Genomic DNA, 72,089 nt, shown 5'->3' with positions numbered 1-72,089 from the left:
GCCATCAATCACTGTATTATTTATATATTCAAACATTTTTATATAAGAAGATGACAAGCTTACTTTTTCTACCTTCTTCCCATACTCTTTCAATATTCCTGAAATAACCTGGATCCTTGTCCTTATGTTTTTCTGTCATGCTACAAGCAATCATGTCCCAAACATTTGAAGGCCACTATCTGGAAGCCAGTGACTTGAGCATCTTGTACTTTGTACACGCTGCCACTCACACTCAAACCTGAATATGGGTTCAGGCAAGCAGCTCCCACACCTTACCTGTATACATTATTTGAGTTCAAGCTAGGCAAATGCAACTACAGTAGGGAGGGAATAAGAGAGAGTAAAAGTATAGAGTAAGGCAGCAACTGGGAAGGAGGTTCAGATTTGGAAGCATGAGAGAGATTTTAGGATTATGGAGCAGGAGGGGAATTTAGGGTTAGCAAGTGGGAGGGGGAATTTACGGTTGGGGAGTGAGAAGGGAGCTTTAAGGACTGGAAGCTGGAGGAGTATTTTAGGGTTAGGGAGGGGGATGGAAGTTTAGGGTTAGGGAGCATCAGAAGAGTTTTAGGTTTAAGGAGAGAAGAGAGTTTAGGATTAGGGAGCAAGAAGAGAGTTTAAGATTAGGGAGTGACTGAATTTAAGATTAGGGAGTGACTGGGGTTCTGAGGTTTAGGGAAGTGGGTTGGAGTTTTAAATTTAGGGAGTCGCTTGTTTTTTTCAAGCAGATGGCAGCAAACAAGTATGTCAAGAGCTACTGACATGCAAGTACTTGTAGTATGTCCATTTTGTTTTGACTAAAACATTCTGACTGCCTTCTGATTGGTCAGTCTTCATGCTTAGATTTTATAACAATTAAGCTGCCTTATAACTTACCTAGCTGCTTTCCCCAGCAGTGTGTCTAAGACAATGTGTTGCATGAACAGATACATATTTTATTCCTACAAGCACTGCACTAAAGCAAATGAGAGGTTGCCAAGGTGTTAGTTTTATATTCTGGCAGAAATTTATATTTACATTTACATTAATCATAAAAATTATCTATTCCTTATAAGCGTAGGTTTATCTTTCACTTGTTAAAAAAATAAACTTTTTGAAAGGAAGCAAATACATGTTCTTTGCAGATACTCTTTATAAAATATTTAAAGATGTCCTAGATTAGACTCAAGATTCTTCATACCTTTTCTTCCAAAGTCTGACCTCTTTTCGTGCTGTACTGCACAAATTGACTTCTGAAGTTAGGTAGACAGTTGTTGTACATGCTACATGGCACTACCAGGTGACAAATTTTTATTTTATTTTTTTAATTTGTGAAACTTTTTTTTCAAGCTTTCCAAAGTAATTATATAAGTATATTGGGCGGCGCAGTGGTGCAGCGGTTAATGCTGTCACCTCACAGCAAGAGGTTCTCTGGTTCGATTCTCGGCTAGGGTGCCTTCTGTGTGGAGTTTGCATGTTCTCCCTGTGTTCGCGTGGGTTTCCTCCGGGTACTCTGGTTTCCTCCCACATTCTAAAAACATGCTTCTGGAGCATTTCTCCCCGGGCCTCCACTAAAAACAGGATCTGTGGAACCTAGTCGGACTTTCCCGGTCAACAAATGTTAAATAAATGTTAAATGTTAAATAAATAAAATAAATAATTATAAGGTCAGCAGACACAGAGAAACATTGTCCTAATGAAGATTTAGTTTTGGCTTGCTTCACACCGTGTTTGCTATTTGGAGGAGTCCTAGTTTTACTATTGTTAGGAAATATTGTGCATTAAAGCAATCTGCTCACTGTCCTCTTTCTGTGTAGTCTGATTAAATCTTCTTTTTGTTATGTTTTTATATGTTTATTAAATTTCTATGTTGTAGATAGTGACATAGGTATACATACAATAGAAAAGAAAACAAACCGTAGTAAACCTTTTCATTTTCATGCATTATATATGTTTTCTTTTAACAATTCTCATCCAGTTCTTTATTATATAAATCACACAATTCTAAGCTTCCTTTAAACCTCACTCCTCCTCCTGAACATTATTCTGCATATATTTTTCCCACAAATTCCATTTATTTTTATGTAGTTTGCTCCTTCTCATTTCTAAAGATTCCATCTTCAGTTCTTTTTATTGCCTTTACAATATTCATTACTTCAACTACAGTTCACTTACAGTTTTATTTACATTTTGTAGCAATTTTGTTTTTGTAACCATTAGCATTAAACCTAGTAAGACCTTACCATGTATAGGCAATTCAGATCCTATAACCCATCTCAAACAAATAATTTCTTTAATTACTTTTGAAAGCAGTTTTATTGGTTTTAACATACAAACAAATTGACCAAACCAGAGGGATTTTAATTTTTAACACTGTGATGTATAGGTATGTAAAGAGGACCATAGACTTAGTTATAGTAAAATGATCTGTAAATATAGCCTGTAAAAAGTTATTTACATTTTCCCAATAACATTTTAATTCAATACAATCATAAAACATATGAGTCCAATAAGCATTTTTCTCTAGTTTACATCTTTTACATAAATTATCTTTTTGTTAATCTTACTCATAATAAGTGGTGTATAAAATTACCTATATATGAATTTCCATGTGTATAACTTCCATTTAAGTGAAGAAGTTGTTTTGCTAGCTGATTTTAGTATTTTTTTATTTTGATCAATAGGTTGTTCATTATTAATAGAAGTGAAGTAATTCCATAAACTTTCTGGGCAACTATATGTTTCTTCTCTAATAATCCTATATATCTTTGATAGTTTACCTTTAGGTGAAGTTTTATGTTGAATATTTAATGTTAGATAACTCAGCAACAATGGAACAGATTCTTTGTTTGTAGGCGATATTAGGTCAAACTTATTTAAAAGGAATTGTCTGTATGCTTGTATTTCTAGCCAGAGATTGCTATCTAGTTCATATTCTTGAATTATGTTGTATATTGTTTTTATTTTATTATTCACCATCATCTGATACCAGTATATTATTTTTTTCTTTGAATAATATTGTTTTATTGGGATCAGATGAGATACAATTCCTTGTGTATAGGCCATAGGATATAAAAGGAAAGACTATTCTTTATATAGTGGATATTTATACATAAAATTTCTATAATTATTTATAAGAGTTGAAATATAACTAGTTGTATGTTTTGGTGTAACAATTATTGTGAAGAGATCTTTTAGTATCCAAAAAAGGGGATTATTTAATTTGTAATGCTGAGGTCTAATGAATATATCCATAGATATTGCTTCCCAGTATTTTTTTCATTTAGCTGAATACATAGAGTCCACTAATAGGGATATTGTTTTAATAATAGAAGAAACTGAATATAGATCCAAGTCGGGGAAGGCTATCCCATTTTTAGACCAGCTTCTTATATGATATTTTAAAGATACTCTAGGTTTGTTTGGAAACCATAAAAATCTTAACATCATTGAGTTTAGTTTTTTAACTATTGGTCTTAGTGGGAGTAGTGAAATTGATTGAATGATATATAGTATTTTTGGAAGAATAGTCATTTTAATTATTGATAGTCTTTCTTCCATTGTAAAGAAGATTTTATTCCACTTTGCTATAAGGGATTGAACATTTTTAAGGGTATTATTATAATTGAGGTGTACTATATTTTTAATATCTTTGGCTAATATTATCCCTTAATATGTTATCTGTTCAAAATTAGGTATAGATGTATGGTATTTTTTTCTACTTTGTTATTAATAGGGTAAATAGGAAGTATGTTTGTTTTGTCATTATTGAAAGTGAAGCCTGATATTTTTTGAAAACCGTCCATAGAATCAAATAGGGCAGAAATATGTGATATATTCCCATTTAGTTTAATGAGAGCATCATCAGTAAAGAGTTGTATTTTAGATGAGTGATCAGAATTTATGTTAAAGCCTTCAATGTCTTTATTTACTCTTTTGACATTAGCCTATGGTTCCATTATTAAGGTAAATAACAAGGGAGAAAGAAGACAACCTTGTTTAGTTCCTTTTAAAACTGGAATATTTTGTGATATATATGTACCTGTTTTTATATACGCTTGAGTACCTTTATAGAGATATGTAATTAGATTTACAAAATTATCTGAGAAATTCAAGCTTTTAAGTAATATAAACAAGTAATCTCAATTCACAAAGTCAAAAGCAAAATTTATATCTAAACTTATTAAAGTTGTCTTTTTTTCTTATTTGAGTAATCTATTAGGGTTAATGTTCTTTTTATATTATTAAATGCATTTCTATTAATTATTAACCTATCAGCATAAGGGCGGCCACGGTGGTGCAGTGGTTAGCATTGCCGCCTCACAGCAAGAGGTTCTCTGGTTCGATCCTCGGCTGGGGTGCCTTCTGTGCGGAGTCTGCATGTCCTCCCTGTGGTCGCGTGGGTTTCCTCCCTCCCACATCCCAAAGACATGCTGCAGGTGGTTTGGACACTCTAAATTGGCCCTAGGTGTGCATGTGTGTGTGCCTTCTGTGGAAGGTTGGGCGCCGGGCTGGCAACTCGACACTGTAAAACTTCACTGCCAATTAATGTGCGGACATGGTGATCCGCTGTGGCGACCCCTAACCGGGAAAAGCCGAAAGAAGAAGAAGATTAACCTATCAGCATAAATGTTCATAAACATTTTATAGTCAGCATTCAATAAAATAATGGGTCTTTATGAGGAGCATTTATTTGGGTCTTTATTGGGTTTTATTATAGGTGCAATAAATGTATATTCCCACGAAGGGGGACTTATAGATTCGATCTGGGTTGTCAAAAAGACCTCTTGTAATAAAAATAGAGCATTTCTAGGCATAATTTTATATATTTCCGGAATGATTCCATCATTCTCTGGTGCTTTATTTAATTTAAGTTTATTAATTTGAATTTGGATATATGTATATGTAATATGTCTGTCTATTAAATCTACTTGTTTATTAAGATATTTGTGTTTTTGTTTATAAATTCTTTTATGTTTTCATTGTGATTAATTTTATGAAAGTACTCCCTGGATTCTTCTAATATGTCTTGTATGTTATAAACATTCCTATTTTCTTAGTTGAAAAGAGCTCTTTAATATGATTGTATTTACTAAGTCTTTTATTTTTATTTTTGAGCTTATTTGAGTATTTAGGACAATCTGAAAAAGCAAGACATTTCTATTTTTCCAGACTTATCATAGTTTTGTGATTAAGAATTTCTAAGTATTTATTGTTTAATCCACTGATTTTCTCCTTTATGTCCTTATTTGTGTTATTGTCTTTATGGATAAGTTTAAGATTATCTAATTCGTTCTGTAGCTCCTGCAGATCTTTGTCCGGGATTTCCTTTTATTACTGTACCATTTAGTTATTTTCCCATATAAATATGCTTTTAAGGCATCCCAGATATCTATAAGTGATGTATCTGATGTGGTGTTGAATTCAATAAAATTTTGTATTTCATTAGTTATAAATTCTTTAAATTCTTGTAATTTGGTAATATAAGCTGGTATTCTTCTAAACTGCATGTTGAATGTTGAGCTAATAGTTATAGAATTATGATCAGATAACGGACAACATATAATCATAGATTTAGTTAGGTCATTAGTTAATTGGTTAGAAATAAGGACTCTGTCTATTTTAGAATAAGAACCATGTCTGTTGGAGAAAAAAGAATAGGGTAATGTTTTGGGTCTGCTTGATTATTGATATCTTTTAGATGAAACGAATTCATAAAGTATTTTAAATGTTTGGCCTGAGATGTTATCTTCCTTTTACTCAAAACACTAGTTTCATTTTTATTAAGGATACAGTTAAAATCACCTGCTATTATAATGTGTCCTTTAGAGAGGAGAACTATTTGATTTAAGTGATTTGATTTAAGTGATTTTTAACTGTATTAGTTCCTATGCCTGATATCCAGTAAAGACTAACCAAGGTGAAGATTTTTCTATTTATTTCCACTATAACTGAACAAAACATTCCTTTATCATCTTGATATGTGTTTATAATTTTGGGAATAGGTAATGATTTGTTCCATAGAATGGCTACACCTCTTTTTTTCTGTGAATGTTCAGAACTAGAGAAGATAATAAACTTATCTGTGTCCAATTTAGATATATCTTTTTCAGAAGATGTTTCCTGTAAGAAAATGAAATCAGATTTGGGTAAATTCAAGTATCTAAATAAACTTCCTCTTTTACATGGATAATTTAAACCATTCATTTTAACAGAGATACCTTTCAAAAGAACCATTTTATCCATGTAACAATACTGACATAGTTCTCTAATTCAAAATCAATTAGTTTTCTCTTACCTTTTTTTAAATTTCCCTCTATTATAGATTGATTTAAGTCTTTTCTTCATGTATGGGGTTGTTTTGTGTATATAATATACTTTAAGTATGTTCAAAGTTGGAAACTTGTGTATATTTAACATAGTGGATGTCTTGAAAAGGCCTTTATTATAACAATAAATTAATTGCATAACCTTAAAAACAAAACCCGCACCCTGCCTGAAGTTTTAAACTCCCAAATTGAGTAGCATCAACCACTCAAATTAGCCACCCTATGTATAACAGCAGTATTTCAGCTTCCACTATATATATATATATATATATATATATATATATATATATATATATATATCGGTTCATAGGTAGGTACTAGGCTATCGGCCCTAGGGCCCATACAAGCCTAGCCAAAAAATGTACCCTGGCTTTTGCCACCCAAGAAAATTATTTTCCTGTGCCCCTGCCGAGCAGAGCCACAGAAGTGATCCCTAGGGTGAATTTCCCATTTCCCATCCAATCATCAAGATTTTTCTTGAAGAGTGCTAATGAGGAGCTCTGTTTGACATAGATAGGTAGTCTGTTCCAGAGTATGGGAAGTCTCTGGGACAGGAATCTATCCCTCCAGCATGTTCTGTTTATTGTGGTGACAAGGTTTAGGTCCCTAGAGCGTGTAGCTCGGAGGGATTGGGATTTCTTTAAGTGGAGCATGTCCAACAGCTCTGGGTTTGACATAGCTTTGTATGTTAGGCAGAGATCTCCCCTGAGTAGGCGATATGCAATGGAGTAAAGCTGTAGTTTTTTGAGATGGTCTGCGTAGGGCATCTGTTTGAGCCCAGTAATCCTCTTTGTGAGGTATTTCTGTGGTCTTTTCAGTTGTTGTAGATGTCTTGTGAGGTACATACCAAAAGGGGCGTTGTACTCTATAATGGGTCTAATGAGTGATGAGTAGAGGGGAACAATGACCTTTTTTTTCCTGGATGAGGATCCTTTTGGGATGAGATGAGCCACATAGAAAGATTTCCTGACCACTGTGGCGATGTGATTATCAAAGGAGAGACTACTGTCCACCTGTGTCCCAAGGTCTCTTATCACATTTTCGGCATTAAGTAGACTACCAGCTATGTGGCAGTTCATGGGTACAGAGTTTTTACCAAAGGGGATGACAATACACTTTTTGGCATTGAGCTTCAGGCCATGGCTTTGACACCAGGTATCTGTCTCAGTGAGGCCTTTTTGGTGTTTGTCCACATCATTAGGAGTTTCGATTATGGCTCCTAGTTTGCAGACATCTGCAAACTTTGTTAGCGAAAGACCTTCTGTGTTGGCCTGCACTTCAGAGAAGTAGATACCAAACAGGAGAGGACCCAGGACTGAACCCTGTGGTACTCCACTTGTCACTGGTCTGATGTCGGATTTGGAATCCGCTACTTTCACAGTGTGGGTTCTGTCCATGAACCAGTTGGCAACCCATCTTGTGACATAGGGATTTATACCTAGTTTAGTGAGCTTATCTATAATTCTGGAGTGGGGGATGGTATCGAAAGCCTTGGCGAGATCTAGATAAGCTGTGTTTACCCTCATCTATGGCTTTGGTGACTGCTTCAAAGAAGTCAATCAGGTTTAGGAGACATGATCTGCCTTTTACAAATCCAAACTGTGTAGGGTCCAGAGTTTGGAGATTACCAATGTCTTTGCTTATGAGTTCCATGATGATACGTTCCATGGCCTTGCAGACCAGGCTCGTCAGGCTAATGGGGCGGTAGTTCCTGGGGTCCATCGTGGCTCCCCCTTTGTGGAGTGGGATAACCATCGCAGTGCGCCATTCAGTGGGTACAAAGCCTGAGGTGAAGCTATGATTGAACATGGTACTTAGGTAGGGTGCCAGTTCATTCTGTAGTTCATGTAGAATGCAGCCTGGGATATTGTCAGGTCCCATGGATACTGTGTTCTTGGCTTTGGAGAGTGTGTTTTTTACCTGTGCAGCCGTGATTATAGGAACTTTGCATTCTTCCGGTATAGAGATGGGCCCTCTAGGGGGTGAGAGCGGGGTAAAGTTATATATATTAATATATATATATATTAAGTAATTACTTCTATACTTTTCATTTTCATCTATCTTTTAATTGACCTTACTTATTAATAAATGACTCATCAGCCTATATACTTATCTTAAAGAATAATATATATTGATTAATGTGTAAACAAAGAATAAATGTTATTGTCTAAAATGTTATGTTATGTTTAGTGTCCTTAATCCATTCATATATATTAAAAATTTCCGTGCATTAAAATTTTGTCTAACTCAAATATTCTTTTCTAAATTAGTGCATATATTCAGCAGGAACAGATATTAAAACAAACATGTTAATAAAATGATTCTTAATTTCTACGAATAGTCTATCATAAAAATGAAATAGGTTAAGAAATATGATCTTGTATAGTTTGTAATTCATTAAATTCAAGTATTAACAAAATTATTATTAAATATAAGGATAAATGCATAAGATTTTATTCCTAGAAATATAGAATTAAACACTGAATAGTCTCACTAGACATTTTACACATCCTCAAGTATATACACCATCTTGAATGTTAGCAATCTTGACTCTAAATCAATATTAATCAAATAACTTTATTAAAAGTTAAATGTCACAAGCGCTTTCACCCTGACTCAATTGCAGGGCTTTTTCAAGTGTGTAAAAAGCCCTGCAACTGAGTCAGGGTGAAAGCGCTTGTGACATTTAACTTTTAATAAAGCTCCCTTGGACTACCATCCTTGCATGCCATCTGGACCATTTTCCTGGGACTTGCAATTTAGTTTATGGTCTTTGCCTGTTTTTTTATTATTACTTAATCAAATAACTCATAAGTTATGTAACAATTGTTATACAATCAGAAGAGTCAGATGAACAATAATTAACTATTTTCATCAAATATGCATTTTGTTCAATGTACACAAGTATGTGCAATCATTTTACATATGCATCAACAAAAGGATTTAAGGACACAATATTGTGATTGTTTTCCCTGAGAAAAAACAAATATTATACTGCTTTGTTTTTATTTAATATTTATTTTAACAAAAACTAGCCTTAAATGCAATTATTTTTTTAAAAGAGAAAAGTAAAATGTTTTCGATAATATATTGTGGCTTTTCTAAATAAGTTTGTAAGTATAACATTTTTTTTCTTTATTTCTCATCTGCGATGGTTTCTCTTCCTGGTTCTGCATGCCCTGATGTCTCCTTGTTGCATTTACGTGTCATGCAAGTTCAAAGTTCAAGATGCAGCTCAACACAGTTTCTGTACGTCTGTGAGGTGAAGTAAAGGCTTTATCAGCTAGTGGAAATGTTTCTCGAGACTGTAGAGACCCAAACTGCCTTTCTAAATGGTTCTAGTGGGAAAAAACTGTAAGCAATCTTTATTTCCACTTATTTAACTCTTCTTCACTTTTCCTTGCCTATGATGCATGAGCCATGTAATAGGCATCGCAAAGTGCCTACCCAAACAAAGTAGTTCATTCATTTCTATGGTATATTTTATACTACCAATAATATTAAAATATTAATAACATATTGTGAAGCAGCCTATACTATTTACATGACACCTGTAACCATAAATGCCATGTCATAAACATTTAATTTCACCCCATTTTTTTAAATGACTGCATTAATACCTGTAGATATATATGAAAAGCCATATAACAGAAAAATAATGTAATATATTTACAAAAGGAGATAGCATTAAACAGTATAACTAACCTTCTTTTTTGTCTTCATTTTCCCGAATATGTAAATCAGATATAAAGAGTGTCCTTACTGTTAACATTCAATATTTGTTTGTTTTGCAAGATTCCAAGAGCCATAGATGGATATTTGGGTATAAAAATTTGATTGACAATTAAATATGACAGAGGAAAAGTTTAAGTTATTGTTTGTTTTTCAGTCTCTTCTGTTTTTCAGTTGTTTTCCAAGATGTGCCAATTGCCATTCTCTTCAAAGATGGGCTAGCCCATTCCATCTCCTCTATTTTATCCAGTATTTTGTGTTTTTTGACATATGCCAATGCAAAGTCTAAATCTTCAAATATTTTAGGACCATCTGGTAGAAAGATTTTCAGTTTAGAAGGAGAAAGGAGATGTGTTTTAAACTGAGCTTTCTTTATTTCTTTGATTAGTGGCAGAAATATTCTCCTTTTTGCTATATCCACAGAAGAGTAATCATTATCAAAGTGTTCTACAGTTTCATTAACTTTTATAGGTGCTTTTGCCCATGCAGTCTTTAATACCATTTCTTTATCATAGGATGAAAGAAATCTGATAATTACTGATTTAGGTGTATTTTTATTAGTATTAGAGGAAGCTAAGGACCTATGAGCTCTTTCTATACCGGAAGATAAAGCTTCAGGTAAGTCAAGAGTTTTAGGTAGCCGTGAGGTTAAAAAACGTACCATGTTGTTGCCTTCGATATTTTCTGCCAGCCCAAAGATCCTAATATTGTTACTTCAAGACCTATTTTCCAGATCATCGAGTATGGATTGTAGGAGAGTGTTTTGTTTAAGTAGAAATTCTATATTATTTTCTCCTTCTTTTATTCTGCTGTCCATATCATTTAGTGCTTCCTCTATACCAGTTATCTGTGCTTTCTGTTGTTGTAAATCTTTATGAAGTAAGTCCATTTGTTTTGAACTTTTCTCTTTAAAACTGTCTATCTTTGAGTCTATTTTTTTCAATTTTGGTTGTTAAGTCCTGCATATTTGTCAGTAAGGTTTGTAATTCCTTTTTGAGGATGGTTTCTTGGTTATTAGCTTTTGAGCAGCTCATTCTGATGATTTCTGATGAGTGAAGTAATCCCAAGAGATTTTTGACAAGAAAATTTGTCCAAATCAATTCTTTTTTTGATATTATCCTAAAGGATGTTGTCCAAAAACAGAATATGTAAGAAAAGAATCCATAGGATAACTCAAATATCAAAAATTCCTGGCTTAAGTAATTATCTTAGTGGAGCTGAAAAAATCCGCTGCTATCCAGATCTCATCTTGGCCACACACACCCATTTCCTTAGTTGCAGTTATTTGCTTCCTCAACATTTCTGACAAATTACTCTGTAAGGATTTTTTTTAAATCTGCCAGCTCATTACATTCCAATTTCCAATTCTCTTTCTCTATCCTTTCAAGCCTCCATCATTTGCTTTCTACCTAAGGCAAATTTCTCTGAAGTTTGCTTTCTTCAAGTTTCAGAGGAACACTACACTAAAGTCATTAACAAATCATAGGATTAGTATTCTGTAAATCAGATTTTGCATGAAATTACCTACCACACAAGTATTTCAATGAACCAGAAATCAGCTCTTGGAAAGAAACACAGCATAGTGTTATTGTAAGTCTCTGGTTGCACAGTCCTGGGAATGAGGCCCATTTTCCCAAAATTCTAAAACATTAAAGTTTTATTTAATAAGGGTGAGAGTGGATCTGTATGGATGACTGCAGCACTGCAAAAACAGTGGTTGCTAAGATATATATTAAAGCTGTTTGCCAGTTGTTTCACTAAGTATTGTTCATCAAGCTGCAGTTTGTCTAACTTAATGTTATGTATGTTGCATGTGCTGTATGTAATTTGTATGTGTGTAATTGTCATCTCATTATTGAGCCTGATGCATGTAATTTCAATTAGGTTACCCTTGTGGAGTCTAATGACAATAAAGTTCACTCTGACTTTGATTTTGAATTTGCCAGAAAATAATTTGTTGAATTACATCTCTTGTTGTTCCGTCATTTAGTCAAGTCTGACTCTTCATGACCTAAAGGATTTTAACATACCAGGCCTGTCTGTCAACTGCTTCTTGAAATTTGTTCACAGTCATATTCAGTACTTCATTAATGTTGTCTATCCATCTTAACCTTTAGCACAGAAGCATAGCTAGGGTGGAGAGAAGAGGGCAGCAACCCTGGGCAGGAAGTGTTAGGGAGTGCAATCATGTGATGCCGATCGACTAGTAGTGTAGTGTCAACATTTATTTATTTACGTACGTGGATTCCAATATTGCTTTTTATTTGCTTATTTTGCTGTTAGGATAAAAGCAGATCCTTCAGTGCTTTATGTATTGTGTAAGCAACTGGGCAAGTGGTTTGCTTGGTGAATGGCACCAGGCACTGCAGCTCTTCCTTTGCCCTTGATCTTTCCCAGCATCAGTGTCCTCTCTAGTGAATCCTGCCTTTGCATTACATGGCAAAGTATTCAAGTTTTAGTTTTGATATCAGACTTCCCCATGAACTATTTCTGTTTATTTACTTGAACACTGACTAATTTGATCTTTTTGCAGTTCACAGAGTACGCAGACATTTTCTCCAGCTCAAAAGCATTGATATTTCCAGTGCACAACCTTACTAGCAGTCCAGCTGTTACAGCCATATGTTACTCCTGGAAAAACAGGATAATATGAATATAAATATAAAGTATTGATACTTGCAAAACCTATGAATACCATCCTAAGCAAAACTACTACACTACACTACAGTAAAACTCCAAAAACAATTTTGGTTAATAATAAATAAAGTCATACAACCTGACAAAAAATCACAGAAATGCCTTTTCATGGATAAAACAAACTATTATATGGCATGCAGATTTAATTCATACTCCTTAAATGTTGCCATCTCTCTTAATAAACCCAACACATGCAATATATAAGTAACTTCTGTGGTGGTGTTTGTGTTAAGTACTGTTTCCTCTAGATTACATAGCTCAGTAAGAAGGGGCTCTAATCTTACAGCAGCCAACATTTATGCTATAGGGAGGTTGGCATAATGGTTAAGGTGCTTACCTTACAAACACAAAGTACAGTGTTTGAGTTTCACATGTGGTAATTGGCCAGGCTTGAAATAACCCTCAAAGGCAGTTAGCCTATTATGAACCTATGATGAACAGGTCTGCCATCTTTCACTGAGGCAAAAACTGGGCAAAACCCAACCCGTTATTCTACATCAATTTCCATGTCCATTTTGTGAAGTAAATGGGCATATCAGTGAGAAGTGGAATAGCATTATTTTAAGGTTTTCTCAAACTTGATCACATCTCAATAAAGTAATCCTTTTGTTACCAAAACAAAAAAAACAGCCTGCGGGAGAATTTTTACAAACTCTGACATCCTGCTTGTACTGCCAGATAGAAGACAAGGGCTTGTGCAGAGATTTCTGGACTACTGACAATTGTTTGGATTTCTAAATAGTCTAAGGAAAAAAATTGATAGGTGACAACCCTAACAGGTAAGTGACATTGACAGTTTCATACTCCCTTTGTCACTTCCTACAACCCCTGCCACAAAAAAAAAAACAAAAAAAAAAACAAATATTTAAAAACTTGAATCCACTTCTCTTGCAGCTAATTGTCTACCAGTAGGATACCTTAGAATGGCAGTAGAAGCCACTGTATACCCAGTATCTAAGCTTGTGAAAAACTTTCTGTAAGATGCTGTGGTCCCCAAACTCTAGAAATAATCCTACATTATCCCTTTACATAAAGGTGGTAAAGCTCTTGAACTATCAAGATATCCAACTCGTCAAACTGGTCATCTTGTCCCATCCATCAAAAATAACTGAAAAACATGTTCTCCTACAACTGATCAACAACTTAAGAGAGAACAAGTTATCTTCTACAACACAGTATACACTTAGGCCAGACCATAGTACACAAACAACACTACTAACTTTTATAAACTATATTTGTGAAAGGCAAATACAAGATGAAATAGCTACATCTGTGTTTATAGGCTGATCAAAATCATTTGATACAGTTTCATATGCCATGCTATGATGGACTCAAGGAACTGGGCCTCATTAGCAGTCCAGTCATATGGTTTAAATGTTACCTTAGCCACAGTACACAGTGTGTACACCAAACTGATAAGCTGTCACCTCCTCAGCAAATAACGGCAGGTATGCCACAGGGTTCAGTATTAGGGCCTTTATTTCATAATATATTTATAAATAAAATGCATAAGCCCCTCACCCAGAAAATCTAATCCAGTATGCAGATGCCTCAACACTAATATTTGCAGCCTCTTCAGCTGATCACCTCCAAGATGACTAACATCATACTTTTACAGAAACTGAAAATTAAGTTAAGCAATCTAAACTACCCCGAAATCAAAATAAAACTAAACTAATGATATTGTCTTCTTCAACCAAACTACTGCAACTTAATATTATCTGTTAATAATACTAGAAAAGAGTTAGTACAAAATACAAGACTACTGGAAATAATAATTGTCCATGGTATAAGATGTGATCAGCACATCCAACATGCAATTAAGAAAATCAGCCATAAACTAGGAGGATTTGAAAAGTCAAATAAGTCTTATTAGAACATGCACTTAAGTCCATAACCCAAGCCTTTCTATTCTCTAGTCTCCTACATGCCTCATCAATTTTCACTAAACTACAGTACTCTTAGCCAGGGCTTTTTTGTGATAGTATGTATGGGTACAGTGTACCTGCACCTGGGCTGCGGTCCAGGCATCGACTACATATTCAAGGTTGATTAAATTTCTCTTAATTAAAAAAAAAAAATTACATTTTCTTTAAGGGCATTCTTCAAGAATGCCCTTTGTGTCTGGTCGCGCAGATACAACACGTGCTTGCAACCTGTTTTCATCTTCTGCATCTGTTGAACTGATTGCTTGCATCTTTGTCTTCCACGGATATGGAATTTGAATTCCTGAAGATGTTGGACTGCAGACCATGAATGGACAACTGAGACGTAGGGGTGTGTGTGTGTGTGTGTGTGTGTGCGTGTGTGTGTGTGTGTGTGTGCGTTTGTAATAAGTAGGTAGGTGTGTGTGTGTGTGTGTGTGTGTGTGTGTGTGTGTGTGTGTGTAAGAGGGAGGTAGGTGTGTGTGTGTGTGTGTGTATGTAAGAGGGAGGTAGGTGTGTGTGTGTGTGTAAGAGGGAGGCAGGGATGTGTGTGAGTGTGTGTGTATAAGAGGGAGGTAAGGGTGTGTGTGTGTGTGTGTGTGTGTGTGTGTGTGTGTGTGTGTGTACATGTGTGTCTAAGAGGGAGGTAGGGTGTGTGTGTGTGTGTGTGTGTGTGTGTGTGTGTGTGTGTGTGTGTGTGTGTGTGTGTGTGTGTAAGAGGGAGGTGTGTGTGTGTGTGTGTGTGTGTGTGTGTGTGTGTGTGTGTGTGTGTGTGTGTGTGTGTGTGTGTGTGTGTGTGTGTGTGTGTGTGTGTGTGTGTGTGTAAGAGGGAGGTAGGAGTGTGTGTGTGTGTGTGTGTGTATAAGAGGGAGGTAGGTGTGTGTGTGTGTGTGTGTGTGTGTGTGTGTGTGTGTGTGTGTGTGTGTGTGTGTGTGTAAGAGGGAGATAGGGGTGTGTGTGTGTGTGTAAGAGGGAGGTAAGTGTGTGTGTGTGTGTGTGTGTGTGTGTGTGTGTGTAGGTGTGTGTGTGTGTGTGTGTGTGTGTGTGTGTGTGTGTGTGTGTGTGTGTGTGTGTGCAAGAGGGAGGTAAAGGTGTCTGTGTTTAAGAGGTAGGTAGGGGTGTGTGCGTGTGTGTGTGTGTGTGTGTGTGTGTGTGTGTGTGTGTGTGTGTGTGTGTGTGTGTGTGTGTGTGAGTGTGTAAGAGGTAAGTAGGGGGTATGTGTGTATTAGAGGGAGGTATGTGTATGTGTGTGTAGAAGGGATGAGTGTGTGTGTGTGTGTGTGTGTGTGTGTGTGTGTGTGTGTGTGTGTGTGTGTGTGTGTGTGTGTGTGTGTGTGTGTGTGTGTGTGTGTGTGTGTGTGTGTGTGTGTGTGTGTGTGTGTGCGTAAGAGGGAGGTAAAAGGGTGTGTGTGTATGTGTGTGTGTGTGTGAGAGAGAGAGAGGGAGGTAGGGGTGTGTATGTATGTAAGAGGGAGGTGGGGGGTCATACCTTTCAATTGTCCAGATTTTTGTGGAACATCCAGATGTTTGCCTCATATGTTTGGTCTGTCTCTCATAAAATTGTATTTTTCTGCAAATCCCTGACAAATATTTGAGGACTTGAAGTCAGAAAATAATGGCAGACATTTGAGCTTTAGACTTCACATCTTTCAGAAAATTCATACTAATGCAAAACCCGTTGTTCTATCAACTTTCTAAGTTTGTAAGAGCAATATTTAAAAGGTGTCCCTATTTTTGGGCATTTGTCCACCCATTATTTGTGGCTTTGTCCAGATTTCTTGCTCTAAGAGGTTGAGAGGTATGGGGGGTGTAAGTGGGAGGTAGGGGGTGTATGTGTGTTATACCTCTCAAATGTACAGATTTTCACAGAATGTCTAGATTTTTGCCTTGCATTTTTGGTCTATTCCTCATAAAAATTGTCTTTTTTGACAAATCACTGGGATAATCTAAGGATTAAAGTTATTATATAATGACATGCATTTGAGTTCAGACTTCATATCTTTCAGAAAATGCATTCTAATACACATCCTGTTATTCTAGCAAATTTCTAAGCTTATAAGAGCACTATTTAAATGTGTCCCTAGTTTAAGGCTGTGCATGTGTGTGCATGCGTGTGTGTGTGTGTGTGTGTGTGTGTGTGTGTGTGTGTGTGTGTGTGTGTGTGTGTGTGTGTGTGTGTGTAAGTGGTAGGTAGCATACCTCTCAACTGCCAAGTTTTTGCAAAATGTCCAGATTTTTGCCCCATAGTTTTGTCTGTTCCTCATAAAAAGGACTGAAGTTGCTAAGTAATGACAATCATTTGAGTTTTACACTTCATATGCTTTAGAAAAATGCATACTAACACAAATCCTGTTATTCTACCAATTTTCTAATTTCATGAGAGCAATATTTATAAACTGTCCCTATTTATTTTAGGCTTTGTCCAGATTTCTTAGACGAAGAGTTTGAGGTGTGTGTGTGAGAGAGTGCAATGCTATAGTTAGGGTTAGCAGGTGGTTAGTTATTTGTGTAGGCTCAAACCTTGTACCTTAGTTACAGGAAACAAAAACCGGAATCCTCTACCTCAGCTACCAAGCTGCAATTGTTAAGGAACTGAGTTTCAGTTGCATTTTTCAAGGAATTTAATTGCAAGTGCATTTTCAAGGAATTGTGAGCTTCAAAGCAAGAGAAGTTTACTGCTGCTCATGCTAAGTCTGTTTATAATGTGCATCTGTTTTGTTTAGCAAATGGTATCACTATTGTGGTATAGCGTTTTAAAGCAGTAGCACAACAGATAGCATACTTGTGTCTTGATGCAGAAGGCATGAAAATGGATTGCTGATACTATGTTGTATTTTAAAGGGGTGGGATACTGCAGTCTTGAGTATGTCCTCCTTGAGATGAGACGCCTAGTAGCTATAAACCTGTTTTCAGTTTGCCATCCATTCCCTATAGCAATATTACCAGCTTACATTGTTTTTTAATGTAGCACAGGCAATTTATTCTTCAAGGGTAGCAGGCATTGAATTTGTAAATGAAACACTGAAATATAAAGTTGCTTGCTAGCAACAATGTTTCATTATTAATATGGAATTATTCAGATGCCTTTTACTTCTGCAGAGATTGTGAATATTGATTGATATTGGTGGATTGTAATGACAGAGGTTTGAGTGGCCTTTTATGGTTGAAATGTTCTGAACTGGGCAGTTTTGTTATTATTGGTTCATATGTTTTTTTCATTGCTTGCTGGAAAAATGTTCAAAACTATAAATTTAAAGCACCCTCTGAAAGTGGTGCTGTATTATACAAGGGATATAATTTAATTATTATATATTATAATTTAATACAATCAGGATGGTGAATCAACAAACTTTTGCATGGTCCTAAAAATGTGCACAAGGAGCCTATGATTTGAAAACAGCCCAAAGGTAAACTTAATCTGCCATTAGCCAAATACATTTTCTTTGGATGTGGGTTTCAATGCTGTTTCAGTAAATATAAGTTTAAAAGGCAGAGAAGTTTTAATGCTAAGTCTGTTTTCATTGTGAGACTGTATTGCTTTGTTTAGTAAATGTCTATCAGTGTTTGTGCTATAAAATTTGAAATAAAGTTTTAAATTAAATCCAAATATCTGTAATCATTGTAGAAATAAAGTAGAAAACAGTATGTACACTGAGAGTTTTGAACAGTTTTTATGGTAACTAGGGGAGAAATAGCCAAGTAATGGGACACATAAATGGCTGCATGGGGGGAGGGCTGAGTGGGGGGCCTCTGGGTTTGTACTCCCCTGCAAAAAATCCTGGGGGCGCCCCTGTACATATTATATATATTATAATATATATATATATATATATAAGCTCATGGACTGCTTAACATACGTTTTCCTTGTTCCTGATTTTTTGAAACTGCGATTTAATGACTGTGAATGAATACTGTTACAATGATTCGTCATTTCCTAGTAATAATCCACATAGCAAGTAGCCTTTTTCAAAGTAATGGGAGATTAATAGCCACCATCATCCTTAATAATTTGCTGTGAGAAGTGATTTCAACTATTGTATTATTAAGAGAGACAATTTTATTTATTTATTTATTTTTCATGAAAGTGGATTTGGAGAAAAAATAAGTTTTTTTGGGGGGGGGGGTGGTTGACCCAAATGCAACGTATGCACACCACCACTTTTTTGTTTACATCAAAAGAACTGCTCTTAGCTAACCAAACATGAGCAATCTTATAATAAAACTCCAAAGTTTGCAAGTAACCACATTAACCAAACATATCTTTCTGTCAAACCTCTTTCCATTAAGTAGTTGGAGTTACCAAATATACAAGCCTACACTGACCACAAGACTGCTTACAACATCCTTTATATCCTAGAAAGAAGCCCTGGCATCAACAAATTATTAGACTAGTATATACCCCACAAAGAATTATACTCAGTGAACCAACAGTTAGTGTTTACTTATAAATCAAAAACTCATACTGTGAGTGTGTGTACTCAGACTACTTTATTAAAGTCTTGAACTCGAGCCCAACATATATCAGAAACGTCATACCATCTACAATTTGAAATCTCATGAAAATGCATCTATCAAAAAATGGCTCTGCACTTGTAACAACCCGGTTATTTAGGCCCACCACCTTTTATTCAAATGTTCATCCCATCTGCAGTTTAAGATTGCAGTGAAAACATATTTATTTATTATTTATTTATTTTACATTTGTTGACCGGGCTAGTCCAACTGGATGCATGTCCATTTTCAGTGGAGGCCCGGGGAGAAAAGCTCCAAGGTCATAGTAGATTAAACAAAACATTGTTATTGTTACACAAGATAATATACTGATTAATACATTTACAATAATAAGCCTATGACAAGTGAGTACAAATAAATACACTGATGCTTACAGACCAAATAAGAGAAAGCAAGAAATATTAAATGATTTAACAAGGTACAGATTAGAACAGCCAGACAAAGAGGACAAGAATAGGGTTTTGGGTTAGGCAGAGGCTAAGAGAGGCCTAGGTACGACTGGGGCAATAGCTTGTTAGTCTGGAGAGGAACAAGGGCATAACCATTTGGAGTTCAAGTATGCTCTAAGATGTAATTTAAATTGGTGCTGAGAGGGCATAAGTCTTAGGTTGTTTGGTAGTGCATTCCAGGATTTGCCAATGGAATTGGCATATAGTGCATGCCTGCTAACAAAATGGTCCTGCACTTGGACCAACCCCAATTGTAAGTGCCCTTCTTAAGCAGTCAGACCAGAGAAATACCAGAAAATCTTTACACTTTTACTATAATAGTCTCCTGGGCACAGGTCTAAAGTGAAAGTTAACTAATAAAATATGCATATGTGTCATTTGTCATCTTTGTACTGAAACTAAAATGCATATATATATATATATATATATATATATATATATATATATATATATATATATATATATATATATAAACACATACAGTAAAACAAGATGTAAATCTTCTGTAAATGTGTGTGAGCGTAATATACCATATAAACTATGTAAGAATACATAACACTGTGTTATCTATCACATTATGTTATATTATATATTTTTACTATAAACTCATGCTATCTATGAAAATATATTCAATTTGTAACTTCTCTCTCTTCAGGCCTCTACTGAAAGGGGACTTCACCTTACTTCCCCAGTAATTAAAGGTAAAGAAATAAATAAAAGAAATGCATACATACATTTTGAATTTCATTTTCACCCTTGTCCCATTCACATTTTCTTGATTAAAATGCTTGACTGTCATAATGCTTTTTATGTCGGTCAGCATGGTTTGATTCTTTGGTCAGGCTTTTGGGCTTCCTTTGTTTGGAATGTTTTCCATGTTGCTGTGCTGGAAAAGATTTTGTTGACGGATGACTGAAGGCTGTTGAACAATGCTGCAGGGATATTAAGGGGGCTATGCATGTGGATTCCAGTCCTTGAAATTTGAATTTAGCCGATATTTGGTTAGGGCATCCTTAATAATCTATTTAATTTACTATACTGGTGGATTATAATTTTGTTAATAATTTTGGGAGTTTGCTTAATTTATGTTTATCATCTAAATATTTATTTATTTACCCTGCATACTTTATCCATTTTTATGAATTTGTTGGCACAGGGACTACGGTAACAACATTGCAGTTTGATTGGTAATTTAATCTGGTTTCACTAGAATAAAACTGAAATTGAACCGAATTTAAAGTTTACTGAAATGAAAATTTTCCATTGAATGTGATATGTCTCATTTTGTTTTCTAGCTTTGTGCAAGGTGAAAGCAAAATGTGGTCTGGGTAGACAATGTTTTTGTAATGTGCCTGGAAAATGAAGAGGTACTACAGGAAAGAGAATAATAATTGTGGACATACTAGATAAAATACAAATCTAAATGTCCTTTGGTTTCTGGGTCACAGGTACAAAGATAGTAAGGAGTTTCAGGCAACTGGATTGAGAAAAACTGAAGGAATGACTGAACAAGAAGGAAACTACTTTGTCCTTACAGGGACACAATAACACAATGAATAGCTGTATATGAATGTATTGATGTAATGTGAAAGAATATCTTCAGTCATCATATTCTGCCAGATTACACTTATACATTCATATATACATATTCATTGTACAAATGTATCTGCCTAAAACAGAAAGCACCTTCTTTTTAGCTCAGTCCATTATGCAGTCCCTCTAAGTCAGCGTGTCCAATCCCACTGCTGGTGATCCGAGTCAGTCAATGAACTCTGGGCAATGGTAAAGTAAGCTGGGTAGAGGGGGAAATGACGGAGCAGTCATTGCCCTGCTCTCTTTTATCATGGGAGAGTATTAGGTGGGTCTTTGCTATTGCCACTATGCTAACATCTTGGGAGCTTGGGGTGCTTGGTGATGCAGAAGACCATAAATCCGAGCCCCTGCCTATGCAGGCACATTAGGTGGGAATTAATGCAGTGACATGCTTGACTCATCACATTAGCACTGTGCAGGCAGCAACAAAGGGCTTAAGAAGGGAAAAAAAGCTTCTCCTCACCAGACTAAAACGAACTGCAACAAAATCACCACTTGCAAGGTTAGACCTTTTTTTTTTTGTTTTGTATTGTTTAGACATTTGCATGAACAAAATTAACAAATGGTATAACTATAGTCGGCATAACCCTTAAAAATGTTAACCGTTACATTCTCAAAATGCTTAAGGCTATTAAGAAAGAAAAAAAGATGTTTAGGATGGAACAAGTAATGATGGCAGCTCAAACTTACTGAAGGTACCAGATGAATACAAAAGAGATACGTTAGGGGTTGGTGTAATGATTAAGGTGTTTGACACACATGTATAAGTTACAGTGTTTGATCCCTACCTTCAGGAGGAAAACTGGCTAGGTTTAGAATTGCCTGCTAAAAAAGCTAGCCTAGTAATTAGCTATGAACTTATGAAACCATGAATTTAAGGAAAAGGGGCAAAACATTTTTACAGAGGTTCCTCACTAAAAGAATACAAAGCATAATTAACATGTCTTATGCAGACCACCTCAAGGCCCTATCCCTGTATTTCGTCTCCTACAGGCTGTTGAGGGGAGATCTATGCCTGGCATACAAGGCATTGTCAGACTCCACTCTGATGGACATCCTGAATATCCACAAAACCAACAGCACCATAGTTATCCATTCTAAAGACTTAAACTTTGCTGTGATATAAATAGGACCTACTGGAGAGACTGATATGTATCCCAGAGACTACCCTTTCTCTGAAATAGGCTCCCCACCCACATGAAGCAGAGTTTCTCCCTAACTCAAATTAAGTGTAACTTGGACAATTGGATGGAGAATAGGAACTTAATCCCTGGTTTGGCACCTATGTCTCTAATGGACACAGGTAGCCTGTAAATAGTTCATTCCCAGGCCCCTGCTTGTAAATGTTTCAACTCCCAAGCCCCTGCTTACACTTATCAAATGTACCAGAACTTGTCAGAGATTTGGGATGCATGGCTAGGCTTAATAAGGCCCTTGTGGATGTTGGCCTAATAACCACCTATGAACCAATCTTGTCAAAGTTTAGTTTATTCCCCTTGATTTATGTTATCAACCAATAAACATTAGCCCTAGGCGTGAGTGCGTGCGTGTGTGTGTGTGTGTGTGTGTGTGTGTGTGTGTGTGTGTGTGTGTGTGCCTTCCGTGGAAGGTTGGGCGCCGGGCTGGCAACTCAACACCGTAAAACTCTACTGCCAATCATGAGCGGACATGTGATCCACTGTGGTGACCCCTAACTGGGAAAAGCCGAAAGAAGAATTAGTATGCGGATATTAACAGACAAAAATAATGTCATATTTCTCACAGAACTCACAAACACTTGGCCTGTGTCAAGTGCAATCTTAGCAAAGATAACTACTTTAAGTTTATTTTTTGCACTTTTATGATATTTAGGGGTACTGTTGCTATAATTTTGCATTATTTATTGTATTTTTCTGCCCTTTATTACTCTGCTGTAGTCATTTTAAATGTGTGTGTGTAGCTAATTTGTTTGGTTTCTCCTAGTTTAATTCACTTTGGGTTAACTTTAGTGTGGTTTTACATTAAGAAGTCCTGAAACTGCTTTTCTTGTGTGAGTAGAAAGTAGTCTGGTCTGTCTGAGCTGAAGATCACACAGGAAGGATTTAAGTGAGGCTGGTTGATCAGAAGGCTGTTTGTATTGCTTAAGTCAGTTTTTTCTGCCTCTATTAATTCAGTGTATTTGCACAGTTCTTGGCTCATTTACACAGAGCTCACAAACACCTGGCTTGTATCTAGTGCAATCCTAGCAAAGATAAGTACTTTAAGTTGATTGTTTTCACTCTTGTAAGATATTTAAGAGTACTGCTGCTATATTTCTGAATTATTTATTGTATTTTTCTGCCATTTTTCACTGTAAAGGGTCCTGCTTTCCAATGACCTTGCTGCCAGCTGGTCTGCATTAAACTCATTTTAAAAGTGTGTTTTTCTAGCTAATTTGTTTGGTTGTTTTGTTTGAATTCACTTTGGGCAAATTGTAGCGTGGTTTTACATTAACAAGGCCTGAGACTGCTTTTCTTATGCGAGTAGAAGGTGGCCTGGTATGTCTTAACTGGGGATCACACAGGAAAGCAAGTGTTTTTAGTGCCTGTATAAATTTTGCGCAATTGAGGGGAGCTGCTCATCACTCTGTGGCAGTTAACAGTGTCCTGTATAGCAGCAGACACCTTACAAGGTAAAGTTTTCCTGTAGAACTACGTCTGAAACTATACCCATTAACTCGGTTATTATAGAGAAACTACCTTGTGCATTAAGAAGCATAGAACAACTAGCTCACACATTGAGGAGCCTGCCTCTAGTCCTTAGTCCCAAAAGCACCTTTATTTGCCCTTTTTTAAACCTCTTGTGCACCACACCCTTGTAGCTGACCTAATAAACAACATGGCATCATGGACGTGCATCTTCCCAGTTTCAACACAGCCAGTTTGATGGACATAGGTATCATGAGACAATGTAACAGTTGTCTCATGTTCACTAAATCATTTAATCCTTAAAGAAACAGATACAGTATGTGAGAGATGTACATGCACAACGTCACTGGAGGCAAAGCTTTTGCATACAAACACACAGAATAAAAGTCAGGTTGTTAGAAACACATACTAATCCCACTAGTCGTAGTATGCCCCTCACATATAGATCAACTTAAGCTGAGGCACTTAAATGCAATCTTCTGAAGCCTAAAGACATCCCAGACACTCCACTTACAAACATTATTCTCAGCAAACCAAAAACATTCAATAAAAACAACACTTAATACTACACATACAGCCATACCCTGTGGAGCCTGAAGAAAAAAGCCCATAAGACAAGCCAACATACTACCCAGAACTCTAGTCGTAGGAGACTCCATTTTTTGATATCCTGATGCCACAGTCACCAGGCTGAACAAAGAGAAAATAATAATCAGTTGCTAATCAGGAGCCAGGATCTGCCAAGTTACAGACACACTCAGTTCCCTGCACTGCAGGTACCAGCATGGCTCAGTCATAGTCCATGCAGGTGTCAGTGACCTGAGACGTACCTCCCCAGACTATATGAAGAGAGGCATTTGGAAGCTCTCAGACAATGTGTCACAAGCTGATAAATACATAGCATTGGCCAACATTCTACCTTCACCAAGGATTATTCCACAATATGAACAAAGATGATTGACTTCAATACTTGTATTAGTTTATTGTGTCATGCTAAAGGGACAAAATATTTATCAGCATGGGAGGATATGGATAACAAACCATGTTGCTTTGCCAAGGATGATCTGCATTATCCCTTCTAGGCTTTTGAGTCTTGGCTAAAACATTGTTCTCTCCATAGATCCTTTTTAGGCGATGCCAGACTGATGAATCTAAATGTTTACTGCTCAATGCCAGGAGTTAAAACAAGAAGCTCCATTCCCTCTAAGCTCTCCTCACCACGAAGAATGCAGACCTCTGTACAGTTACTGAGACATGGTTTTAAGCCACAGAGAATACCAGGGCAGTGTTAGTGCCTTCCACACATTTCATAGGTTCATAAGTTCATAGGAGGTTACTAGGCTAATGGCCTTAGGGCCTTTGCAAGCCTAGTCATGTTATACCCATGTTTCCTAATTGATCATGATTAGATGGTCTTTATTTGCAGGGTGAGTCTATGATCAGCACTGACTGCCCTGTCCATGAGGGACATAGGTGCCACCCTTGGGGTGGATTTATGGTCTCACATACAATTGTCTAGGTTGTGCTTAAACAGGGTCATTCAGCAGCTGTGCTTTACATGAGATGGGAGTTTATTCTAGAAGACCGGCAATCTCTGGGAGACATATCTGTCTATCCAGCATGTTCTGTTGATGCTACAGGCTAGGTTGAGATCCCTGGAGTGAGTGACTTTTGTTCCATTTAATATGTGGGCGTGGAACATTTCCATTAGGACAGGATCAGAGACTGCTTTGTAGGCCAGGCACAAGTCATCTCTCAGCAGCCTGTAGAATACAGAGTACAGTGAAAGGGCTTTCAGTCTTTCCATGTAAGTCATATTTTCGAGGCCTAGAATTTTCTTGGTGAGAAACCTCTGTGGTGTCTGCAGCTGCTGGAGGTGTCTAGTGAGGCACATGCAAAAGGAAGCATTGTACTCTATTTATGATCTGATGAGGGTTGAGTAGAGAGGAGTTATAACATCCTTAGTCTTGGATGTGATGCCCTTACTTATGAGATGTGCAACATAGAAGGCTTCCTTACCACTTGTGGACACATAGTGATTGAAGTTTAGGTTGCTATTAATCTATGTTCACAAATCTCACACCACTGAGTTTGAGCTTGGGTCAGTATTGTAATTTGCAGGGACTTCCTCTTTGCCAAAGGAGATAATGCACTTTTTTATGTTTAGCTTTTGTCTGTGCCATTGGCACCAATCATTTGTTTGTGTTAGCCCTTTTCATAATATTTTACTATCATTGAGGGAGTCAATGATTGCACTCAGTTTACAATCATCAGTGAACTTGGTAAGCCACAGGCCATCTACTTTTGCCTGGACTTCCAAGAAATAGATTCCAAACAGTAGAGAGCCAAGCACAGATCCTTGTGGTACACCACTGGTAACTGGTCTACTGGTAGAGGTAGACTCCTCAACATTGACTGTATGCATTTTGTCAGTGAGCCAACTGGCTACCCATATAGTGACATATGGGTTAATCCCCAGTTGAGAGAGTTTCTCAATGACACCTGAGTGGGGGATTGTGTCAAAAGCCTTGGCCAAGTCAAGATATTCAGAATATATTATTTTACCTTCATCCAAGGCTTTGGTGACATTCTTGAAGTAGTCCATCAGGTTTAATAAGCATGATTTGCCTTTAACAAAGCCAAACTGGGTTGGGTCAAGAGTTTAAAGGTCGCCTATGCCCTTGATGATGAGGTCCACAAAGATTCTTTCCATGGCCTTGCAGATAAGTCTGGGTAGGCTTATGGGTCTATAGTCTCCAGGGTCAGTTGATGGACCCCCCCCTTTGTGCAATGGGATTACTGTTGCAGTTCTCCGCTCTGCTGGAACAAAGCCAGTGCTCAGGCTGTGGTTAAAGAGAGTGCCAAGTGGTTACGCTAGGTCTAGTTTTAGATTATTTAGTAAGCAGCCTAAAATGTTATCTGGTCCCACAGAGGTTGTGATTTTGGCCTTAAAGAGTGCAGTTATGACCTGCTCTTTGGAGATACTAGGTAGAGGTCTGGTGTCAGGTATGCTTTGTAGTATGGCTGGTGGGGACGGGGTTGAAGATTGCACAAAATCTGTCAGTTAGCAAATTGTCAATTACCTTGGGTTCAGTATGAGTGGTACCATCCACTATAAGTTTAGCACATAGCTGGGCATTCCCTTTCAGATTTTGGACGTAGCTAAAGAATGCCTTATGATTATCTTTAGGTAGGGATGCTAATTTAGACTCATAACTAGGTTTAGAGGATTTTACAAGATATCTGATATGCTTGTTCAAGCTGTGGAGGTTATTCTTCCTCTGCTGGGTAAGTTCCCTCTTGTTTTTAGATAACAGTTTCTTTCTTTTGTTATATAACCTGTTTATACTTGAGGTCTACCAGGGTGGCTTGTTTTTTCGGAAGGACCTGGCTTTGATCCAGTCAGGTACAGCCGAGCCTATACAGTTGTTTAAGTGGTTGTACAGAGCATTTGTGTACTCATCTGCATAGGAGTCATCTCTGCCTGCATTAGCTGTGGACTGAAACGTTTTATACCATTACTTAGATGGCTGTAGTTTGCTTTGGAGAAAATGTTCAGTTTTTTTGTTCCTGTGATTGTCAGGTCTGATCATTACTTCGAAGGAGACCGATTTATGGTCTGACCTTACCAGAGAGGGCATGGGGTTGTGCAGTGCACCCCATGTTGGTGAGTACCAATTCCAGGAAACTTGATCCCCTTGTGTGGGTGCAGACTAACTGTTCCAGCGCATTTGTATTGACAAAGTCCAGGGACCTCAGGGTAAGCATTTTGTGCTAATGTATGTTGCCCAAATCAATGGAAGGATAGTTGAAATCTCCCATGACCAAAGTATTTGGTTGCATAGTGAGTGACTCTATCAAGTAAAGGTAGGTGGCGTGCTTCTTTTGGTTCATGATGGGGGACCTGTAGCTAGGTATGATATGGTAGGGTGTTTTACTTATAGTTAGTTGGACCTGGAGTAGATCAAGAGAGTCATACTGTTTAACCAATCTTGAGGTGAATTTGGTTTTAATGAAGATGGATACACCCCCACCTTTGGTTCTTTCACACTAATTTTGGGGTCTGAATATGTGGAAGGCATAGCCTTGCACAGTCAGGGTGTTCTCTGCTTCATTGAATCATGTCTTAGTGACTGCACAGACATCAGCATCTTTCAAGGTGAGGAATGCTTCCAGGGTTTGCAGTTTCTTGTTTAGGTTCCTAACATTAAGCAGCATAACCTTGAGTTTGTCTAGAGTGGATTTTTGTATGCCCAAAATTTTGTTGTTTTGACATTGCCTAAAAAGGCACTATGGGGAAGCAAGGGATCTTTGTCAGTATCCAAAAGCCTAGACAAGACAGGTGAAGCCCATCTGTGGCAAAGCAGCGTGGCATGTTGGCCATGTCTTCCCAGGTTGACAGATAATGAATTCCCCTGGAATGACACCAGAAACTAAGCCAATTGTTGAAGTCAATCATTTTTGTCTCTATTGTGGCATCATCCTGGGTGAAAGTAGAATGCTGCTTAGAGCTAGGGACATACCTGCCTGGGACACATAATCTGAGATTTCAGTCATGTCTGTCTTTCATATTGTCCAGAGAGGTACATCTCAAGTCATTCACCCCAGCATGCACTATGACAGAGACATAACGGTAATATTTGTTGAGTGACTTGAGTGTGTGCATGATTTGATGGAGCTTGGTACCTGACAAACAGCTGACCATGACCTGGTTTGAGGGACATCTGTGTGTCTCAATATAGAGTCGCCTTTGACCAGGACATTTGGTTTTGGGGTGTTTTGCCTTAGGGGCTTATTTGTTGAGACACTGTTATATGTGTTATTATGTGTAGTGGATTCTATTTGTTTTGCAGTGTGTGCAAGTGGTTTGCACTTGGGAAGTCTCAGATCTTTTGGTAGGCTTCTACTGATTACCTCTGTGTATGTGGGTTTATGTGTTGTAACCTTGTTTTGTGTGAGAGGTGTGTGTGTGCTGACAACCTTTTTGATGTCTAGTTTTTTGTTACGTGAGAGAATTGATTCCACATTCGTAATGTAATTACATCACTTACATATTGTATTTGTTTGTTTTAAGAGTAAGTGGTTGTCAGTATACATGTAGCAATTACTACATTGCCTCAAGATGCCCATGTCAATCAGGCTGGCTCGAGAAATGGCTGGAAACTGACCACCCATTATGGCAGGTTTTTACCATAACTACTGTTGGTGAGTGGGTTAGTTTGACCAGATTTTGCTCTAAGATTAACAAAGGGGCTTATTCTATTGAAGGCTATGGAAATGCTTCTCATTGTGCAACTGAGTTGCTCCAATGCAGCAGGGAAGCTTGGGAGGGTTCTACTAATAGATGTGTCATGGAAATTTGTCTTTCAACTCATTTGTGTCTGTACAGGGCACTGCTAAACCTCATTGTGCTGTGTGCCGCTGTGTGCAAACGTGAGGCTTAAACAGAAACTAGAATAAAAGCTTTTAAACTAAACAACCAATGGGAAAGCACACAATGAACTTTCTTCCAGTAATTTCCAAATCAGTTGAGGCTCAGACTACACGTCTGCCACAAGGGTGTAGACATGGCCCTCCTAATGTAAGATAGCTGGAATAGTGCTCAAGTGTTACAATACAGTCTAGATTCAGCAGATCTGAATCTAGTGTATGCTATGTTCAGCTACTTAAAGCAACAAATCAGTCTTTTTAAGTGCAGAAAATACAGTAAAAATCAGCAAAATGAGGCAGCAAAATGATAAAATACAGTCAGAAAAGTGCAAAGGAAACTCAAAAAATACTTATTTTTTCGATTCTAGCAGTGGATACTTTGGATTTCAGCAGAATATCTCCAAACGTCTGGCAAAAGTCACCAAACACTGAGCAACTCGAGTTAAAAGTGCTCAGACCCACAATGACACAGACAGGGATCTACAACAATGACAAGCATACCTCAAGGTTGGTTAAACAGGATGACAGTAAGAGGTTTCTCCATGTACAGATTACCATAAACAAAGTCCCATGCCATATTTTAGCAAGCTGTAGGTCAACTTCTATGTCCCACAGCTCATACCTAATCCTACTGGAGACACTCACCTTTCAACCAAATGTCATACTCAAATACCTTTCAACTGTCCAGATTAGTAGAGGGCTTTGTAAATATGTTTAACTCATATCTGTTATGTTCTATCTGTGTTATCTGGAGCTTTTCTCCCCGGGCCTCTGCTGAAAATGGACATATATCCAATCGGACTATCCCGGTCAACAAATGTAAAATAAATAAAATAAATAAATATTTGCCTCAGAGTTTTGGACTGTTCCTCATAAAATTTGTAGTTCTCAAGCAAATCATTAAGGAGTGAAGTCACTAAATAAGGACATATATTTCAGAGTAAGACTTTATATTCCCCAGAAAATACAAGCTAACACACATATACTTTATTTTGGGCCTACGTCTGGTAGGTACAGCAGCCTCCATGCTACCACTGACATGGTTGTACAGAGTTTCTGTGAACAATTCTGCATAGGCTGCTGTGTTTTCTGGGTTTGGAAAGGTTTGGAATTTTGAGACGTTATTACTTAATAAAGGCATTTTGCCTTGAAGTCGTTCATAACTGTTACAAGTGTTACTGGGGTTACAGAATTGATTTTTAATTCAAAGAGATTGCTTTGTGATCTTGCCTTACCAGAGAGGACATAACACTGGTTGGGGTGCAGCATTCTCCCATAGTTATGAGTACCAGATCCAATATGTTTGTACCCCTAGTGAGTGGATGCACTGATCTAGGGTGTTTGTGTTTATAAACTCCAGGAATTTCTGTGCCTACAATATGGGGATGTGTAGGATTCCCAGTCTGTATTGGGGTAATTAAGTCCCCCATGAGTATGCATACCTTTCAACCTCTTAGCAGAAGAAACCTGGACAAAGCCTAAATTATTCGGTGAACAAAGATCCAAAAATAGGGACACATTTTAAATATTGATCTTATAAACTTAGAAAGTTTTTAGAATTAAACTCTAAAAATAAATCACCCTGGTGGTATCCAAAATTAAAGAGGTTGTACAAGAAAAGAAAAAACATGTCATAGCTAAAATTAGGAATAGTAACACCCAAAAAAGATAAAAACCTTATAAAACTAAATAGATAATTAAGAGGGCTAAGTAAGTCCAAGAAAGTCAATTATGAGATAAAGATAACTTCCCAGGCCATAGGGAACCATAAGGCCTTCTTTAGTTATGTCAGAAACCTCAAAGGCAGCACACAACAGTTTATTTACTTATTTATTTATTTATTTATACAGTTTGTTAACTGGGGTACATTACTGATCCCATTGGACCAATTTCAGTCTCAGCCCAGAGAAGGCAGAAAAAATCATCTCCAGCTTTATCACCCACTCATCCCCCAACCATCCCCAGGAAATATCATGTAAGATAAACCCTCCAACTGTCAATAGGGATCAGATCCTAACTGCACTCTCTATGGCCAAGATCACGGCTATGATAGGCCCCAATAATATCCCAGGTTACCTCTTAAATAGCTTGAAATATGCCCTGTCAGGCCACTGGAGTCACTATTCAACTGTAGTCTTTGAACAGGCTTTTTGCCATGTGAATGGAGGACTACAAGGGTGGATTATCAACAGATCCCAGGAACTATAGAACCATTAGTCTGACTAGTCACATATGCAGAGCCATGGAAGCAGTTATCATGGAAATGAATAACAGTGACGTAGGAGACCTTCAGACACTGGACCGCACCCAGTTTGGTTTCATCAAAGGCATTTTATGCCTACTAGACCTGATGGATTTCTTTGAGAAGGTCACCAAGGCAATGGACAAGGGCAAAATACTGCATGAGGCCTACTTTGACCTAGCTAAAGCACTTGATGCAATACCTCACACGTGCATTGTAAACAAACTAATGGAATTAGGCATAAACCCCTATGTAACATGCTGGATAGCTAGCTGGCTGACAGGTAGGACCCAGGAAGTTAAGACTGGAGAGGTCACTTCCACAAAGAGGCTGGTCTCTAGAGGAGCCCCTCAGGTATCTGTGCTGGGTCTTCTTCTCTTTGACATCTACTTCTTGGAAGTCAAAGCCAATGTCAAGGCCCTCTGAAATACCAAGTTTACAGATGATTGCAAACTAGGAGCAGCCATAGAATCCTCCCAAGACACTAACATCTTACAGAAAGGTCTGTTGAAAACAAATGACAGGCGCTAAAGCCATGGCATAAAACTCAATGGCAAGAAATGCATAATAGTACCTTTTGGGATTTGCCACTCTAGGAAATTGCCTCATCAATAAAATACCCCTAAGAATAGTCCCAGTGTCTAAGGTAGTAAGAAAGTCATTCTATATTGCTCAATGTAGAAGTAAGGGAAAATGATGAAGTACCACAGGAAAGAGAATAATAATTGTGGACATACTAGATAAAATACAAATCTAAACGTAGAAGTAAGGGCATGATGTCTAAGTCCAGGGAGGTCATCATGGCACTGTATTCAGCCCTTATCAGACCCACCATTGACTTTAACAGCCACTTTGGGAAATACCTCACCATGCACATGCAACAACTGGAAAGTCTGCAGAGGTTCTTCACAAAACTAATACAGGACATAAACACATTGTCCTATACAGATTGCCTCAAAGCCCTATCTCTATTCTTTGTTTCCTAAAGACTACTGAGAGGTGATCTATGACTTGTATACAAGGCATTCTTGGATTCCACTCTGATGGACCTTTTGTATATCCAAAAAACACCATCAGAACTCTGAGATCCAAGGACCTAAAGTTTGCTTACAACATAAATAGGACATGTTGGAAGGACAGGTATATTTCAGAGAATTCAAATTCTCTGGAATAGACTTCCTATCCATGTGAAGCAGAATCATCCCCTAACCCTATTCAAGCATAACCTGGACCAGTGGATGGGAAATTGAAAAGTCACCCCAGGTCTGGCAGCTATGTATCTGATGGACAGAGGCAACCTTTAAATCATGCCCTAGCTACCATACGCCCTTTAGAATAACCTCTTAGGAACAATAACTCATGGGATACATTTGGATTACATGGCTAAGTTTATAAAAGCCCTAGTGTTCATTAGCCTAGTATAAACCTATGAACACATGAATACAAATGACAGTAAAATTCAGTTAAGGTTCAAGCTCCACTGATGTAGAGGGATAAAGCCCTGATTACAACCTGGATAACATTAACCTAATTAGCATCTTGGGCATCTGTTTAAGCTGACATGGAGGGAGGAGAGGAATTCTGTGTCTAAGCTGGTGGACCTCTGTTTGGTGGAGAGAATGGGAGCGTGGTCTAGGTACACTGTCAGTGGTAGAATCCTTGGTGGAACCTGGAAATAATGTGTCAGTGCTGTCTAGTGGAAGGCAGGGTTTTGACTAGATAGTATAAGGGGGCTGCTGTACCCCTGAGTGTATAATCCATCAGATGAGATGTTAAACTAAGATTCCATCTGCTTGAGTTGGTGGTAGTTCAGGTGGGTGTAAAAGATCCCACTGCACCTATCAAAAAGAGCAGGGGAAGTTCCCAGAGGCCCCGGCCAAATTTCCTCAATGGTAGTATAGATGCTATCTGGGGTCTTCCCTTAAAAGAGGCTACTAACCAAGTAAGACTAACCCAGTCATCAAAGGATAAAAACTAAATTTGATTGCATACATGAGAAGGTCCATCATAGCAGCCTACTGCATACCATCCCCTTGGACATGTACAGAGGGCATTAATGCTTAAGCTCAAAATTAATTAATTCAAAAAAATTCTCTGGTGCTTGGAACAAAGTCTTCCATTCACAGCACATTTAATTGTCACCCCAGAGGAATGAGTGAGACGTAGAGTTCTTGCCCTTGGAAAAGATGGTTGTTAGGTATTGCTTGATAATAACGTGATATAAATTATAATAATTATTGTGGAATTCACTTTCCAAAATCAGTAGTGCCTTCCTCCAGCAATGAAAGCTTAAACATTTATGCACTTTGTGCCATTAAGGACACATGCTATGCTTTGATTTATATGATTTCATCAAGAAAGTGTTTGGCAGTTTCTCATATTCTGTGAAAGGTTTGTTATAAACAGTATCTAATTTAGTTTTCCCTTCAATAGCAACAGCAAGCTTAGAAACAAAGCAAATTCTAATTTTAATTTGCAGTCCTTTGTTATGCCAGACTGATCTTTGATCCTCACGCCTCAAAATGCAAGATGTTCAGGTAAAAGAAGTACTTCTTTACAAAAATGGTTTACCAAAATTGGTGGGCCTGTTCCAATCTTTGTCTGGCACATGGGCAAATTCAGGACTTATGCAAAGCATTGACCTCTATTTCCCCACATTTTCAAGTCCTCAGATTTACTTTCCTGCAATCCCTAAATATTTTCCTGGAAATAAAATATGGCCTATAATGTGTCTGCAAATATGTGTTAATCCATGACCATAATCACATTTTTGAAGGATTCTGGCCTAGTTCCATAGCTCTTTCCAATGGCGATTTGACAAAAATATTTTTTTTAGTTTTAGCCCAGCTAGCTTCTGTTCCATTTGTAGCTGCTTTCCATCAGTCTAAATAAATTCTGCTCCCTCTTCCTTTGCAAACACTTTGCCATTTCCACCAGGGAATGATTTTGGTTTTGGTCATGTGGCCATAAGGATACTTCATCAGTTTCTCGATGCCATGCCCACAACATGTGAGGGCCACATGTGGTTCTTATGTACCAGAGAGGACAGAGGCACCACAGTGGGGGCATAGCCCAATTCCCCGAGGTACTGAGAGACAACAAAAATGCACATATTACAATAAAGGCCCTATGTGAAGAGCTGGGACAATGGTAGATCAACTGTAAGGGGTTCCACTCAATCAACTTCCAGGTGATCTGCAATGCACATGGAAAAATATACAATGTGTCATAGTGCCACTCAGGAAGAGCCCACGATTCTCACATATGGCATGTGACATATCAGTGATTTGCATGGGGTGATTTTCCACAGGGTCATCTTATTGCTGATACCCTGGAACCATGACAACTAACACCAATAAGAAGTCCACAGGATATAGTAGCGAATGTGTACAATATTTCCCTGTCACAAACCTGAGTCACTGTCAAGCATAAGTTTGGACTGCTAAGGGCTTATTTTGCAGTCTAGATATCTGTGGTGATGCACTGTGGAATGACCCTAGAACATGCAATAAAATCTTTTATGTTGATACACAAACAGTTACAGCAAGGGCATAACATTTAGTAGGAGGAAGTGCCAGAGTAAGCAGTGTGTGTGGGGGGATGCCTGATGAGGAACCTGTGGAGGAGCTGGCTGCAGGAGATAACTTTGCTAAACAGAGGCTGGCACTGTATACTATGGCACTGGTTAAACGTCAGCATTTGGTTCATCCATATGGGTCAGAATAAGCATAGCATATTCAGTACTACACCAGTCTGTGCTATACCATGCACAGACTGGTCAAATAGTCTAACAGACATAGGCTACTCATGTAACAGAGTTCTGAGGGCAGGACACAATAGTCATTATATGCACAGCTGGGGGGGAGCATAATGACAAGCGTCAACAATAGGCAGTATGTATGGGGGGGTTGGGAGGGATGTTGTCAGACTGTGTGTGTGTGTATGTGTGTGTGTGTGTGTGTGTGTGTGTGTGTGTGTGTGTGTGTGTGTGTGTGTGTGTGTGTGTGTGTGTGTGTGTGTGTGTGTGTGCCTGTGTCAAGCATATGTGAGCTGGGAAGTCTGGCCAAGGAGGGGGTTGTGTTACCATTATCAGGTGGGTGAGAGAATTTGATGTATGTGCACAGGTGTAGATGGGGACCACAACTCCAGCAGATGATGTAGCACTGTGCTAGCATCTAATGGACAGATCTAGGGCACTCATGGGATGTATGGACTGAATGTGAACATCCTCATCCATGGAAGCTCCTGGGAGGGTCACAGGCCTGAGTCACAGAACTCACAGGGACAGAGCACTCGATGACTGCAAACAATGAGATAGGCTACATGTCCACATGTACATCCTCAATGTCCCACAGTGCCCTCAACACTGGATGATGATGTAGAGGTAGTGGAGCTATGAATATAAGAGAGTGCCCTTTCCCTTCCATGACAGGCTTCCCCATCAGGGGCAGAAGTGGATTCATTACATGAGAAATGGAGGGCATGAGGAACAGCTACACAGGGACACCTGCTGCATAAAGTATCCCTATGCTGCCTGTCCATAATGGTGCACATCTGGCCCAGCCACTAATGTGTGTTTTCATGGAAACTGTGTGTTAAGCCGACCAGCTCAGCTATGACTGTATTGGTCTCTGTCTCTTCCTTTATTGTCACCCTGCACAAGCTCTGAGCAGTGGCCATGGATATCCTCAGCTCAGAAAGGTGCAGTACTCATGCCATGCTTGGCCATCAGCACTCTGATGCCCAACATCACTGTCTCACTCAGTAGAACTGAAGGTATCCAAGGGTAGATCTGCTGTTGGAGATGAGGACACAACTTGGGCTGTAATGTTGGCCTCTTCCTATCCATCAGTGGCAGCCTGAGTCCATAGAGTGTGTCTGTACAGGCATAAGAGCTGTGTTCATGGAAGAGGTGGGGATGTGTCCACCACATCGCCGAATCTACCAGTGACACTGTGACCCTGATATGTGCTGGTATTTGGCTGCTATCATCATCCTGGACAGAGAGTTCCCTTACATCAGACAGACCTATATCCACACAGGAGGAACCGGATAACACATCACCTGTGAAAATACCAAAACATTACCCAGTCTAAGGATGAACCCTTCACAAATACCCATGACCCAGTGAAACTACTTATGTGTAACAAATTACTAGGGAAAATTTCTGTTTAACATATATTGGGCATATGGTCTTTGTACCTGTAAGTAGTAATCTTACTGCTTGCAAGTACTATGACCCTGATAGTAATCTTACTGCTTGCAAGTACTATGACCCTGAACTGGAGAAGTATTGCAGCTATTACTATATATTACAACATACCCACCTGAGGCATCACTAAAGGATATTTGTGGTGCCATGTAAAATTCGATACTTAACTCTGGCACAGCACCACAGATTTTTGAATTGCCTGGACCCCCTGATAGAGACACCAGGAACTCTTTCAGTTACTTCTGACACTGTTGGCAGATTCCCCCATGACCCTCCACTCCCATGCCAAGATGGCTGTCTTAGTGCGTGCTTGTGCAGTCATGTCAGTGACCAGCTCATAGGTCCAATTTTGGCCACTGAAAGTTCTGATATCTTCTATAAGATCCTGACAGGCACACATGGAAGGCTCAGTCAGATTGTTCATGTCAGAATGTCTTCTGACCATGATCATCCATGGACTGCAACAGGATTTAATTCTTTGTCTTGAAGAATTTACTTCCATGGTACCAGCTACCTTCTGGCATGACAGTCTAATACATCAACATCCATATCCCATTGCACCAATGATAGAGGAATACCCTCAGAGATATTTGACATTCATGTGAATGTTATATGATTGGTATTTTTCCAGCTGTTGCATTGACTCTGGGCAAAGGGGTCTCATTACCCTGATCATGAAAGCTTGTGTATATGTGGTTCTGTCTAACACAGCTCATGTCATCTGTATGAGCATCAGCCACAGAGGCAAACATACTGCCTTCTTGTACACTTTGGAGAATTACAAGTAAGGTGACATGCAACTTGTTACTCTCACTGAATGTGGAGATGTCACAGGCCCAGCACAAATTGTATCTGCCAGTGTTCACTGTTCAACAAACTCCCTGACAGTGAAATACACCATTTATGTGATGTTCAGTGTATCCAGCTCTATGGCAGACTCATCTGGAACAGTGGCACAGTGATATGTGTGTGTGTGTGTGTGTGTGTGTGTGTGTGTGTGTGTGTGTGTGTGTGTGTGTGTGTGTGTGTGTGTGTGTGTGTGTGTGTGTGTGTGTATGTGTAGCCCACAGGCATGCATCTGTCTACAACAGGGCATCCCACAAGACATGAATGCAATCACCTAATAATGTTCACATACATTCCCCTATGTGGGTACTTGTCAAGTCCATCATCCCTTCTCATGCACCAAAGTAGTTACACAGACCAGATAAAAAAACACAGTACAGATGTAAAAAGGGGATAATCCAAAGTGATAAAAAGGCCATAGAGTAACTCTCTGCTGCAGTAATCCCTGAAACAATCCCTGTATTTTGGTAACTGACTGATAGTAGGACAGCAGGCTGTCCGTAGATGTGGTAACAAAAAGTGAATACTCATGTTTGTTTGCTAAGCAAATCCATCTATGCAGCCTCTGTGCTGGCTTTGGCCCTTTTATTGCCTGTATTTTGGTAACTGATGGATAGTAGGACAGCAGGCTACATGTGCTGTACAAGTAATAACTAGAATAATCTCTGTGATTAAAGTTCCCCTTTCCTGCACGCAAAGCAATTTCCCACCCTCCCAAACTCACACTTCTGCCACCTGTCCTTGGATCACATGCATTCAGCTCCAAACTGTATCATTTTGTCTCTGCTCACTCTCCTATCTTGCAAATCTCTACTGTATTAACACATACCTGTTTATGTTACGTATAACTAATGCTTTTTCCATTTTCTCTCTGCATACTATATCTAAACCATACCTCTCCTTTATCATTTTTAGTACCTCAGGACACTTTCCAGGGTCAACTGAGTCTCCTGCCCCTCAGCAGATCTAGGGCAAACAAAGATTCATCCCACTAGAATGCCGGACTTCCGTCGGTCCTGACCAATAAACAAGGACTCAATCTGTGTGGATGTTCAACTACCACTTACTTTTTGGCTGTTGGGGACAGCTTGGGAAAAGATAGTTCTGCTAAGCATCCTACTGTTAGACTTGTTTACTGGTGACCCTCAGCCAGGAGTAGCAGCTGCATACCTCTCCCTCCCTTATGCTTTCCCCTTAAACTGAGCTGTTCTTTTACTAGGAAGACTGTAAAACAAGTTGTCTGACCAGATACATATTATTATAATAACGGTAAAACAGGAGCAAAGTAGCAGATAACCTAGCTATCCCTCGGGCTTCTGAAATTAACCTTAACATCTTTTGCTCCCCTGTGTGTTATAGGCCCTCTCTCTACCTCTTTAAAATACACAGAATAACAGCAATGAATGTGATTAAAACTGATAACTGTTTGCAGAAATTACTGATTGTTTTTCTCTCACTTCACACATCTCGGCCTGGGCTAGACCCACTCTGTTCACCCTTGCTACGCTTGGGCTCAGTCCGCTCCTCTACCCTACCCCATTCCCACTCACCCCATTTCAATTACATTTCTTCTCACCTAAATTCCACACCCCATTCAACTCCAGCCAATCACCATCCTTTCATTAACAGAATGCCACTTGTAATCAAACTAATATCTCTCAGTCTCCTATTACCTCTAATCCTCCTACTTCAGCTTACCCCATTACAAATTAATATCTACCACAAACTCACAACTACAACCTTCACTGACACCATACCTCTAAACACCTTCTCTAACATTTCTTGTAACCTATATGCTACACATGATATCATCTGTTTTAAAGTAAAAATCCTCCCCCTAAATGATAGAACTTTCATAAAGCATACCACCTTCCTCTACCATGACATAAAAAAAGAAAAAAGAACCCATTACTATCCTACTCATATACTCAAAACTATCATTAAGTGGAGATATCCATATCAATCCAGGACCAATCCCCTCATCTAACAACTGCCCTAGCCCCTATAAATGCTTAAACCTTACTGCAATTAACCTACAAAGTATTCAAAACAAAATCCCTGACTTTCATGCCTGGATATCACATTAGAAGCCTGACTTTAACGCAACCACAGAAACATTGCTAAAACCATACATTAAAAGCTCAGAAATCCTTCCCCCAGGTTTGCATGCCTCTGCACAGATAGACCACACAAAAACGGTGGAGGGGTAGCACTGATCTACCCAAACTCCTTCAACATAGTCCCATACAACTCAGCCATACTCAGCTTCTCCACCACAGAAATCTTAATAACCTTCCTAAAAATTAATGACAGTAAAAACCTCTGCATCATTGTCCTCTACATTCCCACCCGGCAACAATATTCCCATTCTAGAAGAAATCTTAGCCTGGACATCAAACAACATAGCTTCAGAAACAATAATTATTGGAACTGTCAATATTAACTGGTTAAATGTCTCTCAGCAGCATTCCCCAACAAACATCAACCTATATAACTACAGCCAGCTAATCACTGATGTTTACCAGACCTAACAGAAATAACAGCAGTGGAACAATCCTAGATTGGATCATGGTCTCAGACCCCAATACAATATCCAGCAGAGGAACCCTCCCAAACAGTATCAGTGACCACTTACCTGCTTATGTAATTCATAAAACCACATCCCCATTAAATAGACATCAATATAGAAACAGCAGAGACTCATCAGATTTTTGCCCCACTACCTTTAACAACTCTTTAAAAAGCATTAACTGGGATCCCTTAAAACTACTTCCCCTTGATGAAGCAGTTAAATGTTTCATTTCTACTTTTCTTAATATCTTAAACAACCTTGCTCCCCCCCCCCCGGCTGAAATGTGTAAAAGCTAGGCAAGCCCCATGGCTGACAAGAACCACCAAATAAAGCATGTCTTCCCAAGACAAAGCCTGGAAACTTTGGCATAAGCACAAAAATCCTTCTGACCTTATAACCTATAGAAACCTTTGCAATGAAGTAAAGCACCTAGTTATTAAAGACAAAAAAGGCTATTACCATAATCTACAAAACCAAAACAAAAACAACCCGAAACACTTCAGGAGCTCAGTCAGCAACCTACTATCCCCTGGATCTAAAAATAACCCCTGCCCAAATCCTGAAAAAAAAAACATCAAAATAGCCACACTCTTCAATGGGTCTACTTCATTTGCCCGAACTTCCAATTGCCTGATACCCATTTGCCCAACACCATTTGAGCGAAATTTCATTTGAACGACACTTCACTTGACCGACAAGTATTATTGGCAAGAAAATGGGATATGCCCCCTTCCCCACTGTAGTGCGACCCTGGAGTTAACATATATAGTTAGGGGTGTGTGGGGGGCACAACCCCCCACAATGGGGATGTGGGGGGTGAAGCCCCCCACTTAGTTTTGTTGTACTAAGCAATATTAAAGCCAAATGAAACAATATCATATGAAATTAAGTGGGGGGGCTTCGCACCCCACACCCCCTAACTGTATATTCTAACTCCAGGGTCGCACTACAGTGGGGAAGGGGGCATATCCCATTTACTTGCCAATAATACTTGTCAGTCAAATGAAGTGTCAGTCAAATGAAGTGTCGGTCAAATGAAATTTTGGTCATTTGGTCTCAGGCAAATGGGTGTCGGGCAAATGGAAGTTCGGGCAAATGAAGTAGACCCTCTTCAACACATATTTCATAGATATCATAGCCAATCTTACCAGCAAGTTCCCTCATAACCAGCCTAAACCATCAGAGCCCCCATCTACTAACACCTCCCTTCCCTGCTCATATAACTTCTCTCTTGCACCTATCCCTACTGCTACAGTAAAGAAACTACTTCTCAAACTAAAACCTTGGATCACTGCCCCTGACAACCTGCCCCAAGAATTCCTTCAAATAGCCTCAAACTCCATTGCCTATTCTGTCAGCTTACTCCTTAATAGGTCCATCAAAGAGTCTTATGTTCCCTCCATTTGGAAAAAGGCATTCATCATCCCATTACATAAAGGTGGTAACAACACAGATATCACCAACTTTAGACTCATCGCCATTCTTTCTCCCATCTCAAAAATCCTGGAAAAATGTATTCACAGCCAACTCTAAAACTTTATACTCAGCGATAACCTACTATCACCAACCCAGCATGGTTTTAGACCAGGGCATAGTACCACTACAGCTCTCATATCTTTCTGTGATTCTGTCAACCGAGCACGAGACACTGGGAAACTTGTCTCCTCTATATTTTTTGACCTTTCCAAAGCCTTTGATACTATCTCCCATTCTCTGTTCCTTATAAAACTTTCCAAGTTAAGAATCTCTTCCTCCACCCTACACTGCTTCACTAACTACCTCAGTGACAGGCAACAAGCCACTAAGTGGCTACACTGTTTCTCTCCTTTCCTCAACACCACCACTGGAGTACCCCAAGGATCCATTTTAGGGCCTCTGCTCTTTGGCATTTTTATCAACGACTTCCGCTCTACTCTAACCCACAGTACAGTCATTCAATGTGCAGATGACTCCACTATCATCTGCACTGCTAATTCCTCAACTGATCTCCTGAAACTTACCCAGTCAGTTCTCAGGTCCACCGAAATTTGGATGGCCAATAACCACCTTGCCTTAAACCCTAAGAAAACCAAATTTATGCTATTTACCCCCAAGTCCACCTCTATAACCAAAGACTCTTTTAATGTCCTCTCCCAAGACAACACTATCATCAAGGTAGTTACACACACTAAACTCCTAGGTGTCACTTTAGATGAACACCTAACTTTCAACTTGCACATACTCAGCAAAATCAAAAAAGCACACCAAAAACTAGGCATGCTATACCGTCACAAAACTTTCCTAAATTACACCTCAAAACTATCCATTGCCTCATCCTTCCTGCTCCCCTCACTTTTCTATGGTGCTCCTCTCTTCACCAACATACAGACTAGTCTTAAATCTAAACTAGACTCATACTATAATACAATTGCCAAGTTTATCACAAATAGACATTTCTCTCACCACTGCACCTCTCTTTGACAACTAAATTGGCTGGAACTTCTTCACCATCTTACATATATACAACTAACAACTGCCCACAAACTAATATTCAGTCCATCTACCTGCCCTTCTCTTTCTTCGCTGTTCACTCTATACTGCCCTAACAGACCTCTCTGCTCTGAAAATCAAATGCTTTTACAAGTAGGTAAACCTAACCTTGCCACTGGTCAAATGGTCCACTCCTTTTATACTATGGAACTCTCTCCCTCCTCAGCTCAGATCCACTAGTAATGCTTCCTTCTTCAAAAAATCTTTGAGACAACATCTCTCCTCCAAATGGCTATGCCCATGTGCTAGTTCCTCACAACCTATAACCTGACTTCACCTGTCTCCTACTACTCCATTCCCTCAGTAAAAAAGGTATTGTCTGACTTTACTAAAACTGTACACTGTGAAACTTGTTGTAGTATTCAATTCTGTTGGTGTTTACTGTTCAAATGTTTGCATTGTTTAAATGATTGCTCTTAAAGTTTGCTATTCTAAATGTATGTATTATTCATTGTTGAGCTATTCTAATGTATGTATTATTCATTGTGGAGCTTTTCTCCCCAGGCCTCCACTGAAAATGGGTACCTTGTTGTCCCAGTGGAGCTTCCCGGTAAACAAATGCAAATAAATAAATAAATGAATGAATGAATAAATAAATAAATAAGATTAGTGTGGTTGTTACAGAACTCAGTGGATCTGTAGTCTACAGATAAAATGACTTAATATTACTATAGGCTACCCACCTCCCCTCTTCTACTACTACTGCAGACACTGTCCCACATCTATAGTCCATAGGAGTGGCAACTATAAAAGATATACTGATACACCACTCAAGCAGAAATTCCATAGAGGGATGTTGAAGACAAGGACACTCCCTTTATACCACCGGAGACTGGACTGTGTTTGTTGACCCCCAACAAACACACCAAAAATTGCCACATTCACAGATACTGCATCAGTACTCTCAACAGCCAGGCACATAATATTTATAGGACTCATATTATGCTACACACTTGACAGAGGATACTCTCCCATACAGCACCTCAACATTACTGCAACTTATCAGCAAACAGAACGCCTGTCAACATTTGCATAACAAGAATGATTGGGACACACACACACACACACACACACACACACACACACACACACACACACACACACACACACACACACAAACCTCATTCTATGCCTTGGCTTATGTTATCTGCACACACACACACACACACACACACACACACACACACACACACACACACACACACACACACACACACACACACACACACACACACACACACACACACACACACCTCATTCTTTGCCTTGGATTACGTTATCTGCACAGTATACAAGGAAACAAAATCAGAACTGTGCATTAGTGAAATTACCATATCACATCACATCATATCCATTTTTCCTGCCATGGCAATGCACCCTACCTGCTTTACAGTCTCTGACACAATATACACCATTGTTGACATTTGCACCTAGTACTTTATCCTCCTACAGTATCAAACTGTCATGCAGTTTCTCAAATATACACATAAATAAAGTATTAGTAGTTTGGGAAAAGTGAAAAATAATACCATTTCCCACTCAATTCCTCTATTTTCATATTTTCTTGCTTATGTTAATTACTACTAGCTTTGTAAACATCATCTCTACAGTTTCCTTTTCAGCAACTTTCCATACTGAGGTGAAACCAGCAATGGTGACAATTACTATTATTGCACAATTTCCAGGCTCTTCACTGGTTAATTATGCTAATGAGCATATTTCAAATGAATGTTCTGCACATTTATGTCATCATGCATCATGTTCCATTCTAAGAAGCTTGTTCATCTTTTTGCACTCACATGAGAATCTATGAAGTGCAGTAAGAGTACATAGTTGTGACGAGTCCATCGAGAACGTAGGTAAACCTGCTGTAGTCTTGTGGTCTGCAGAGATGCTAAAGAGCAAAACTATTAACAATGAATAACAAATCTTGAAACTGTTATAATCATACATTTTTTACTGCCATTGGTCATACCCTAAAGCCATCATGCCATTTCATGTATTCTTGTGCTGTGCAGCAGTGGTTTTATCGCTAGTTGTGCTAACTAGATGTATAAAGTTGTGTATCACATACTGACAACAGTGCATAAGACCTTGAGAGAAATACCATATTTCTCTGGATTGTGACCTGCTGAATGGTCATGGCTTCCAAGGACAATGAAGATGGCAGGACTCCCAGCTGGTGTCCTATAGACAGTAAGATCTTTTTGCACTTGCCATACAGCATACTCCAGGAATGCCTACTTGGAGCCTGTTATGAGGGCTGTTGGTATAAAGTGGATGTTTGGCACAGTTTTGCCAGAGCAGTAAGTGCTGCTACTGGCATAAGCCAATTTGGTGAGCACTGCCAGTACCACTTCAGTGACCTGATTAGGCACCATCCTGAGCCAATAGGAAGAAAAGGTCAGAGCAAGAGAGAGAGGGAGAGAATTATCATGGGATGTATTGTAAGTATGCAGGGCTAATAACTGCCCTGTTATTTTCCCTATAGTTAAACAGGCCCTTGCAGGACATTTAATTGATGTATGGTCTATTTGTTGTTCTTGTTTTTCAGCTTAGGAGGCAATACCAGAGATTGTGCTGCTATACCTATGAAGAAAGGAGCATCTTTCCAAATACATGAGTGAGTATGAGTATTGTCATGTTATGACTTAGTTAGCTATAGCAGAGCAGCATACAACTACCCTGTGGTGTAGCATGTATAGTTAGTTACCTGTGATACATATTTGTCACACTGTTTTGTGCAGTAAGGCATACTTTGCAGAATTATTATGCTTTGCAATATACAGTCTATATCGTCTGGGCATATGCATAATCCTTATATGGCAGGAGATAAGCACTTACATCTGCATGGTCAGTGTACCACTTCCTCACAATGCCAGACATGTAATGAGGTTGTCACATTCCTGCAATATGGACACAAGCTCAGGGCAAGTAGACATGGGCCAAGGAGGGTTGGATGGGTTGGGGCCACATGCCACCATATTGTCCCTGTCAATGCCACCTCCACCTGGCATACTACTGCCATTTGTAATGTACACCTGGTGTGTCCCCTGGTGAATAGCAAAATACATTATGGGTGTTGGTAAGTACCTGTTGATAGCTGTGTTGGCTGCAATTACTTGCCTGCCTTTGGTACACTACACTGTTATTATAGGCATGTGAAGTCACATAAACACTGTCCAAATCCACATGGCATGTCTTTGACTTTATCCCATAAAACATGTCCATAGGGCCACAACTTTCCATACCATTCATGGCCTATTACATCCAACATCATTGTCCTGTCACTTCAGACTCAAAAAAACTTTGAACATGGGTATGGTGACAATGCACATCTGCATGCACATCATACAAAACAGACATTTAAGTTTATATACCTAGTCAGAACTATCTCTATATAAACATATGCATAGATATATATACATATATATGCATAGATATATATACATATATTCTACCAAAACAACTGGGGCACAGGCCTGGCAAGGGCTTGAACAAAAAGAAATGCATGGAAGTAAAAATGTCCAGCCCAAAACATAACACTTCCATCACTCACTATGTTCAAATACCACAATAAACAGCTGCTCAGCGTAATGGCATAGTTCTGTTTTGATGCGACATGAATAAATAGACAATCAAGACAATGTCATAGCAGTCATCCATTATAAAGGAAAGCCTCCGTTACTTGCAAACCGGTTTCACCATATAGGTATCATCAGTGCTCAATACTCGACAGGAAGTTACATAACCACATCCTTTAAATAACCAAATCATTTAAATAAGCACTATTTAAGTGACAATGCACACTATTATACTACCATAAGTAATAAGTAAATGTGCAACATCTGTTTCTAACATATGTACTATAACACAAACAATCCCTCTTCAACTTTCAATGAAACAGTTACAAACAGATATTATTTATAAGCTGACTCAATATGTAAATTAACAACTCTCATTCAACCCTGGCTTGTATAACTCCCCCAAATTAATTATCTACATTGCGTCTTTCTCATCTAAAATGTTATGCTTTTTCAGTTGTGACATCCTTCACCCTAAACTTTATCTATACCAACAAAAATAAAATGTGCCCCAACATGTTTTAACTGATGTTTATATAGTGCGCTTCTACATCTTTTACAGTTGATGTCACTAATATGTAATGCAATATGTAATATGTAATATGTTTAAACGGTCTAGATATTTGACCTACCTAAAGTTAAGGGTGAAGGATTGTCACAACTGTTTCACTGAAAGTTGAAGAGCGATTGTTTGTGTTATAGTATATATGTTAAAAACAAATGTTGCACATTTACTTATTATATTTGCAAGTAACGGAGGTTATCCCTTATATTGGATGACTGCTATGATGTTGTCTTGATTGTCTATTTATTCATGTGGAATTAAAATGTAACTGTGCCATAATGCTGAGCAGCTGTTTATTATGGTATTTGAACATAGTGAGTGCTGGATGTGTTATGTTTTGGGATGTATATATATATATATATATATATATATATATATATATATATATATATATATATACATATATATATATATATATATATATATATATATATATATATATATATATATATATATATATATATGTGTGTGTGTGTGTGTGTGTGTGTGTGTGTGCGCGCGCATGCTCACGCTCGAGTGTGCTTCTAGTCTTTTTGTTATATTTTATTTTATATTTGCTGTTTTATTTCCCTCAGTTTATTTTAGCATCTTCTGTAGCATCTGCCATGGCACTGGCCCCTACCTCACCATAAGCCCTGTCCTTCTTGCACCAGAATACCATATACCTGCAGTTCTGCATTCCCCTACAGGTGTTGGTGGAGCAATCTGAGGGCATCCTCAGTGGCCTCTGCAGTTGGTGGAGATGGCAGGGGTACCTGCCCAGAGAGGTCCTCATGTCACTAACAGAGTTGCTCCACTGCGTAACACTGCCAACACCAACGTATGAGGTACAGCCCTGTGGGGAGGGCAGTGACAATGATGATTATCCTCTTCCTCTGTCCTATTTTTCTCTTCCTTGTATGTTACCTCCCACCCCTGTTTGTTGTCTAGTCCTCCCTGTCACCATCTGACATCCATCTGTATGCATATCAATGTGTCCTTTGTCAACTGCCACTGCCTTTGTGTTAGTGTCTCCCCTACTGGTCTTTCTGTTTTCAATTTGCTCATGTGACCCTTCTTCCATACCTATACCCTCTTTCTGTCCCCTGCCTTCAGCTTATATTCTTCTCCATGTATATTTTATTTTACTTTATTTACATTTGCTTACTATGGTAGAGGACTGACCACAATTTGACCAGCTGTAGGGCTTTACCCTTCTTTAAAAAATGGGCACCTTTCTTAGAAAAAATGATACTGTTCCCCCACACCTACTCCCACTGTTACAATCCCTGTCTCCTCTGCTTGCTGTTCTCCCCATTTTTTGATTTTTTACAAATCACCCATTTCCTCTCCATTTCATTTAGTAAAATTGTATGGAAACATTGCTGGCAGCCACTTACAATGGCTTCCAACTCCTATCCTAGAGTCATGAAATAGCACATATGCACATGCATAGTTGCGTGAATCCTACTGGTGTTCACAAAAATCCCTAGACACAATAACAAAAAAACCCAAACAAACAAACAAAAAACTCTCTCCTCTCTGGCTCTGTCAGGTCTGTGAGTGGTTTATTAATTAATTACTGCTTGACCTATGAGATTAATAGATATTTAACTTCAAGTCACGTTGCACCTCTCAGCATCTCCACAGTAGTCTTTGTGCAGTTGTGGAAGGCATGTTTCTGAATCCCAGTGGATGCTCATGAAGTCTGACAGCAGATGTGAAAGAAATCCTCATTGAGGGAGTTGCAGTGTCTAGTGGTAGTGCCTGGATCTAAACAAACTCTCCAACTGCTGATTTTATTTCTGAAGAGTTTCATTTACAGTCCAGGCCCTGTGGAAAAAAGAACACTAACAGAAAGTTTCAAGCAATCATTAACAATCAATCTATTGGGCAAAGATCCTCTTTCTTTAGTTGTATTTTAAGGCAGTTACAATCACCTGACATTCATAGTAAGCCAGACACCAATGCATTCTCTTATTCATAAAATATATTAATTCATGCAACTACACACTCATTCATACCTGTGCAAGACAGAGCAGATGTAATTAATTATATCTCTATGTATGGTGAGAGTAACAGCCCAAGGAACTCTACTGTAGATGTGCATTATCAACGTAGAATAATATCACCTGCAACCACTTTCACAAAGAATTCTCAACTAATAAAAACAATTACTGCATTTATTTGAAAGCCATATTGTTCCATAGGTTCATAGCCTCATAAGTTGGTACTAGGCTATTGGCCCTAGGGCCTATACAAGCCTAGCCATAACAATTCCCTGGATATTTCTTCCAACAATATTTACTTCCCAGGACCCCTGACATGATCCCTGGGGTGAATTTCCTATCTCCTATCCAATCATCAAGGTTCCTTTTGAAGAGGGCCAAGGAGGTGCTCTGCTTGACATGTATGGGAAGTCTATTCCAGAGTATGGGGAGACTCTGGGTCAGGAACCTATCCCTCCAGCATGTTTTGTTCATTGTGATGACAAGGTTTATATCCATGGAGCATGTGGCTCTGAGGGATTGGGATTTCTTTAAGTGTAGCATGTCCAACAGCTCAGGGTTTGACATGGCCTTGTATGTTAAGCAGAGATCGCCTCTGAGTAGACGATATGCCACAGAGTATAGCTGGAGTTGTTTTAGATGGTCAGCATATGGCATCTGCTTTAGATCTGAAATTCTTTTAGTGAGGTATTTCTGTGGCCTTTCCAGCTGTAGCAGATGTCTTGTGAGGTACATACCAAATGGGGCATTATACTCTATAATGGGTCTAATGAGGGATGAGTACAGTGGGACAATGACCTCTTTTTTTCTGGACGAAAAGCCCTTAGTGATGAGGTGTGCCACATGGATTTCCTGACTGTTGTGACGATGTGGTTATCGAAGGTGAGACCGCTGTCCACCTGTGTCCCTAAGTCTCTCATCACACTTTCGATGTTTAGTGTACTGCCACCTATGTGGTAATTCATGGGTACATGTTTTTTTTCTAGTGGGGATAACTATACATTTCTTGGCATTAAGCTTGAGCCCATGGCTCTGGCACTGGTCATTTGTTTCTGTAAGACCCTTTTGTAGAATATCCACATCATTTGGGGATTCAGTAATGGCTCCCAGTTTGCAGTCATCTGCGAACTTTGTTAGCCAGAGTCCCTTAGTGTTGGCCTGTACTTTAGAGAAGTAGATGCCAAACAAGAGCGGTCCGAGGACTGAACCCTGAGGTACTCCACTTGTCACTTGTCTGGATTTGGAGTCGGCTACTTTTACAGTCTGGGTTCTGTCAGTAAGCCAGTTGGCAACCCATCGAGTGACATAGGGAGTTATGCCCAGCTTAGTAAGTTTGTCTATGATTCCAGCAGATAGTGTTGAAGGCCTTGGCAAGGTCCAAATAGGCTGTGTGGACCACCTTACCCTCGTCCACAGCTCTGGAGACTGATTTGAAGAAGTCAATCAGGTTCAGTAGAAAAGATCGTCCCTTCACAAAACCAAACTGTGTGAGGTCCAGTGTTTGAAGGTTGCCAATGTCTTTATTTATAAGTTCCATGATAATGCATTCCATGCTCTTGCAGATCAGGCTCATCAGACTGATGGGACAGTAGTTCCCGGTATCCAAGGTGGCTCCGCCCTTGTGGAGCGGGATAACTGTAGCTGTGCACCACTCAGTGGGCATGAAGCCTGAGGTGAGGCTATGATTAAACATGACACTTAGGTGAGGTGCCAGTTCATTTTGTAGTTCATGTAGTACACAGCTCAGGATGTCATCTGGTCCCATGGATGCTGTATTCTTAACTTTGGAGAGTGCGGTTTCTACCTGTGTGGTCGTGATTACCAGAATTTGGCAATCTTTTGGTATTGAGATGGGCCCTTTAGGGGTGAGAGGGGGTGAAGTTGGCACTAAATTGATCTGCCAGGATATTGGCAATATCCTTGGGATCAGTATATTTAATGCCATTCTGTTGTAGCTCAGAGCAGATCTAAGTATTACCACTTAGATTCTTGACATAACTATAGAATGCCTTGTGGTTGTCTTTGGAATATTTGGCAATTTTATTTACGTAACTAGCTTTTGAGGATTTTATGAGGGATCTCAGCTTCTTACTGAGACTGGTGAGGGAGTTTTTTGCATCCTGGGATTTTCCTCTTTTCTGCAACAGTTTCTTCCTTCTGTTGTATAGTTTGTTTATAGCAGGGGACCACCAGATTGGCTTCCTTTTTTGGAGGAGAGCATCTTGGTTCTATTTGGGATGGCATGATTCATGCATGAGTGGATGTGCTTGTACAGTTCCTTAGTGTAGGATTCAGCAGTCGAACTTTCAGATCCCGTCTGCATGGGTGTCATGAAGTTTGTCACTTCTGACTTCAGTAGCATGAAGTTGGCTTTGGAGAAGTTTTTTACGGAGGTTTCCTTAATGGGGGGTGGGATGTGGATGTCAAGGGTGATTTGCTTATGGTCAGACCTGACCAATGAGGGGGTGACCACTGGTGTGCAGTATCTATCTCCCATGTTGGTAATGACCAGGTCTAAGATATTGGAACCCCTGGTGGGACAATGCATTATTTGATCAAGGGCATTGGAATTTATGAATTCCAAGAACCATTGGGAAAAGGTGTTGGTACCCGAGTAGTTTTCCCAGTTAATGGCAGAGTAGTTGAAATCACCCAGTATTAGGGTGTTTGGTTGTATCTTAATATTTTCCAGTATGTTTAGAAAGGTTTAGTGAGAATCTTGGGGCATGGTGGGGGATCTGTAGCAAGCTAAAATTTGGATTGCAGTCTTACCTAGTGTTAGTTGCATCTGGAAAATTTCAGATGCATTGTGCTGGGCAATGAGCCTGGAGGTGTGAATATCCTTGGTGAATATGGACACTCCTCCACCTTTAGTGTTTCGGTCCTGGTTTTGTGGCCAAAAAGTGTGATAAGAGTTGTAGCCTGGTATTGCAGGGGTGCTCTCTGGAGCCTTGAACCAGGTCTCAGCTACTGCACATATATCGATGTTCTACATTTTTAGGAGTGCCTTGAGAGAGTGCATTTTGAGGTTTAGACTTCTAGCATTGAGTAGCATTACCTTCAGATTTTGCATACTTGTACCTGTTACGGTGGTGGTTTTGTCCTTTGAACCTTGCCTAAAAAGGGCACTATAGGGGTGGCAAGAGCTTTAGCCAGTAACCTGAATCCCATGGGTGACAGGTACAGAGCATCTCTGGCAAAGCATCGTAGTTTGTCGATCATATCTTCCCAGGCAGACAGATACTGGATCCTCTTTGAATGACACCAGAAGCTTAGCCAATTGTTGAAGTCAATCATTTTGTCCTTATACTGTGGTATCATTCTGGGCGAAGGCAGGATGCTACTCAGGGCTAGGGTCATACCTGCCTGGGCTACATGATCCGAGAGCTCTTCCATGTCTCTTTTCATGTAGTCCAGGGAGGTACATCTCAGGTTATTCACTCCAACATGGACAATGACAGAGTCGTATTTGTACTTGTTGTGGAGTGACTTGAGTGCATGCGTTATGTGGCGGATCCTGGCACCTGACAGACAGCTGACTGCAATTTTCTCCTTGTTCAGCCTGGTGAGTGGGACATCAGTGTGCCTGACTATAGAGTTACCTATGACTAAAGTGTTGGGTACATTGTCTTGCCTTAGGCGCTGTTGTTGAGTGGCACACTGATGTTGTGAGCTATATGTCACTTTGGTTGTGACGGGTTTTTGTTTGCGTTTCAGCTTCGGAGGTCCTTATTGCTTGGGCAGGTTAATGTTAAGGGCCTCCACATATGTGAGTTTAGTGTTGCTATGTGTGGGTGTTGATGGTGTGGGTTTTGAAGGGCTATGAGTTGCTTGAGGTGTACTGCAGGTGTTAACCTTTTTCTCTTGACTGCCTAGGACAATCTTGGCCAGAGAGAGCTTTGCTTCCAGTTTGGCTATGTAAGTGCATCTCTCGCAGGTTGTAGTGTTGGGTGGTAGAAGAGGGTTGTCTGTGTACATGAGGCAGTTGCAGCAGTGCCCCAGTATGCCCAGATTCACCAGGTGGACAGGAAAAATCACTGGAAGATGACCCTTGGACATGCCTGTTTATGTGCATTTTTTGTAAAGTACAAGAGCTGTTTTCCCTTACCTTTGCAAGGTACTTTGCAATTATAGGCTGTTTAGTGCCTACAATTAATTTCTCCTTATTGACAAGGAGTGTTAAGTGCTTGTATCAGTTTCAGGCTTTCTAGTGCTTTCCAGCAGGTTCTAGAGCAAGTGCTAGACACAGGGATTCAGATTTTAGAACTACTACTGTGAAACCAGCTAGTCCTAAGGGAAAACTTGAAGAGCAGACTTTCTGTCACCTGGAATAGTTTAACTGTAGTTCCGTGGTGCTGCACGATGTGAAAAATGTGCAAACACACGCGTTTTTAAGCCAGAATGTTGAAAGGGATAGAAATCAGCCCAAAAAGGCTAATAAAATTACAATTTCAGAGCTGGAAACCACTCCTCTAGTGTTAGATAGGCAGTACAATGCTCACCACTCCCACTGGTAAGCAGTAGGACTTCCCTCTACCACAGCAAGGTCTGGATAGCTCTGAACACAGAAAATAAAGTCCTGAAAACAGCAAAGCCTGGGATCTGGACTATACTGTTCAGGAAAGGTGGGAAATGGGCAAACAAGACAGTATTGCTTTTTGGTTAAAACAGGCTATACAATGCAATAATACAGTAAATAAACACAGAAAAGGCTAACACACTTGTGTGTGTAGTCCTAAACAGTAAAGGCAATTAAAACCAAAATTAGCAATTTAAAACTTTTTAAATGAAGCAAGGCAAGTGCGCAACTGAAAAACAATTTAACAGGCATTAATACAGTAGAATAAGTAGCTAGCCTGCATATACAGATAAGTCTATATATACAGAAAAGCAGCTAAAACACACTTAATTCAGATGCAGTGCAATCTAGAGCACTTGAGTTGTAGCAATATTAAGGCAAATACAGTTATAATAAATGCACTAAAATATACTCTATATTTCCAAAATGTTTGAGAAGCACAGTCAGAACACAAGGAGATTCAGGCACATTTTTTTTTTCAGAAAGGGAGAAAGGAGAAACAGAAAGCCTTCTCAGATGTTCTCTCTGTATTAGGTAGAATTAACTAAGGACACTAGACTGGGAGGAGTGTCCCAGATCAAATTTACAGTAGGGGCAGGCAACTGCAAAGTCACCAAGTATAACAACAAGACACCAACAGGGAGGGAGGGTGGGGACCAATACTAAAGCTATTAGCCTATACTCTTTAGATAGTAAACACTACATAAATCTTTATGACAGCAGTGAGCCACAAAATGAAAGTTTTTAAACAGATAAAGGAGCAAAGAGACTCTACAGAATGCTTTTAACTGCAAACAAATCAGTTACCCGTGCAGATTAGTTGTTGTGTCTTTCGGCTTTTCCCGATTAGGGGTTGCCACAGCGGAACTCCGGTTCGCTAATGATTGGCAGTAGATTTTCACACGCCAAATTGCCAGCCCTGATGCACAACCTTCAATGAAGGTATGCCCATTCACGCATGTCTCCACACAGAAGACGCTTTCGCTGAGAATCGAACAGGACAATGTCTTACTGTGAGACGACAATGCTACCGCAGCACCACCACCACAGTTTAGTTAATAGCAATAAAATACAGTAAAAAGTATGCAGCAGGCAATAAAAAGTGCTATATATAAATTGCTAGAAGCAATAATCAGTATAAATAAGCCAAATAAACAGAATACTTATATATCTCAGATCAGAGTTGTAGTCAATGCCCCTCCTCCACTCTGCTCAGTGTGTATAGACAGAAATCCTCTCAAAGTTAGGGCTTAAATACCAGAAGATACAACTTTAGACAACTTTTTTTTTGAAAAAGCACAAAAGAACCAACCCCCACTAGCCAGCAGCCAATCAACACAATCCAGCCACGAGGCATATAACTACAGCACAGCTCTATGGACTGTAAGATAGTGCTTGTAAGTTTCTAAGGTGTGGATACTCACAGAGTTATTATAGAATGTTGCAACTTGCAAGCATAGCTTCTCAGCAAAAAAGGGCAACACCTGAAACAAGTCAGATGCTGTTAAAGACAGCTAGGAGGGTAAGGGTTATTTGAGTGAAGAGTATTGTTTGACAAGCATTTCCTGCAGAAGAACTGAGGTTGTATATGTTGGCATGTCCACAGAAATAAAGCAAAGAGGACATTTCAGCATATATCCTCGTGCTGATAAGCAGTACTCAAAAAGTGCAAAAAAATAAAGGGAACCAATTGTTTGTGTTTAAAAATGTTTTCCACATATGTTAGCTAACTGGTAACTTCCCACTTAGCCAGATACTGAAAATGTCACTGGTTATCTAGCTTTTGTGGCATTTTAAAGGGAGGCAGCTGCTTTGTTTTTTGTACCTCTTCAAGGTATAGCTTGCATTAAGCTGGCAGGCAGCACTAGGTCCCAGTGATTCAGCGGAGTTCTATAGGCTGTTAGCAACCTTTCTGTGGGCTGTCGGTTAGGGTCACAGTTTCAGAAAAAAAGGAGGGAAGCAAGGCTTACTGTATTTATGTCTGCAAGTGTGCAGAACATTTCAAAGGTTCACTGAAAAAATGATGATAGTATAAAGCAATGAAATAGGAAACCTGGTGAATAGATGGAAAGAAAAAAATGATCTCTCATATGATTTACTGATGTTATTAAAATGTTATGGTTTTTAAATAGTATCATGTTCTAAAGTATGATGCTAAAAAATACCCCCCCAGATATCACACACATTCAGAATATATACAATAAATGTATTAGGAAAGGAAACACATCTAGGGCAGTTAGGGGAAAATGGGCAAAACCGAGTAGGTTGGGTATGGATGGCAGGGTTAATAGACTAGGTTTTGGTGTCTAATATAAATAAATGGATTAGGTGAGGGAAGAAGGATTGGACTGGATGGTTCTGAAGAGGTGGAAGCAAAAGGAAGAAACTTGAAGGGAATGTATCCTTTCATTTAATGGAAGAAGAAATGAAAAATAGCTGTGAAATGATAAGTGGGTTGGTGTAAAAGGAAGAATTAACACACAAGTTAAACATGGTGAATAAGGAAAAGGAGATCTCAGAAAATAGACTGAGAAGTGCAAAAAGCAGGAAATTAGTAGAGTTCAGCTTGTAGGCTTCTAAGGTACAAATGCCCACAACATTAGTATAGAATCTCAGCAGACAACACCTGTTAATATAACTAAATAATTGTGGGAAGATTCTTATCAAGGTTTGAATTAAGGAATAATTAATGTATGGGATCTAAGCAAGAGGAAACTAATATATGGGACTACTTAAGAAAGGAAATGAATGGGCAGGGGATGATTATAAGCAAATAATTGAAATCCTGTTAAGAGAGGTGGATGGGTATAAGCAATGTTATAAGAGGGTGATTACATAAAGATATTTAAAGAACTGGAGCAGGGAGGGGGCGGGGAAGTTTACAAATGCAATAAAGGGGTAAATCATGAAAAGAAGTGTGGCAGTTTATGCATTCTCTGATGTAAATAGATTTTCACTATATATATTATTTTATAGAAGGACTGTTAATGATATGTTTATGCTGCGAGGAGGTACTTCACATGAATTGGAGCTTTTTATTATCTATTTAACCAAGACAGTTGTTTTTATTTCTAAGACTTAGGAAGTCTTACTCAGTCTTACTTTAAGAGTAATGCAAACATTTTAGATATTTTAATGCAGAAATCATTTGATGGGTTGCTCAACATGATGACATATAAAAAGATGGTAAGGAAGAAAATGGATTTGCATAGAACAGGTATGCATACCTCTTCCATATTTAGCAATCTTGTTGAGGGGAAAAAGCAGTGTCTGGCCAGATCAAATACCACTGATGACATTTTAGAGAGGCAAATGGATGACTCATCAGATGAATTTAATATAGGAGATTATGGGGAACAAGCTTTAGTAAAACAGAAGACATCTATTATGTTTGATCATTTCAGACTAAATAGACATGTATTTTCAGAAGATGGATCTAGAGCTAGGGAACTTACTAATAGGTGGTACTGTACGTTGACATTAACATGCAATAGGCGTACAAGTATGATATAGGACACTGCTAAAAGACACTGACTATCATGAAAAATACAGATGGTCATAGCCTTAAACTATATCTGAACAACTTTTGTCCATTTGTAACATATCATAAAACTTGAGGCTGAAATTATACTACAAAGAGCAAAATATATTTAGAAATGTTAGATATAGCCAGAGAAAATTAACTGTACCAGGTACAAGATGTCATTTCTGTAAGTTTTTTATAGAAAATAAATCATTGCTGAATTCTATTAGTCTAAGAAATATGATATAATGTATTTCCAGAATGTAATTCTAGAAATATTGCATATCTGGCAATATGTATACTTTGCTCAGCCTATGCTGGAAAATCCAATAAAAAGTTGAACAAATGTACTATTGATGATTTGTCAGAGATAATACAAATGCCTTACATAACCATAATAATTAAATGGGGGAAAATTATTTTAATTTTGTGTTATTAGCTTGCTAATGAATGTATGAGGGGTGGTGACACAGTAACTGAGACAGAAAATGATGATGGATACATTTACCTGGTGTTCATAAATCCCCTGGATTAAACCTGTGCTGAAAGCAAGATAATAATGTAATTAAAGTATAGACATTTCAGGGGAGGGATTATCATATGATTTTAATTGTAGTTATTTAATGTGGAAAATCTGTGGTCCTAATGAAGCAAGTTTTCTAAATGCTTGTTGGTTGCTTTTATTTTATTTAAATAAACTGTTTCTCTGTGGTTTTCTAAGCCATGTTTTAATTGTTTCTGCATTTTCCTGGCTCATAACTTGATTGCAGCTTCCTTGATATAGTGCATGTGCTAATAGTGTTCACATTCTGTGATGCTATGTATACTAAAAATACTTGGGTGATGTGATGTTATATACTAACAGTGTTCAGGTTATATGATGCTATGTATACTAACAGTGTTCAGGTGCTGTGATGCTATGTAAAGTAGCAGTGCTCAGATGCTGTGATGCTATTCATATTAAAAGTGCTCAGGTGCTGAGATGCTATTTATACTAACAGTGCTTAGGTGCCGTGATGCTAGGTGTAATAACAGTGCTCAGGTGATGTGATAATAGGCGGTACTGCCAGTCTTGCCAGGAGAAGTAGGGCAGTAGATTTGTAACATATTCCACCACATCTAGCTGGAATTTTGTAAATAATTAAATGTAATTTGTATATCAAACTGATTTGTATAGATGCTTGTGCTGAAAATGTATTTGTGAGGTTTGCTTGTGCTAAGATGTATCAACAGTGCACCCTGCTGGGATGAAAAGAAATGTACATGTATTATTGCAACTGAATTAAATGTATATGTTTTAATAGAGGATACTGGGACAGCAGAGGTTAACCAGCTAGCTTACTATAAGAAAAAAAATGGAAATATAAATTAGCTGTTAAACCATTAAAACATCACCCCACAGTGCTGAATAGGACCTGAGATGGTAGGTCTGGAAGAACCCTTTGTTCATTAGCTCAGTAAAAAGAGGGGAAGCCCCAGGTACTGCTGTAAACATTTAGCCTCCTATGCTAAATTCCTGTCTCAGCTTCAAAAGGGGATACTCTGACAACCTAGAGTAAGCTGACCAGATGAGGTCATTCTGCAAGCCATCTTGGATGTTATATTTTACAGGGAGTAATCTCTGAGTATTGAGTATTCTGTTTTGGGGAACCTGACTAGAAAGACTGCTCATGTATTTCACTGTGCCCTACCCTATCAAGTAAGTTATCAAGGAATAATAATTCTCCTAGATCCAGTCAAGAATATAGTGAGGCTTAGTTTAGAGATTGTTTTGCTTTATTTGTATGAGTCTGTCCATCAATGTTATTTCAAATATTCCCTGTGATTTGAACTCTGTGGTTTACTGTATATATATATATATATATATATATATATATATATATATATATATATATATAGGTCTACTTTCATTTGTCAAAAGCTCATTATTTTGACAAACAAAAGTACGACCCCATTTACGCAAAAGTGCACTTAAACGAAAGTGCACTATCATGAATTCAGGTTCAGCGAACTGGTAATAACAACAAAAGAAAGACTGCAGCACTAAAGCACGCTACAGTGGGGATAAGGGAATATACCTGTTTCCCTACTATAGTGCGATCTTGGAGTTAGTATATATAAAGTAGCAGGGGTGGGGGGGCACATGGGGGCAAAACTGCCTTTGTAGTGTGTAATTTTTTTTTTGTTTTTATTACCGGTTCGGTGAACCGGTATTTGCAAAAGTGTACTTTTGTTTAACTGCAATTTCATGTAAATGGGGTCGCACTTTTGTTTGTCAAAATATTAAGCTTTCGATAAATGAAAGTAGACATATATATATATATATATATATATATATATATATATATATATATTTAGTATTTTCTTGCTTTTTTATTATTTAGAATTAAATATATTTAAACCTTTTATTGTATTCTGGCTGGTCGCTGTAGAAAGTATTTAACCTTTGACAGTGCTTAAGTTTATTTGGTGACACTGTGTGGGTCACTCCAGAAGGGCTAGCTGTCTTGGTCAACTACTACCATTTGTATTAGTATTAATATTGCACAGTTTAACTGGACATGCTTTGTTAAGGACCTTAGAGTAGCTGATTGTGGAGTGTCTGGTGGTGGTGATAACTACCTTATATTCTGGACATAAGGGGACACAGCAGGTAAATATGTGCCAGTCTTTCCCAGGTGTGTGTGTGTGTGTGTGTGTGTGTGTGTGTGTGTGTGTGTGTGTGTGTGTGTGTGTGTGTGTGTCAGCTACTTGGAGCAGGGACACAAAGCACTGTAATTACAGAGAGTGTACTGGAGATCTCGGCTTGGACACTCGGCTGAGGACCTAACCCTACAGCTGTACCAGTGGGGAGTATTATTGGGGACCTGGAGGGAGACAGTTAGAGAGATCCAGACCCAGGACTGAATGTGTTCCCTGTGTGCTCTTAAGGGAAATTGTCCTTGTTGCAGAGAGATCTGCATGTAGAAATACTGATTGTATCCATTTGTATTCCAAATGCACGTCCCTCTCCAGTGTCAGTGCTGAGGATTCAGGCTTTTTGATTACTGGTCCAGCATGGGGATATCATAGGTGCTATGTTATGATGCTATGTATACTAACAGTGCTCAGGTAATGTGATGCTATGTATACTAACAATACCTGTGTGATGTCATGCTATATACTAACAGTGCTCTGGTGATATGATGCTATGTATACTAACAGTGCTGAAGTGCCATGATGATGTGTATACTAACAGTGCTCAAGTACTATGATGCTGTGCATACTAACAGTGCTCAGGTGCTGTGATGCTATATGTACTAACAGTGCTCAGGTGCTGTGATGCTGTGTATTCTAACAGTGGTCAGGTGCTATGATGTTATGCATATTAACAGCACTCAGGTCCTGTGATTCAATGTATACTAACAGTCCTCAGATGCTATGATGCTTTGTGTACTAACAGTGCACAAGCGTTGTGATGCTATGTGTACTAACAGAGCTCAAGTGCTGCAATGCTATGTATACTAAAAGTGCTCAGGTGCTGTGATGCTATGCATTTTGATGTGATAATATATACTAACAGTGTTCAGGTCAAGTGTTGGTATGTATTCTAACAATACTTAGGTGCTGTGATGCTATATGCTAACAATGCTCAGATTCCATGATGTTATGCACTGTGCTAAGCATACTAGCAATATTTAGATGATGTGATAATATATACTACTAGTGTTCAGGTGAAGTGTTGGTATGTATTCTAACAATACTTAGGTGATGTGATGCTATATGCTAACAATGCTCAGGTACCATGATGTTATGCATACCAACAGTGCTTAGGTGCTGTAATGCTATGGATACTAACAATATTTGGGTGATTTGACACTATATACTAAGAATACTTAGGTTTTGTGATGCTGTATACTAACAATGGTCATGTGCCATGATGCTATGCATACCAACAGTGCTGAGGGGCTGTAATGCTATATAAATTAGCAATACTTGGGTGATGTGACACTATTTATGTATGTATTTATTTATTTATTTATTGACATTTGTTGCCTGGGAAGGTCTGACTGGGTCAGGAATCCATTTTCAGTGGAGGCCAGGGGAGAAAAGCTTCACAAAGATTTTTATATACATTGTAAGAGTTTTTTTTTTTATTTTACATATACATGCAAAGTGGTAGACAGTTATACATGGGCAATTAAAATATGTTTTTGCATAAATAAGTAGTTTTTTCCATTAAAAAGTAACAGTGGTATGTTGTGGTTTAATATCACAGGATTAATGGTAAAGTAAAATAGAATTGTGTTACAGCAGTGCTGAGACAAAAGAGCTGAAATAAGTAATCTATAGGTACTATGGTGACAATTTTCACAGGTAGAAGTGGCTGCTATAGGTTAAATGGGAGGGTGGGGTAATATAGGTAGAGGGCATGAGGTTAGAGTATTGAGATCAAGATATAGCTGCCCTGGTAGTTTTGGCTAGGAGAGTGGTTAGAGACATTTTTATTAGTGATGGACCAGGGTAGAATAGAGAGATGAGAAGATTGACTAGAGAAGTTGGGTAGGTTTTAGAAGGAGGGGTGTATTGAGGAGGTATGTGGTGGTCCGAGGTTAAGTGATGTGAATGGGGGTTGAAGTCTGGATGGTACAGTTGGAAATATGAGGTTATATATCAGCTTTGGAGCAGGGGCAGATATGTGAGTTAAGAAGGTGATTTTTTTAGTATGATCTTGAAATTTTTTGGTCTTTCCATAGAACTAATATTTGTAGGTAGGGCATTCCAAGGTTTAGCAATAGCATAAGAGTACAGGCATTGGCCAGCTCTTTTATTGGCTCTGTGTACTAATTGTTTGTTTTGTGCTGAGGAGCTGTAATGCTATATATACTAACACAGCTGGGGTGATGTGACACTATATACTAACAATAGTTAGGTGTTGTGATGCTATATACTAACAAGGCTCATGTGGCATGATGCTATGTGTACTAACAGTTCTGAGGAGCTGTAATGCTATGTATACTAACAATACTTGGGTGATGTGATGCTATATACTAACAATGCTCAAATGCCATGATGCTATATATACTAACAGTGCTCAGGTGATGTGATGCTATGTATCCTAACAGTGCTCAGGTGCCGTGATGCTATATATACTAACAGTGCTCAGGTGCTGTGATGTTATGATTACTAACAATACTTGGGTGATGTGATGCTATATACTAACAATGCTCAAATGCCATGATGCTATATATACTAACAGTGCTCAGGTGATGTGATGCTATGTATCCTAACAGTGCTCAGGTGCCGTGATGCTATACATATTAACAGTGCTCAGGTGCCATGATGCTAATTAACAGTGCTCTGGTGTTGTGATGTTATGCATACTAACAGTGCTCAGGTGCTGTAATGCTATATGTACTATCAGTGCTCAGATGCTGTGAGGCTTTATATACTAACAGTGCTCAGATGCTGTGATGCTATGTATTCTAACAGTGCTCAGGTGCTGTGATGCTATGTAGTCTAACAGTGCTCAGGTGCTGTGATGCTATGTATACTAACAGTAAGGGTCTATATCAGTTTGTCAAAGTCTAATTACAGTGAACAGCTGCTCATTGAACCACAATCACAGAATGGCCATTCATTGAATGTTCACATCAGCGAATGTTTTTCCCAGGGAAGGAAATAACTTGGTCAACATACAGAAATGTGTCCTTTTCCCCACTGTAGTGTGATCTCAGAACAGTTATATATAAGTAGGGGGTGGGGGAGCAGCCCACCCACTTTGGTGGGTTTGATGTATGATGCACTGTGGTGTGTGTGTCTGTTGGTCTGTTGGCCACGTCATGTGATACTATGTATACTAACAGTACTTAGATGCCATGATGCTATGTATACTAACAGTTCTCAATATACTGACAGTGCAAATTTTGTGAATGCTTGTTGATTATTTTTATTGGTTTCAAGAACTATATTTTAATTGTTTCTCTATTTACCTGGCTCAGAATTTTATTGCTGTCTGTCTCTCTGTCTCTCTCTATCTCTCCTGTTTATGCACCAAGTGGTACATTGGGCAATGAACACCTTTCAGTGCTCATTGTTTCTGTAGCAGTTACAGATTTTAAGGGCTCAGGTTGCTAGCCCAAGGCTCAGCCCTCCTCAGAAGGTGCACCACACACAGTTGCATGCACACACTCACACCTAGGGCCAATTTACAGTGTCCAGTCCACCTACTGCATGTATTCGGAATGTGGAAGGAAACTGGACTACTCGGCAGAAATCCATGCAAATGCAGGGAGGACATGCAGACTCCACACAGAAGGCAGCCCAGTTGAGAATCGAACCAGAAAACCTCTTGCTGTGAGGAAATAATGCTAACCACTATACCACATCGCCACCCTTTTTATTACTCTATCTTCTTTTATATAGTTCATGTGATAACAGTGTTCAGGTGCTGTGATACTATGTATTAACAGCGCACAGGTGCCATGATGTTATATATACTAACAGTACTGGATGCTGAGATGCTATGCATACAAGCAGTATTCAGGTGTTGTGATGCTATGTATGCAAACAATAATTGATTGATATGATAATATATACTAACAGTGCTCAGGTGCTGTGATGCTATGTATACTAACAGTGTTCAGGTGCTGTGATGCTGTGTATGCTAACAATACTTGGGTGAAATGATGCTATATACTAATAGTGCTCAGGTGCTGTGATGCTATGCATACTAGCAATATTTAGATGATGCGATGATATATACTAACAGCGCTCTGGTGCTGTGATGCCACGTATACTAAAAGTGCTCAGGTGCTAAACTTCCTAAAAGTTATGTAGCCTCTACAAAGTTGTCATGCATCTCTCATGGTGCTTGGTTCTCTTCTAATAATCTGTACTTACTTCCTTCAATTATCTATGCTGTATATATTCTAACTAAGCTACATTTCCTGATTCTTCTTACAACAGAATGGCCAAATCTACTGCAAGATATTACTGTAAAAAGCACTTTGGTTTAATTAGTTGTAGCTTCAAATGGCTTAAATTAACAAAAAAACTGTCCCCAGATTTGGAAGACATTTACTTAAACAGCTTTATACCCTTAATGTCCTGCTTTGACTAATACTGCAATGCTGATGTTATATGAGTAGAGCAAACTGTGGCAAAAAGTTACACTAGTTCCTTGCCACATTTTTTAAAACACACACACAAACACATGCATACACATTGCCAGTAGTCTTTAAAATCCCCTAGCATCAATGAACTCATTTGTGGATGCTTAAATGGTTACCAGTACTGCTTGCAAGGCCAGATGGGCACTCTTGCCCAACAACATTGATCACACAACTAACTTGCAAGGATCGAGCCACACCTCTTCTACAATTCCAGTCAAAATAATAATCCAAAAACAAACACCAACATTGCTGAAGAAATGTTTAATAGAAAATACTAAGCACTTTAATCCCACAATTGTAAGGCAGTTCATTAGAATACAAGTAAAATCATAACTTCCACATTTGAAAGCAGCTACAGGAAATGATGTCATAAATTCCTACTACATGAAATAACTTCACAGATTCCTACTACAGTGAATAATATCACAAACTCAAATGTAAACAAACCTGAAAAAAAACTTGTTTTAAAAAATGTGTTAAAAGCCCTAAATTAATTTAAACAGATAACTCTTTCATACCATTTATTTAATTTGGGTAGCAAGCATTTTTAAAGCAGATTGATGGGCACATGGTCATTCAAGGCTGGTGGAACTGAGGAATTTAAACTTATCTGCCATAGCAGTTCCTTACATTTCTACCAAACTTTCCGGCTCAGCACAAATCGTGCTTTACTAAACCATTGTTTACATCTTTGTTACAAATGGCACTGGTGTGTTCATACAATCATTTTTTAGTTCAATTTTCTTTCTTTTCTCCAGTAAAAAAGCTGGTGTATGATGCCCACCTGGCCACATAAATTCTTAATGCACAACAGAATATCAGTAACAAATTGATTCATATTGTTTGTATCTTTATGGACTTGACTTCAAATAACAATTACTTTCAATTTTAGGGTGATTTTTTAAAATAAGTTCATGATGGGGCAATGGGGGTAGTTTAGCCCACATTTTTGTGAACACAGTATTGGTAGCATGGCAACAAAGCTTTTTGGTATTACATGAAATTATACATCCAGTTTTTGGACAACATTTCTATTATTTGGCAAGGGGAATGTGACACAATAGATAATTGGTTTGCATATTTACAAACAGCAATGCTTTTAAAGTTTTCCTATAAAAATCTGTGGAATCTATTGACTACCTGAATATTAATATTTACAAAGATATGTTATCCAGGAAAATCCAATGCAGAATTTTTAGAAAACCCACATTTTGTAGGAGGCATCTACCTTACAATAGTAGTCACCCCTTAGACAGAAACATTAAATGGTTTGTTTGTCCAGATTAACATCTGAGGATATGTTTTTCCTGCAGAACTGGATAAATTGTGTGATATGTTTTTAAATAAGAAATGTCTGAATGATTTTGTGGTGGAAATGAAAAACAAGGTTGTGGGTTACAGACAGTTGAAATTTTTTCCTACTTTACCCAAATCTATTGAAATAAACAATGTTACACATAATCATCCTGTTTAAATGCTGCTGTGGTATTAACCTTTTCAACTGACCCAAGAGCAATAATGTCCATTATTAGGAAAAACTGGTTTGTCACTTTGATGTCTTGAAAACAAAGCTAGCCTTTGCACCCTATTTAATTTTTAGAAGAACTTAATCTTTAAAGAAACTTTTGGAATTCCTAGGGGTTGAATCCAGTGACACAGGATGCAAAATGTATAAATGTGGGAGCTGTAACCAATACCCCTTTACTATGAAGGTTCTTTGATTTCTTTGGGAGACTTTACAAATTTCATTATGCTAGCAGGTAGATTTAATTGTGATACATCTGGGGTGGTTTATATGGTGGTATGGGTATTTAAAATGCCTTCATGAGCATGTTTATTTCAACTCTGAAGAAGTCCCATGTACATGGGATGAAACCACTTAGTTCTTTTATAGGGTCTATATTAGATGAACGAATTATCAAAATGTCGAGTACAACATGCTCGACACACTTTGATCGATCGTTCATCTAATCGGAATCTGCAAATGGCGAAAACTGGAGTTTCTAAATGTTTTAGTTGGCCATGGTCGCGAGTGCAGCTTGTGATGTAAAGACGTTATACTGTCTGGAATGGCTAGGTAAGCAAATTCATTACTTGTGTAAGTATTCGTTCTGCGATTACTGGGAAATTGTCCTTTCCCCAATGTAGAGTGATCTCGGAGTTGGTATATTTATTTAGCGAGGGTGTGGGGGCGAAGCCCCCCACTTTGTTTTAAAAGCAGAAGAGTGTGTTTAGGTTTTAAAGTTGTTGAATGATGTGAGCATGTAAGGGTTTATATATATTCGTTGTATGTGTGTGTTGTATGTTAGTACAGGAAAGGTGTGGGACAAACGAAATGTTTCAATTTAGTTGTATTCAGGCTTTTTAGTTTTTGATTAGGTGACCGTTTGTTCAAAATGTGTCGACCATGTTGTACTTGACATTTTGATCATTCGTTCATCTAATATAGACCCCTTTTATGTGTTTTTGTTTTTAAAGTGTATTAAAGTACCTTAAAAGTACAGTTGTTGCTCATTCAAGTTGAAGTTCTTGGTTTTATAGTGTTCAACATGCCACTATAAAAGAAAGTTGTTGGAAAAGTGTCGCATATGAGTAAATTTACACTCAGGTACAATGATTATACAACAGCTCATTTAGAGGTATAGCAGAAAGTGCAACTGGTGTTTTGTGTGAGTCGCTCGCATGCCATTTTCTGTGTGGAGTTTTGTAATGTGTTTGGCAGATTTCCAGTGTGATGGCAGCACTTAACAGATCATTTGTAACTTCACAAGAAGTAAGTTTACCTGGGGACTTATCAATTTTGATATAACAAATAGTGAAATTTGTTCCTGGGATTTGTGAAACCAATAAAGGTGTGCTTCAATGCAAGGGTGAGCTCTCCCTAGTCATGTAATTCCAGAAGGAATGGGCACCTTCATGAGCATTCTGGCATGGAAAATGGTCGATCAGTTGTGAGTACTCAGCAATATACTGATTTTAATTTTGAACAGTGGTTAATGACATCACTACATACATTCAATACAGGGTTAACTGTCCATTGAACAAGTCTGAAAGTGCAATTAGTTGAGTTTGAATGCAAACTCTTGAAATATAGGAACCTACAGCTTGAGAATGGTTATTTTAATGAATATCTACGAGTCAAAAGGGTTCCCAAATGATTGGGAGTATGGAAATTTTCTGTAGGAAAATTAAGTTATTAATTAAAGAAAATGAGAGGAAAATTATCAAACTCAATGTGGAACTTAAGGAATTAAACAACGCTGTTGTCACCAATTTAATTTTTGTTTCTCTGATAGATGACTATAATAATTTGTTTTTGAAAGTATATAAAATTATAAGTAATAACAAAGAGTGAAAAGTTAAGAAACTTGATAAGGATAGATGTGAATATGAAGAGAGGTGTGCATAACTAACACGCCCTTCATACAACAACCAGATGGGGAAGATCCCTTTGTTGATTTTAATGTTGTTGACAATGCTTGCTAACAATATAGCAAACATGGGCGACAATTTGACTGATAAACCTTTTTAGAAGACTTTCAGGTGAGATGATCCAAGAGGTTAGCTCAGCAGGAGAACACACACAATGAGCTGTTGTGAATCAGGGAAGGAATAGTTATACTGGTTATCATTTATGGGGCTGGGGAGGTCAAAGAAACATTAGGTATGCCCCTGGCTGGAATTTGTTTTTGTGGTTATAAAGGAAGATTTAATTTGTCAGTATGTGTTGACTTTAACATTTTTAATTTGTCAAGCTCTCCCCTTCCTGAAACTTTTGTGTCGCTTTTTAAAAAAGATTTTCATTTTGTACGTAACTTTAGGGTGGACATTGCTAAATTATTGATTCAGTTGAAATTGTATACTAGAAGATTGAATTTAAATTTGTTTTTTACAGATAAAACTGTTAATATTTGTGAGTTGAATTTAAAAACGGAAGAGTTTGTTCCTATCTCCTTAAACTCAAATCCATTAGTAGCTACCTTTGAGAGGTTATGTGAGAATCAATTTAGACAACTTCACAAAAGTAAAGGGAGATTTGTTGACAATTTATCACATGACAAAAGAGAATATTTGAAACATTTAATGAAAGATACAAGTCTGAGGGTTATGAAACTAGATAAAGGAGGGGGCACAGTAGTTATGAATACTATAAACTAGTCTTGCAAAATGATAGAACTTTTATGTGTTGAACACACTTATAAGACAGTGTCTGGAAATGAAATTAACATAACATACAGGGAAATTGATCTTGCTTTGAATTACCTGTTATAACAAGGGTTTATAAAAAAACAACTTTTGACTATTTGATGGTAGATAAACCTGTGATCCCCTCCTTGTTTGGTATTCATAAAAATCAAATGGACCCTCCCTTTAGACCCATAATTGCCGCAACAGGTTCTAAAACTGAACCAGTCGTGAAATAAAATAGACAAGAAAAGTAAACAATGTTTTGAAGGGTCATCTTAAATTCTACATGCTTTATGACATTTGTTAGAGAATATGAAGGAAGTACCTTTTGATGAAACTCTTTTATTGGTGACAATTGATGTGATTGATTTATTGATGGTCATTCCCACAATGAAGGACGATATTGGTTCAATGAATTTTTGATAGGGCAAGATTCCATTTCTTTAGCTAAGATTTTAGCAACTGACACCCTATTGGAAATTGTTTTATCCAATAATTTTATTTTTTGAAGGGGAATATTTCTATCAAGCTTGAGGGGTAGCAGTGGGTGTGGTGTGTGCCCCCATTATCACTAATGCAGCTTCAGCAGAATTGGAGAAGTGCTTTATTTTTAATTCTGAGTTCCAGCCCCTAATTTATATTTATTTTAGATTTTCAGATGATATTTTAATTGTGTGGAACTGTTCTAGAGATGAATTAACTTCTTTTATTTCTTATTTAGAAACAACTAACAATTTTTGAGCTTCACCTACCATTCCGATTATGATCAAATTAATTATTTAGATGTAACCTTAGGGAAGGACAATATTTTAAAAAAGTTTACATCAACTATTTATAGAAATAAGACCTTTTCCAACTCTTATTTACATTTCAACAGCTGTCACCTATTTCACCAAAAGAGAGGGATTGTTAAAGGTCAAATGGTTTGGCTATTGAGACGTATTACACAGGATGAAGTGTTGGAAAGGGAAATTCGTTATTTGTGTGGTATATTAAAACATACGTGTTATCCCAGGATCTTTTATTTTATGTCAAGGAAGAAGTGTTACAAGGTAGGATGACTAGGTTTGCACCCTTATTGGAGTCGGAACAAATAACATTTATAGGGACAAATAAGTATTGTTTAGACAATCTGGGAACTAATGTCCTATGTTTTATAGTCTGGTTTAACTATTTAGAATTTATGGAACTTGGTCTTTCTGATTGATTTAAAGGATATATTTGGTGGGTGCCCATTATCTGTTTTTAGCAAAGGAAGTTCTATAATGAATTTGATAGAGGGTCACCTGAGGCTTTTTTTTTCTGCTGGTCATATCCTCTGTATGTACATGTGTGGCTGATGCAAATAATGTAGGTTAATACATGAAGGTCCTTATCTCTTGGTCAAAGGTTATGACTGGAGTTAACATGTCCAGGTAAATGCAATTGTAATACTTTCCATGTTGTTTACTTCACCACTTGTAGTTCTTGTACTGCATTCTATGTAGGAAAAACCAACCGAAAGTTATGAGAGCATATGAGGGAATATTGTTATGTTATCAAAAAACAGCAAACTAACAATGCCCTGTACAAACATTCAATAAATTGTAAGAATTTTAAGAAATTTAGATTTCTTTTTGTAATAGACATGGCTTTTAATGCCTAGAGGGGAGGGGATTCCAACAATCTTTTAAAATTTAAAGAATTATCATGGCAGTTGAAGCTCAATGCTTGCCAGATTCCAGATATCAATGATTCCCTATCCATAGGTTCATAGGTTCATAGGTTCATACTAGGCTATCTGCCCTGGGGCAATTATAAGCCTAGCCCGATTCTGTATGGCTTACGCCACCCCTTGATTTGAGTATACTGTGCCCTTTTTAAGATTTAGTTTACTGTGCCTCTGTTTAATAGTGACACGGGAGTAATCCCTGGGACAAACCTATGATCTCCCATCCACTTATCAAGATTCTTCTTGAAGAGATTCAGTGAGGTGCTCTGCCTCACATGAACTGGAATTCTATTCCAGAGCGAAGGGAGCCACTGGGTTATGAATCTGTCCCTCCAGCAAGTTCTATTTATTTCTGTGCTGAGGTTCAAGTCCCTCGAGCGTGTGGCTCTAAGGGATTTAGATTTACTGAGGTGGAGCATGTCCATTAATTCTGGATTTGACATAGCTTTGTATGTCAGGCATAGATCGCCTCGAAGTAGACGGTATGCAACTGAGTAGAGCTGGAGTTTTTTTAACTGAGCAGCATATGGCATCTGTTTGAGACCCTTGATCCTCTTGGTGAGATACTTTTGGGGTCTTTCTAATTGCTGCAGGTGTCAGGTAAGGTACATCCCAAAAGGGGCATTGTATTCTACGATGGGCCTGATGAGGGATGAATAAAGGGGCACGATTACCTCTCTTGATCTAGATGTGAAACCCTTCGTGATGAGGTGGGCTATGTAGAAGGTCTTTCTAACCACTTTGGCAATGTGGTTTTCAAAGGAGAGATTGCTATCAACTTGGGTCCCCAGGTCCCTAATAACTTTCTCTGTACTTGATGGGTTTCCGCCTATGTGGTAATTTGTGGGCACATTGTTTTTGCCAAAGGGTATGACTATACATTTTTTGGCATTTAGCTTTAAACCTGGCACCAGTTATCTGTCTCTGTGAGACCTTTTTGAAGGATGATTGTGTCAGCTGGAGAGTTGATTATGGCGCCCAGTTTGCAGTCGTCTGCGAACTTGGTGAGCCATAGTCCTCCCACGTTTGCCTGTACCTCGGAAAAGTATATACCGAACAAGAGTGGTCCCAGGACAGAACCCTGTGGGATGCCACTTGTGACCGGTTTCAAGTCTGACATGGCTCCAGCAACTCTCACTCTGTGGGTTCTATCTTTGAGCCAGTTTGCGACCCATCTTGTGACATAGGGGTTTATATTTAAGCTGGATAGCTTATCTATGATGCCCGAGTGGGGTATTGTGTCAAATGCCTTTGCAAGGCCCAGATAGGCTGTGTGGACTACCTTCCCTTCATCTATGGCTTTGGTGACTGTTTCAAAGAAGTCAACCAGGTTCAAAAGGCAGGATCTGCCCTTGACAAAGCCGAACTGGGTAGGATCTAGTGTCTGTAGGTCCCCAATGTCTTTGTTTATGAGCTCCATGATGATCCTCTCCATAGCCCCATTGTTAGTGTATTGAAAGAAAGGGCATATAAGTTATAACTTGGACCTATAAATAGACATATATACATCCATACAGTTTTGCACACATTAATAAGTGTATGTAATGTATTTTAATGTGTCATATTTTACTTCAAATGGATATAAAATACATATTTTTAATAGGGCTGGGACTATTTTTATGCTTCCCTATTTATTAATATGACTTTTAATGTGTATCATTTCACATCTGTACATTTACATTTATATTTATATTTTCTATTTAAGTATAAACATTTTAACAGTATTAAGTGGATTCTTTAAATTGTTTCATTTATATATATATATATATATATATATATATATATATATATATATGTGTTTAGTTATTTTATGAACTATATTGATTGAGAATTCACAGTTGGAGTGTTCTTGCAGTTGTTTAATTAATTAGGCATGAGAAAAATGTGGATTGATGTTGTCGGTATTTAAAATGCCTTCATGGGTGTGTTTATTTCAACTCTGAAGAAGTCTCCATGTACATGGGATGAAAGCGCTTAGTTGTTTATATGTTTTTGTTATTAAAGTATGTTAAAAGTACAATGGTTGCTCATTCAGTTTGAAATTCTTGGTTCTACAGCATTCAACGTCCCACTATAAAAGAAAGTGA

The sequence above is a fragment of the Protopterus annectens genome, chromosome 4.part0 (genome assembly GCF_019279795.1).
Source record: "Protopterus annectens isolate FY-2018-M chromosome 4.part0, PAN1.0, whole genome shotgun sequence".
Taxonomy (NCBI): Eukaryota; Metazoa; Chordata; order Ceratodontiformes; family Protopteridae; genus Protopterus; species Protopterus annectens.
Note: the sequence above shows the minus strand (reverse complement) of the source record.